Here is a 72,089-nt window from a genome sequence, read left to right as displayed (position 1 = left end):
AGTATTTCTAGGCTGAGGCAATCTACATAGTATGCTGTATAACCAATAGAGTTTTTCTTCAGCCTGCAACTAAATGTGTACACTATATGAGCTTTGGAAAGGTAAGAAACCAAATGTGAGTCACTTACGTGTATTTGGTAGCACTTGTTACACCTATAAGGATAGGAAGGATTTAGAAAAATTTGATGCACGAAGTGATATTGGAATTTTCCATGGTTATTTTATGACAAGTAAGGCATATAAAGTTTACAATTCATGTACAAAGGATGTTATGGAATCCATAAATGTTGTGATTGATGACTCTAGTGTGCAGGACAAAAAGTTGATTGATGACTTTAGTGTGTAGGACAAAAAGTTGGATGATGTTTTGCAAATTGATGATGATGATGGGCCTAATCATGATTAAAGTCAAACAAGAGAAAGAGAAGTAGTTGGTGCATCTCTTAATGATGTTTGAGACACTTCATCTCAATCACTCCAAACTAATGGAAAACAAGTTCGAAGAGATCACAAGTCCACTGATATCATATGTTCTTTGGATGACAAGATGAAGACTAGGCAACAAGTGGCCCAAGAGATCAGTTTTATGTGTTATGTGTCTTTACTTGAACCCAAAAATGTCAAGGAAGCAGTTATGGATAATGATTAAATAATAGCCATGCAAGAGGAACTTAATCAGTTTACTCGTACCAATGTTTAATCACCACCCCCCCCCCCCAAAACAAAAAAAACACAAAATAGGGTGGTTAAAAGGAAGAATAGAGTGTTATTAGACATGGCACGAGTTATGATTAACGCATCAAATGTGGCTAAGTATTTCTAGGCTGAGGCAATCTGCACAGTATCCTATACAACCAATAGAGTTTTTCTTCAGCCTGCAACTAAATGTGTACACTATATGAGCTTTGGAAAGGTAAGAAACCAAATGTGAGTCACTTACGTGTATTTGGTAGCACTGGTTACACCTATAAGGATAGGAAAGATTTAGAAAAATTTGATGCACGAAGTGATATTGGAATTTTCCTTGGTTATTTTATGACAAGTAAGGCATATAAAGTTTACAATTCATGTACAAAGGGTGTTATGGAATCCATAAATGTTGTGATTGATGACTCTAGTGTGCATGACAAAAAGTTGATTGATGACTTTAGTGTGTAGGACAAAAAGTTGGATGATGTTTTGCAAATTGATGATGATGATGGGCCTAATCATGATTAAAGTCAAACAAGAGAAGCAGTTGGTGCATCTCTTAATGATGTTTGAGACACTTCATCTTAATCACTCCAAACTAATGCAAAACAAGTTCGAAGAGATCACAAGTCCACTGATATCATATGTTCTTTGGATGACAAGGTGAAGACTAGGCAACAAGTGGCCCAAGAGATCAGTTTTATGTGTTATGTGTCTTTACTTGAAACCAAAAATGTCAAGGAAGCAGTTATGGATAATGATTAAATAATAGCCATGCAAGAGGAACTTAATCAGTTCACTCGTACCAATGTTTAATACCTTGTCCCTCATCCAAAGACATAATTGGTACCAAATGGATCTTTAGAAATAAGACAGCTGAGAAGGGGAATGTAGTCAGAAACAAAGCAAGGCTCGTTGCACAAGGCTACACACAAGTTAAAAGGCTTGATTTTGGTGAAACATTTGCTCTGGAGACGCATTGGAATTAGTGAGATTACTGCTAGTTATGGCTTGTCACCTTCAGTTCAATGATGCTAACTAAGTAAGCACACAAATTAAAACCCTCTTGTGACAATTGTAGTATATAAATAAGTAGGGATCGTTCTTAACCGGGGATTAGGAGGGATTGCAAAATCACTTGGAAACTGACTCAAAAACGTAAAATAAAGTTTGAAACACTAAACTAGACTCAAAGAATGCAAAACTAACAATAAAAACACTCAAACAAATCAAGAGACTCAAAGAATACAAAACACTTATAAACACAAATTAAGACACTTTCTAACTAAATTAGACACTAAGGTAAAGGGGGATTGTGGTTTTGACGAGATTAAACTAAATACACAAATTGTAATTTAAAGGCAGAATTTAAATATGAATGTGATGAAATATGGAATGAATGCTAGCTAGAAGGTTCTTCTCCACACATGTCACACTTGCATACACTTTGATTTTCAGTTGGTCTTTCGATAAATTATGAAACTCAACGCCCCAAATTAACCGTGAATTGCACTAATTAACCCTCAGTTTTTCCACAAGTTATTAAGTTGGATGATTGCATACGACAACCCAAAACATTCCCTACAAGTTCCCTACATGAATTGCATAATAGAGATACAAGCAAGAATCATTAAGTTCTATGAAAAACATAAGCATTGACGAAGCATTCGTTACTATGAATTGCATGAAACTTATGCTAAGAATTCATTCAACGCGATCGTTTTCAAGCGACCTTCACTACTTGTGATTATAAGATTGTAACTATTAGGTGAAACTCCCTCATAATCTAGCATCATATTCATGCATGAAAACTAAGCGTGCACTCTCAATCAACATACACAAATAAGTTATCAATCAAATAGATGAACGAATTGAATCCCCAACTTATGAAATTCCAACCGAAAGTAATCAATTCATATTGCAAGCATAAACATGGTTTCGAATCACCCCCTAGCTAACTAGGGGGATTTAGCCTCTCATGTTCACAAAAAGAGAATTACAAATGAATTTAAACATAAAGAACAAAGGATGGATTACACCTAGAACGCCCAACGAATCCACTTGAATTTCTGCGCGTCTAAGTCCTCTTTCCTCTTCTCCTTGCTGCGGCAGTGAGGTTAAATGGTGTTGGTGGATGAATTGCGGGTTTAGGGATGGATTTATGGTGGCTGGAAGGGTGGAGGAAAAGTGCGGCAGTGATGGGAAAATGTGGAAGATGAATGGTTTGGAATGGAAGATGTGTTGCGGCTGTTTTGGAATGGAAGATGTGTTGTGGCTGTGATAGAATATTAGGTTTAGAGTGAATGGGGTGTAAAGGTTAATGGCTGAATAAAATAATGGAAAAATGGGATATGCGGCTGAATGTGTTAGGGTGAAAGTGGCTGTGTGTATGCACGGGTTGATGGCAGGAAAAATGGGAAAAAGTGGCTGATTAAAAAACTGGAATCAATGGGATTTTGCGGCTAAGTTAATTAGGGTGAACAAAATCATGGAATGCACGGATTGGTTAGTGTTAGGGTTATGGGATTTGGCTGCAATGGCTGGGGACAAACACGGCAGAGAAAGAATTAAAATATATGGTGCTGCGGCTGTGTTGTTTTGTAGGAGAATTTGGGAGGTTAGTCACGGCTTGGGAATTATATGGGATATTTGTTGCGGCTCTTTGTAGTGAACTAGGGTTATGGCTTTTTGTGAATTAATTAGGGAGAGAATGGTAAATGGGGGCCACGGCTTAGAAGGCAAAATAGGTTTTGTGGCTGCATGATGTGAGAAAAATGATGGGGTTTTGCGGCTAGGGTTAGGAAAATGTATGATTTCAGAAAACTAACCCTAGCTTATTTAAAATTAAATCAAAGGCTTACGAAAATAGGAAATTAAAACATAAATATAATGGTGCGGCTAGGAAGGGAAATAGGGCTAGGGCCTTGGTTTTGTGTCCTAAAGTGCCTATAAGGCCGTCAAAGTGGCTAGAAAATACGGACGTTTAAGTTTAGGAAAGGTTACCAAAACGGGAAACTTAGGGTCAACTTTCCTAAAATAGGAAGCCTTGTTTGAGTAGGATTCTTCGTTTTGGTAAGAATTCATCGTTGGCGTAGGAATTCGTCGTTTCTTCAAGTCTTCAACTCATTCATTCCTCTTTCGCTCCAAAAGACTCCAATTTGCATCTTCTTGCACACTTTGGCCTTATAAGCTGAAAATACACAAAAGTGGCCTTAAACACTAAAACAACTAAGTAAACATAACGTAAATGCACGAGAACAAGCTAATTAAGTCGCATGAAAATGCGCTTATCATTCAAGTTGTATCAAATGGATGTCAAGAATGCATTCCTTAATGGCTTTCTTAAAGAGGAAGTATATGTTGAATAGCCCATAGGATTCAAAAATCCTTTCCATCTTGACCATGTGTATAGACTAAAAAGTGCTCTGTACGGACTGAAACAAGCTCCTCGGACTTGGTATGAGTGTTTGTCAAGTCATCTTCTGCAGAACGGTTACATTAGGCCTGCAATTGACAAAACCTTGTTTGTCAAACGGGTAAAAAGTGATTTAATTGTTGCACAAGTTTATGTAGATGATATTGTTTTTTGTTCTAATTCTGAAAGTTTGGTTGTTGAGTTCACTCATGTTCTGCAAAATGAGTTTAAAATGAGTATGTGTGGTGAACTAAATTATTTTCTTGGTTTGCAGGTACAACAAATGAAAAATGGCATATTTCTTTCACAAACCAAGTATGCAAAAGATTTAGTCAAAAAGTTTGGACTTGAAGCAACCAAACCTATGCGAAATCCAATAAGTACCACAGACAAACTTCACAAAGATGAATCAAGACCAAATGTTGATCATATTCTGTATTGAAGCATGATAGGGAGTTTAATTTATCTTATTGCAACCCGTCCTGATATTTCATATAGAGTTGGTGTTTGTGCTTGTTTTCAATCATGTCCAAAACAATCTCATTTGATTGCTTTTAAACGAATAATGTGATATGTGAATGGAACATTGAATTATGTGATTTACTATTTATTTGAGTCAAATGTTGAAATTGCAGGATATTCAGACGTAAATTGGGTAGGTAACATCAACGATCGGAAGAGCACATATGGTGGGTTTTTCTATCTTGACAAAAATCTGGTTGCTTGGCATAGCAAGATGTAGAATTGCGTCTCTTTCTCCACAGCAGAAGTTAAGTACATTGTCGTTGGAAGTTGTTGCACACAAGTGTTGTGGATGAAACAAATGCTTTGTGACTACGGTTTTGTACAAGGGAACTTAATCATTTTATGTGATAATCAAAGTGCCATAAACATCTCGAAAAATCCAGTTGAACACTCACGCACTAAGCACATAGATATCCGTCATCATTTCATTCGTGACTTAGTTGAAGATGATATACTTGGACTTGAACACATACCCATTGATAAACAACTAGCCGATGTCTTTACCAAGGCCCTTGATAGTAATAGATTTGAACAACTTCGGAAATCAATTAGTGTATGTTTTGTTGAGAATTAATTCCTTTTACTTAAGAGTTTTCTTTATGCATAATCATAGTGTGCTTGCATGTACAATAGGAATGTGAGTTTTGCATTATCGGTTTTTTTAAGTTTTAATATAGAAGAGGAATGTGTGTTCTGCATAATCATAATTTGCTTGCATGTAGAATAGGTTTGCTTGTACCATTCCATCCCTGATCTAATCTGGTGAAATTTTCTTGAATTGGGATTGGCTTCCAATTTTAAATAAATGTCGGCATGAAATACTATTTCTCTTGGTTCTTATTTCAGCTCTCAATATTTTTTTTTTTTCTAACTTAGTTAATATTGTGAGACCCATTTACTCTTGCTCATTTCCATTATAAGATAACATGAGAAACGTGCAGATTTGGGACGCAATGGAAAATGCTACTTTTGTATGGGTGTGAAAGCTCTATAAAGAAGATGCTTGTGAAAAATTTGATAGTCGTCTAAACTATATGGGAAGGGCTACCCCTCACACTAGAGTGAAAACTACCATTAAAAGATTTGATGGACTATGTGGGTTGGTCCTTTCTCATTTTTGAGGGAGTTGATGGATGCTTGCATCTTGTAAACCTTCCACGATTCGACTCTTCTCGCCCTTTTCCAGTTAATCGTCAATATTCGTCCAATTAATTTTGTGCAAATAATCTATACATTTCTATAGCTTGATGTGGAGTCTCACATATTTTGAGTGCCACCATTGCTGATGTGATAAATAATAGCACTCAAATTAAACCCTCTTTTTGACAATTGTAGTATAGATATAAGTAGGGATCGTTCTAGGCCGGGGATTAGGAGGGATTGCTAATCTAATGAAAACTGACTCAAAGATACAAAAATATGCTTAAAAACATTAAACAAACTCAAAGACTCTTAACTAAACTTATATGACTCAGAACAAACTTAAAAGACTCAAAACAACACAAAACAATCCAAAAGACTCAATTTAGACTCTAGGACTTAATTTGGACGAAAATAGAATAAGTTTTGACTCAAAACACTCAAAAACACAAAATAACTCAGATTCTAACCTAATTGACACTTAAAACAAAGGGGGGTTTTGGTTTTGACGAATTTGAACTAAAACAAGACAAAAACTAAACTAGACAAAGTTTTGAACAAATTTGGGGAAACTATGGGTGATAAGCTAGCTAGAGAATTCTTTTCCACACATGATACATTCAAACACAAATTGATTTCCAGTTGCTTTTTCGATAAACCATGAACCTCAACACCCCAGATTAACCGTGACATCACTAATTAACCCTCAGATTCTCCTTTAGTTATTGGATTGGATGATATCATACGACAACCCAAAGCATTCTTCAAAAGTTCCCTACATGACATCATAATAGAGATACAATCAAAGATCATTACGTTCTATGAAAATCATAAGTATTGACAAAGCACTTGTAATTATGACATCATGATACTCATGCTAGGAATTTACTTAACATGATTGTGAAAACAACCTTAACTACTTGTGAATATAAGTTTGTGACGATTATGTGAAACTCCCTTATATTCTAGCACCAAGTTCAAGCATGCAAATTAAGTGTGCAGCCTTAATCAACAAACAAGAATAAGTTATCCATCAAACGGTTAAGTAAATTGCATTCACAATTTATGAAGTCACAATTAGAATTAATCATTTTATGAAGTCACAATTTATGAAGTCATGTAATGATCTTCATAATTAATCAATTCATATTGTAAACATGATCCAACGATCCAAGCTTGAATGGCCAAAACGTCCAAGGCTTCTCCTCTCTTCTTTCTCCTTATTTGTTGCGGCACAAGGGTGTTTAGGTATGAATTATGGTGATGGATGGATCGGTTGGATGGTGGTAGGGGGTGGATGATGGCTGAATGAATGGAGAGAATGCATATCGATGTCTAGAGAGAGCTATTTTGTGCGGCATATTGTGTATATATAGAGGGAGAAAGGTTAAGGCCTGAATTAATTAATTTGGGAAGGTTTTAAGACTCCAAATCCTCCAAGAAAAGGGTAACAAATCAGAATTCTAAGAGGAAAAGGGAAGGAAAGTTGCAACATTGACTAGGAAAGAAGGGAACGGTGTTTTATTGCAAGGAAAGGGGGAATAAGGGAATGTGGGGTGCGGCACATCTAGTGAAAGGAAGATATTGATAGGAGCATATTTAGGCGACTTACTTAGCTTGTTTTCGTGCATCTATGTTGGTAATTCATAGTTATTTTAGTCCTTTATGCTTCTTTTGTGTGTTTTCAGGTTCTAAGGGCTTAGGGAGCAAGAAAGTGCATTTTGAGGCTATTTGGGGCACTTTTGGGCATGGATTGGATAGCTTAATCATGTAGCAAAGAGGATGGACGAAATTGAAGCCTTGTATGCTCTTTGGGGACATCAAACAAAGGGCCTAGCCCAATCAAACAAATCCTTTGAGCCATGGAAAACCTCTAGCCCAATCAAACATATTATGCCATGCAAACCAACCTATTTTAGGCCCATTCTATGTATTTAAACCCTAGCCCTTTAAACTAGTCCATTTATCACTTATCACTTCCATTCACTTATCACTCACCACATATCATTCATTTATCATCACATATCATTCATTTATCACTTATCAAACCTTTCACTTATCACTTATCACTTCCATTCACTTATCACTCACCATATATCATTCATTTATCACTTATCATACTCATAATCATCTACACATTTCAACCATTTAAACTATGCATTCCAACATCTCACATGCATTTCCACCTTCCTACTTCATCATTTCACCACATTCTCCCTCTTTAACTCATTTCATTATTCATTCACTTTGCATTCATTCAATTCCACCCCACATGCACCCTTTATTCTTCATCATTGCAACCATGGCACATTTACACCAACAAAACAACTCCTATGCCGTGGCCTACTTATATTCCCATTTCTTTTCCAACATCTCACATGCATTTCCACCTTCCTACTTCATCATTTCACCACATTCTCCCTCTTCCTACTTCATCATTTCACCACATTCTCCCTCTTTAACTCATTTCATTATTCATTCACTTTGCATTCATTCAATTCCACCCCACATGCACCCTTTATTCTTCATCATTGCAACCATGGCACATTTACACCAACAAAACAACTCCCATGCCGTGGCCTACTTATATTCCCATTTCCTTTCCAACATCTCACATGCATTTCCACCTTCCTACTTCATCATTTCACCACATTCTCCCTCTTTAACTCACATGCATTCATCATAATACACAAACACATTAAACAAATAGCCATATACACCTCCACTCCTCCTATAAATACCCTTGCATTCATTCATTCAAGCATCATCTCATTTTCATACACAACACACCACAAACACTTCCATCTTCTCCCTAGCCGTGAGTGTCTCTCCATTTTCTGCACCATTCCCTTCCATTTCTCCTCCATTTCTTCCATTTCCATAATCCCCCAATCCATTCAACACACCAACAACATCCCTTAGTCCTTGTGCCACAATAAAGAGGAAGATAAGAGGGCCTAAACGTTCATACAATTCACGTTTGAGTTGTTGGAATGTTTACGCGTTTCTTTGATTTCAATGTTTAAATTCAATTCTCTTTGTTTTGTAATATGAGGAATGGAAGAGAAGAGTGCCTGAACGTTCATACAATTCACGTTTGAGTTGTTGGAATGTTTAGGTGTTTCTTTGATTTCAAAGTTATGAGGAACTAAACCCTTTTTGGCTAGGGGTGATTTCAATACCATGATTATTTATGTAATATGAATTGATGAATTCCGGTTATGAACTCTTGATTCGTGAATGCAATTGGCTTAACTATTTGATGATTAACTTATTTGTGTTTGTTGATTGAGGGTCAACACTTAATTAGCATGCATGAGTATGTGGCTAAAGTTTAAGAAGGTTTCACATAATCGTTACTAACTTATACTTGAAAGTAGTGAAGGTCGCTTGTCACGATCGCGTTAAGTTTAATTCTTAGCATGAGTAACATGATGTCATAGTTGCAAATGCTTTGTCAATGCTTATGGTTTTCATTATTCTTAATGATCTTCGATTGTATCTCTATTATGATGACATGTAGGGAACTTTTGAGAATGTTTTGGGTTGTCGAATGATGCCATCCAATCCAATAATATAAGGAAAATCTGAGGGTTAACTAGTGATGTCACGGTTAATTTGGGGCATTGTCGTTCATAATTCAATGAAGGAATAACTGGAAATTGATTCATATGCATAAATATCATGTGTGGAGAAAGAACCTCTAGCTAATTCACCAACCATCTTATTTCATCAATTTCATATTTACATTCTGTCTAGTTATTAACTTGTTTCGTTATTTCAATTTTCGTCAAACCTCAATCCCCCTTTTGCTTTAATGTTCAATATAGTTAGAAATCAATTTAGTTTGTGTTTTTAAAGCATTTTGATTCTTTTGGTTTGTCTTAGTGTTTTAACGTTTAGTTTCACATTCTTTGAGTCTAGTTTAGTGTTTTATATTGTTTTTACGTTTTTAAGTCAATTTAGAAGGTTTTAGCAAGCCCTCCTAATCCCCATCCTAGAACGATCCCTCACTTATCCATTCTACTACAATTGTCAAACGAGGGTTTAATTTGAGTGTCAAGTAATTCTCGCATCAAATTTTGGCGCCGTTGCCGGGGATTAGCAACTTTGCTAGTCCCTTGTCTTTATTTTTATTTTTATTTTGTTTTTCGTGCATTCTTATTTCAGATTCTTAGTTTGTTTGTTTTCTTGTTTTTCAGGTACTGTGTATGACTCGTAGCTCTCGGCCTATTATAGAGAACATCTCCGACTTTGACGGTGATTTTGAACGCACTTTGAGGAGAACGAGGAGTCAACAAGAGCCACCACAACCTCCACCACAACCTGGGCTTGAAGAAGACGAAGTAGGTGTAGAAGAAAAGCCCACGGATCAGATTTTTGAAGGAGAACAAGCCATGGCAGCAGATAATAGAACCATCAAGGAGCTTTTGGCCTCGGGTTTGGATAATGCATTGCCTCTTTGTATCCAAAACCCCACGGCTGCAGAGGGGAAGACTGAGGTGTTTGAACTCAAATCCAGTTTGTTACACCATATTCCGAAGTTCCATGGTTTGTCTATGGAAGACCCCAACAAACACTTGAAGGAGTTCGAGGTGGTTTGTTCGTGCATGACCCCCGTCACTGTGGATGGAAGTATATTGATGATGAAGGCCTTTCCATTTTCACTTATGGACAAGGCCAAAGATTGGCTCTACGAACTAGCCCCTGGAACTGTGACTTCGTGGGAGAGTATGAAGCGTGCTTTCTTGGAGAAATTCTTCCTAACTTCGAGAGTGATTCTCCTACGGAAGAAAATTAGTGGTATTCAACAAAATCATGGTGAGACATTCCCGGCTTATTATGAGCGCTTCAAGGGCCTTGTAGCTTCATGTCCTCAACATCAAATGAAGGAGGAACTTCTCCTTCAATATTTCTATGAGGGCCTCCTTCCTATCGAACGTCAAATGATTGATGCATCAGCGGGATGAGCATTGGTGGACAAAACACCAAGGGATGCCAAGATTCTCATAGCCAACCGAGCGCTCAACGCTCAACAATATGAAGGAGTGGGCCAAAGGGAAGCCCCACGGCAACAAAGTGTAAATGAGGTGAGTGCTATTTCTGAAATTCAATCACAACTTGCTAATCTTACTTCTCTTGTTTCTCAGGTTGTGATTGGTCCAAAAGCACAAGAACACCAAGTTTGTGGCGTGTGCTCAATTCAAGGGCATCCATCTGACAAGTGCCCTCAACTAATCGAGAATGGCGGGTGGGAATCTGCCAATGCAATTGGTTTCCAAGGACAAAATCAAAACAACCCATACTCGAACACTTACAATGCCGGATGGAGGGACCATCCAAACTTCAAATGGAGGGAACCACAACAAGCTGCCCAACAAGGAGGATTTAGGCCAAACCCCCCTGGTTTTTATTCCAAGCCGTATGCACCCCAACAATCCCAACAACCTTCGGCATCATCTCATTTAGGTACGTCCTTGGAAAGTAATCAAGCTATGCAATTACTAACCTCTATTTCGCAGGGGTTGCAAAATCAAAACAACCGGATAGAAAATAACGAGAAGGAGATGATGGATATGAAGAAACAAATAGGGCAGATTTCTGAGTTCCTTGGACAGATTAGAGAGCAAGGAAAGCTTCCTAGCTCAACCACAGTTAATCCAAAGGGAGGATTCGAATCCGCCAAGGCCATCACCCTAAGGAGTGGAAAAGAAGTTGGGACCGAGCCAAACAATCCCAAATCTGCCCAGAAAGTAGATGAAGAGACGACACAACCTGAGGAAGTGTCTAGCTCACCCACGGAAAGAGTGAAAAACCCAATGCCGCAGGCCCCCAATCACCCTAACTCGGCCAAATCAGGTAATTTAAGTTCAAATTCATGTACTTCACGTCCTAATCTGCCCAATGTACCTTTTCCTCGCAGGTTCATGCAAGAAAAAAAGGAAGAAAGCGAGAAGGACATTCTTGAAACGTTCCGGAAGGTGCAAGTGAACATACCGCTTCTCGATGCAATCAAACAGGTTCCAAAGTATGCTAAATTCCTCAAGGACCTATGCAATACAAAGAGAAGAAGGGTAAACAAAGAGGTAGTGAAGGTAAGCGAGAATGTGTCCGCTGTTTTGCAACGTAAACTGCCTACCAAGTGCAAAGACCCCGGTAGTTTCACGATTCCTTGTGTGATTGGACATAATCGTTTTGAACATGCCATGCTTGATTTAGGTGCATCCATAAATGTCATGCCTTATTTTATTTATGCATCTATGAATTTGGGTGAATTAAAACAAGATGGTGTAATTATACAACTGGCCGATCGTTCTAACGCGTATCCAAAAGGAGTTTTGGAAGATGTGCTTGTGCAGGTGAACCATTTAATTTTTCCGGCTGATTTCTACGTCCTAGACATGGAAGATTCGGCACACTCTCCATCATCACCACTCTTACTTGGACGACCTTTCATGAAAACAGCTCAAACCAAGATTGATGTGGCCAAGGGAGCAGTCACTATGACCTTTGGTGATGATATGATTAACTTTAAGATTCCTGAATCGATTGAGAATACTAATGATGTTCGTTCTTGTTGTGCCATTAATGTAATTGAACACATAGGGACGGAGTATTCAACAAAGATCAAGAAGGATGTTTCTCGAACTACCACCGAGAAGGAACTTGGAGTAGAGCACAAGGAATGCATGGCTCCAACCTTGAAAGCACCACGATTGGCCATGAACAACCCTTGTGCATCCGTCCATTGTGCTACCACTTCTTTGCCGTACAAAGGTAAGCCACCTATTCCAAATTCGATTCCCATTTTAACTAATAGGTTGTTACCCTCGTGTGGTGCAGGTACCTAATCGAATTCAACGTCGTGGGAGAATTCGTGTTGATGTAGAAAAGCAAAACACGACAATAAGAAAGGATCATTATCCCACTCCATTTAAGGACCCAAAGCATGAAGTGGTTCGTCAGACAGATTGTATTTGCACCCCTCCATGCCGTGGGGTTCCATAAACCTTCAAGGGAGCATCGTCCGGCTGTACGACGTTAAAGCAAGCGCTACTTGGGAGGCAACCCAATACAGTAAATAAAACTTTTGCTTGTTCATTGATTTTTTTTTCGATAAATTACAATTGTATCTAAACATGGCAGAAAGATGGAGCCTTTACAAAGGTTGTGTACGTGAGGCCCCACTATGTGGCAACACTCTCGGAGCAGGAGGCATCGGAGCAGGAGGCATTGGAGCAGGAAGCATAGGAACGGGAGGCACCGAAGATAGATCATTCAAGGCCCCAAACCTTGGTGGAATGCTGGATGACCCAGGAAAGAAGTGCCTCTGGAAGAAAGCTGCAAACCGTTGACGGTCATCAAGCTTATCAAGCTTCATCTTCATGCATGTCGAATAATTATTGGCAAGCACGTGCAAACTTCGGTTCTCGTACTTAAGCTGTTTGATCTCCTGCTTAAGACTCTCCACCTCCGCCATCAAGGATTCAACCTGACGGGAGCGAGCAAGAAGGCGTTGGCCCATGTTGGACACAGAGCCAGCGCACTGAACACTCAAAGCCAGGGATTCTTGAACGGCCAACTCATCGGACCGTCCTGAAAGCAGTTGACTGTCTTTGGGAGTGAGGAGGTTCCGAGCCACTATCGTAGCCGTTGTGGGATCCGTCATCACAGAGTCCTCATCTGTAAGAGGGCCATGGGAAGATAAGAAAGACGGGCACCATACCTTACCCTGACGAGGCGCGACCGGATCACTGCTTAGACTCAAATCTAAGCAAAGGTTCGATGGGTTGGATGAGCTAGCCATTGTTCACGAAGTTAGAAGAGAAGGGTTGGATGGAGGGAAATCTCGACGAGCCGAAGATGATTTTTGGGAAGTCTTTAAAGTGTGCAGATAGAGGTGATCGATCACCTCTATTAAAGGATAGGCGACACAATCACCAATTCAGCATTGAAGAGACACCGCTTTTAAAAAAACCGGATTTTCTGGCGTAAAGATCGCCAGCTCTTCAGACGCAATCCAAGCTTTTCAGAAAGCGTGTGCAAATTTGTCAAAAGCTCCCAGCTTTTCAGAAGACGCGTGGAAGGCGAGAAATCAGCTGCACACTTTAGCCGACAAACGTGGGTGACAAAGCCGAAAGCTCCCGGCTTTCCAGAAAGCGAGTGCAACTTTGTCAAAAGCTCCCGGATTTTCAGAAGACGCGTGGAGGACATTGCCGCATCCGCACTGCCATTTGCCATTACAATTCCTATATACATCAACCTTCATGGCAAGGCATACACCCACAAATGCATAATTTTCCTTCTCGGCCGAAAATGTAAGCTGCAACCAACCCTCTCAAACATGCTCAGATTTCTCCTTCTCTTGAGATCACACTTTCAAACATGGATGTATCCCCCAAAGAAGATACCAAATGCCTGCAGTACGAATGAGGAAGAGGAAACGGTGGATCGAAACATGTGGATTCATTCGCTGCCTCTTCGAAAGCAAAGGTATCTCATATCATCAAGGGCGAAAGCAAAGGTATCTCATATCATGCTCTTTCCCTGTCTTTTCCTTTGTCCTTGATATTACTTGCATGGCAAAGTGAAAGAAGCAATCAGCCGGCACTTGGAGTCTATCTGGACTCTATTCCCTGGTTGCTTACCTAGCTTTGCTGAGCTATGCTCTAACCCTCTTCAATACGAATTGGAGAGATTGAACAAAGAAACAGATAAGAGGAGGAAGCTCAGACCTTCGGGGGAGACCAAAGGAAGCCTGCTGCCCAGTTCAAGAGTAGCACAAAGGAAAATCAACGATGGGAGCAGCGCAGTTCAAGAGTAAGCCTGTGGAATCACAAAGATCCAAGCCTCACTGCAATCACCAAGGAGAAGATGGAACGAACACTCCATAACCAGATTTGCATCTCTAAACTCTTCTCTTTGTTAGATACATTCTGCCATGTTTAGTATGTTTAATTGCTTTTTATATGTTTGTTTGTGTTTAGTGTGGTTTTTAACATTGAGGACAATGTTTGATTTAAGTGTGGGGGAGTTACTAAAGTGTTTTGATGCAAATTCGTAGGGTTTTATCCACCATAACTTCAAATGTTGTTTCTTGCTATTTTTAAGTGTGTTTAGTGTGTTTTGACTTAAAAATTCGAAAATCACATAAAAATTTGAAAAACATGTTTTGAAAAGCCTAAAAAGAGTGTTTTGAGTCGTTTTTGTGTCGTAGGTCACCTTCCAACACAATGATAAGGATTTGGTTTCTAATTGCATGACTGTTGAAAAGAGTTATAAACATGGAGAAAAGTTTGATTTACTCTTGGTATATGCTTGGTTATGGTTATAATGTATGACTTCACATGCAATCATAAAAGAAAAAATTAGTTATGTAACATGCTTGAAGGAAGGAACTCAAACAAACGCTACAACCCTGAGAGACTTGAGCCTATAACGTTCTTTGGAGAGTATAATCTGTGATTTCTTATTTTCTAAAGTTGTTGCATGATCTCATTATTCTTTGCTTGGTTACTACTTAGAAGGCGTTTCATCATATAGTTCCAAATGCTAGAACTCATGCCCATTTCATTCAAAGCATGTTATTGATTTACATAACATATTCAAGATGAAGTTGTGTAATTGCCACCATAGCCAAATAACCTCACTTCCCATATTTCGTATATGTTGTAAGTTTTACCCCCGTTGAGCTTTGTTTAGCCTTTATTCTTTGTCAACCCACATTATCCTCACCTAGCCTAGTTTAGGACAATCCACACCTTTGTTCTTAGAAGATAGTGAGCATGACTTAACTGAATTCCTTTTGAGTTACATTATGCAAGAAAATGAGTGTGGGAGAAGGAATGCTTGTTCTTAAGTATGTTTTGAGTTTCAAAAGAAAAGAAAAACAGAAAAGAAAAGAAAGAAAGAAAAAAGAGCTTGAAAAAAATGAAAGAATGAGTGATTGAAGTAAGGGCTCAAAACACCAATTCTGGCCCTAAATTGTCTCCCTTTTTGTTCCAAAGTTGAGTTTTCATTCAAAAGTGAATTCTAAGTTGATTCAATTGCCTTGCTCACTATTTCTTTAAGAACCTTTGTTTTCCATATCCCTTCTTTGTTATCCACACGCCCCAAGCCCCATTACAACCCGTGACTTCAATCTTGAGTGTTATGAATTTCAATTGTGGAGTTTGAATTTGGTATGAGCATATGGTGTCACTGGTTCTCGCGTCTAAGAAGTAGCATTCCATTCATGAGATCATATCTAAACATGCTTATTAACTCCAGAAATTGCGTTCTTTGTGATACATATATGTGAGTGTTCGTTTTCATGTTTACATCAATCTTCTCACATATGACTAGATTAGGGTGTGTAGTTAGAAATTCTGAGTGAAAATCGAGTGCATATCTTGTAAGGAATTGAGCAAATTCTCTAAGGCATGTTACTACATTCAAAACATGGTTTTAAATGCTTAAATGTGAACTAGTATATGGTGACTATGATTAAGAATGTACTTAAGTGTGAAGATGACTAAAATCTGTGAGAATGATGATTTCTAACATGTCATGTGCATTGGAAATCCCTAAGACGGGTGTTGGAAGGTTTACGTTGTGTTTTAAGTGTTTAGTGTCGTTTTGTTTATTTGTTTTTATTCTGTTTTGCTCGAGGACTAGCAAAAGTTAAGTGTGGGGGAGTTTGATAGGAGCATATTTAGGCGACTTACTTAGCTTGTTTTCGTGCATCTATGTTGGTAATTCATAGTTATTTTAGTCCTTTATGCTTCTTTTGTGTGTTTTCAGGTTCTAAGGGCTTAGGGAGCAAGAAAGTGCATTTTGAGGCTATTTGGGGCACTTTTGGGCATGGATTGGATAGCTTAATCATGGAGCAAAGAGGATGGACGAAATTGAAGCCTTGTATGCTCTTTGGGGACATCAAACAAAGGGCCTAGCCCAATCAAACAAATCCTTTGAGCCATGGAAAACCTCTAGCCCAATCAAACATATTATGCCATGCAAACCAACCTATTTTAGGCCCATTCTATGTATTTAAACCCTAGCCCTTTAAACTAGTCCATTTATCACTTATCACTTCCATTCACTTATCACTCACCACATATCATTCATTTATCATCACATATCATTCATTTATCACTTATCAAACCTTTCACTTATCACTTATCACTTCCATTCACTTATCACTCACCATATATCATTCATTTATCACTTATCATACTCATAATCATCTACACATTTCAACCATTTAAACTATGCATTCCAACATCTCACATGCATTTCCACCTTCCTACTTCATCATTTCACCACATTCTCCCTCTTTAACTCATTTCATTATTCATTCACTTTGCATTCATTCAATTCCACCCCACATGCACCCTTTATTCTTCATCATTGCAACCATGGCACATTTACACCAACAAAACAACTCCCATGCCGTGGCCTACTTATATTCCCATTTCCTTTCCAACATCTCACATGCATTTCCACCTTCCTACTTCATCATTTCACCACATTCTCCCTCTTTAACTCATTTCATTATTCATTCACTTTGCATTCATTCAATTCCACCCCACATGCACCCTTTATTCTTCATCATTGCAACCATGGCACATTTACACCAACAAAACAACTCCCATGCCGTGGCCTACTTATATTCCCATTTCCTTTCCAACATCTCACATGCATTTCCACCTTCCTACTTCATCATTTCACCACATTCTCCCTCTTTAACTCACATGCATTCATCATAATACACAAACACATTAAACAAATAGCCATATACACCTCCACTCCTCCTATAAATACCCTTGCATTCATTCATTCAAGCATCATCTCATTTTCATACACAACACACCACAAACACTTCCATCTTCTCCCTAGCCGTGAGTGTCTCTCCATTTTCTGCACCATTCCCTTCCATTTCTCCTCCATTTCTTCCATTTCCATAATCCCCCAATCCATTCAACACACCAACAACATCCCTTAGTCCTTGTGCCACAATAAAGAGGAAGATAAGAGGGCCTAAACGTTCATACAATTCACGTTTGAGTTGTTGGAATGTTTACGCGTTTCTTTGATTTCAATGTTTAAATTCAATTCTCTTTGTTTTGTAATATGAGGAATGGAAGAGAAGAGTGCCTGAACGTTCATACAATTCACGTTTGAGTTGTTGGAATGTTTAGGTGTTTCTTTGATTTCAAAGTTATGAGGAACTAAACCCCTTTTGGCTAGGGGTGATTTCAATACCATGATTATTTATGTAATATGAATTGATGAATTCCGGTTATGAACTCTTGATTCGTGAATGCAATTGGCTTAACTATTTGATGATTAACTTATTTGTGTTTGTTGATTGAGGGTCGACACTTAATTAGCATGCATGAGTATGTGGCTAAAGTTTAAGAAGGTTTCACATAATCGTTACTAACTTATACTTGAAAGTAGTGAAGGTCGCTTGTCACGATCGCGTTAAGTTTAATTCTTAGCATGAGTAACATGATGTCATAGTTGCAAATGCTTTGTCAATGCTTATGGTTTTCATTATTCTTAATGATCTTCGATTGTATCTCTATTATGATGACATGTAGGGAACTTTTGAGAATGTTTTGGGTTGTCGAATGATGCCATCCAATCCAATAATATAAGGAAAATCTGAGGGTTAACTAGTGATGTCACGGTTAATTTGGGGCATTGTCGTTCATAATTCAATGAAGGAATAACTGGAAATTGATTCATATGCATAAATATCATGTGTGGAGAAAGAACCTCTAGCTAATTCACCAACCATCTTATTTCATCAATTTCATATTTACATTCTGTCTAGTTATTAACTTGTTTCGTTATTTCAATTTTCGTCAAACCTCAATCCCCCTTTTGCTTTAATGTTCAATATAGTTAGAAATCAATTTAGTTTGTGTTTTTAAAGCATTTTGATTCTTTTGGTTTGTCTTAGTGTTTTAACGTTTAGTTTCACATTCTTTGAGTCTAGTTTAGTGTTTTATATTGTTTTTACGTTTTTAAGTCAATTTAGAAGGTTTTAGCAAGCCCTCCTAATCCCCGGTCTAGAACGATCCCTCACTTATCCATTCTACTACAATTGTCAAACGAGGGTTTAATTTGAGTGTCAAGTAATTCTCGCATCAGATATGTGGCAGATTTTGGAAGAAAAAGGGTAAGGAGGGTGCGGCATAGACTAGGAGAAAATGGACCTTTGGTTTGTGTCCTAAAATGCATAAGAAACCTTCAATGTTGCTGGAATTTAGGGACATTTAGGATTAGGAAAGGTTAAACCAAAATAGGAAACCTTGGCTTAACTTTCCTACTTCAAGTAGGAAACCTTCTTTGACTAGGAATCCTTCTTTGATTAGGAATCCTAACATCTTTAGGTCTTCAATTTCATCCATTCCTTTTGCTCCAAGCATATGTTATCCATTCCAAGTCCAATTTTACTCCAAAATGCTCCACAAGGCTCCAAAATGCACTTTTTTGCTTCCTTAGCCATATGAACCTAAAAACACATGAAAATAGCTTAAAATACTAAAATAACTATGAACTAACAACATAAATGTAAGAAAACAAGCTAACTAAGTCGCCTAATTATGCCCCTATCAATTACACAATAAAATCTTAAGAGTTTCTGTAAGTCATGTTCACATTTATTTCTCATTCTCTAGCTAGAAAAGCTCTGCTTGAAACTCACTTTTTGAGGATCATGGGGTAGGATCTGCATTTCATATTGTGTGATAGATAACTCATATTCTTGTTTTTGGAATTATGATCAACACTTCTTACAATGGTTGAATTCCCTAGTATGCTCTAAAACCAGGTTTCTTCCCCTAATTGTATTGATATTGGCTCTTTCGGCTCATTAGTGTTTTTCTTGCACTTGCTTTTAGAAATATGTGTACTTTCTAACACATTCTGTGTAGTGCTTAATTTCATTGGCCCCCATCACGTAATTTTTGCTGCCTTTGATCATTGTTATCTCTCATGTTGCACCCCATAGACCTAATACTCCTATTCCTTAGCTTTTTCTTTTCTTTTATACTTAGGCTTTTTCTGGACAAAAAAAAAGGGAGTAGTTTGTTTAGTCGTTAGTTTGTTTAGTCGTTTAGAAGGAGTAACTAATATTTTGCACTTATATGTGAAACTGATAGATTTAAGGGGAGTCATTTGTTCTATTGCATATTACTCTAATCTAATATTTCCTTTAATGTAAACATGCAGATGTAGTACTACAGTGGCTAATCAAAATCACATGACAATATTTTTGGCTTGGTTTATCATGGGTTTTTGTCTAGAAAATGCCAAGGGGGAGATTGTAAATGTGATTTAATCTGGCTTATTTTCTAGACAAATTTATATTAAATTGAGTATGTAATTGATCTTGTAATTATCATACAAGATCTCATGTCAATTAGTTTTATTAGTCCAGCCTTTTAGGATTAGATTGGTCGGTCAAAGATGCTGGCAATCACATCAAGTGATTGCTAGAGAAAATAAAGGGATTAAACATGAAGATTAATTGAGGAAGGACTTTCTAGTCCAAAAAAAGTGTGTAAGGTCACCTATTTAATAGGTCCTTCACACTCAAAGGAGGACATCTTTTGCAACACAAAATATCCATATTGCATTTGAGTAAGCAAAGGAAGTTGTTCTACACTTTGTTCAAATTCAGCTGTGTGCATCAGATGTTCAAGATTGAGAGTACAAGGCTTGCTAGGTTGTGTACCTGGGTCTCATATAAATCTTGTAAAGTCTTCATATTTTCCTTAGTGGATTATTATTAGTAATCTTGCCCAAGGGGTTTTCCTCTCTGAGGTTTTTCCCCTTGTAAAGCTAATTCTTGTGTGTTTGGTATTTTTCTATTTTGCTTTGTCTTTATCAATTCTTTGCATAGAATGGGTTTAAAATTGACATTCAATCTTTTAGTTTGAGTTCTTGGTTTTACTTTACATTTTCAAGATTTATCACTCCATTGAGCCTTTATTTTTATTAGTAAAAAAGGAAGAATTCTTGCTTTTCAAGTATTACATACAACAAGAAAAGTATCTAAAACATATTATCAAGTCTTATTAGAATTTACAATCACACTCTAACTACTTTAGGACCACAACACTACCCCTTGAGTGTACAAGTACTCAAACAAAATGCTGGATCAAGTCTTCAATGATGAAGCCATCAGCATAATGAGTGAATGTGAGTGTCCAAACAAATAGAAGAATGCATAAGGAATACCTCGCCATGGTAAAACTTATGGTAGGATTAAAACCCATAATCTAAGGAGAAAAACAAGAACTTGTGTTAAGCCAAAACTAAATGCTTTCAAGACTTAAGTAGAATGCACACAAGTGGATGACCAGTTCAAAATGGGTGCCTTATAAAAACCTTGATGGGTAGCAAAAACCCGAAGGGAAAAATCTCCTAATCGTAGGCAAAAAAGTACATTAAGATCAAGTGAGTATACTTCTGGATATTCCCTTAAATTTGACAAAACTTTCAAATGAGAACTATAAGAAATTCAAATCAGATATTTACACATACCAATTCCTTAAAAAAGCTTCTAGAAATTAGACTTCGGCAGTGACTTCGTAAAGAGGTCGGAGGTTGTCTTGGGAATGGATTTTATTGACTTCAATCTTCTGATGCTCTTGTTGCTAATGTGAAAAAGAAGTTTGGCATAATATGCTATGTGTTGTCTCCTTTAATGTATCATTTCTTGATTTGTCTGATACAAGTGGCGTGAGGCCTTTGTAAATCATTGCAAGGACGTCAACAACAGAAAAAAGTCCACAAGTGCTTCGAATATGCTCTATAATGGCTCTTAGCCACAAGCATTCACGCGTAGCTTTATGTAGCGAGAATTTCAACATGGTTCGAAGAATTCATAACTAAGGTCTACTTGGTTGACCTCTAAGATATTGCGATGTCTCCAATGGTAAAACATAGCTTGTTTGACAACGTGCCTTGTGTGTGTTTGATGAATAATCTGCATTAGCATAACCAATAAGGCAAGAATTAACACGAGGGCCATAAAAGCGGTGGCTTCACTCGAGGATGCATAAGGCTAGAACAAACACAAACCCGTACTACCTTTTAGGTAACAAAAGATGTCTTAACAATCAAGGAGATGTTCGGTTTAATGCATTGAGCTAAGTATAATAAACCGCCAATTGCACTTAAGTATGGAACTTTAGGCTCCAAAACCTCTTCTTCATCATCTTTAGGATGGAAATGATCTCATTTTGCATCTAGCGTATAAACGACCATAGGAGTACTTGAAGGTTTCGCTTTATCCTCACTGAAGCATCTCAACACTTTCTAGGTGTTGTTCGATTGATGAACCAGAATACCATTCGAATAATGCTCAAACTCCAAGTCTAGGCGATATCAAAAATTTTCCCAAGATCTTTCATCTGAAATTCCACCTTCAGGTGCAAGGTAGTTTTATCAAGCTCTTTAGGAGCCCCAATGAGATTTATGTCATTGACATAAATTGCAACTATCGAAAATCTGGAATGTGACTTCTTATTAAACATGTATGAGTATACTTCATTATTCACATATCTCTGATTAATCAAATACTCACTCTGACTATTATACCGCATCTTCCCATATTGTTTCAATCCATATAGTGAACGCCTCAATCTAAATTGAGAGGGTGTTTCGGGGTCTAAAACTATTTGGTCTAGTTAATATGTGAGATCCCACATCACCCAGGGGAGAGGAGGTGATGTGTCTTATATGTACATGCCCACCTCCTTATAGTAAGACGCGTTTTGGGTGGAAACCCAAGAACAAATTCCTGAAGGCGTGGCCCAAAGCAAACAATATCTTACTATGCGAACTGGGATGTGACAGTTTGGTATCAGAGCCACTCCCCCGCTTGAAGTGTGGCGACGAGGGCATCGGGCTCTTAAGGGGGGTGGATTGTGAGATCCCACATCGCTCGGGGGAGAGGAGGTGATGTGCCTTATATGTACATGCCCACCTCTCTATAGCAAGACGCGTTTTTTTGTGGAAACCCAAGAACAAATCCGTGAAGGCATGGCCCAAAGTGGACAATATCTTACTATATGAACTGGGATATGGCATAATGTAAGTCCTTCGTGAACTTTAATGGTGATTTTTGTATCAAGATCCCTATAGAGAAACGTAATTATCACGCCAGTTAGCTACATTTAGTTTTTCAGAAACTACCAAACTGACAAGGTAGTGGAACGTTCTAATATCAATTATGGGAGAATATGTCTTTTCATAATCAACCTCAAGGAGTTGAGAGAAACCTTGCACCAAGAGACGTGCCTTATACCGTACTATCTCGTTCTTCTAATTACAGTTCCTATGAAAACCCATTTATGGCCAATGGACTTCGCATGTGGAGCTGTAGGAACTACATATCCAAACATCTTGCATTTTGCAAGTGAATGAAGTTTGACCTGGATTGCTTGTTTCCAGTTTGACCAATAAATTCTATGTCGTCATTCATCAATGGAACGCAATTCAATCTCATCATTTAGCATGACATCAATAGTTATTGGGCATGAAAATGCATCTTTGACTATCATCTCATTCCGACTACAAACCTCATCCAAGTTGGCATAATAGACTGAAATTTCACGATTTTTTGGTGATCGAAACGCTCTACCAGAGCGAGCCAGACTATGTGTGGATCCTTTTAAGCAAGGTATTTGATCTGAAATGCGTCATGCATATTTCTTTGTATGAAGATTATAGCAGTTGCTTTGTCAACTTCACTAATCGGTTCGTCCTTTACCTCTTCAATAGTAGCTCTAAGACTTTTGACGATGAGATGAAGCTTCACATCTTGAACCCACTTCAAGTAGTTTCCTACATAGGCTTCCAAAGTGGAAAAATCGAGTTTTTTCAAGTTTGACATGTCGTTGCAATGGAGGAAACAAGATTGTGGAGTCTTATGGAAAAGTAACCACCCATAGACATAATGTAGAACATTGAGGTTATATAGACATGGTTTAGTTTAACTTTCATAATTTACCTACAAAACGCAAATCCCTCTATGCAGCCATGGAAAGATACGAATATCCTTTTAGATCGGGAAGATTCCGCATCGCACTCCAACACACAATGTGAGCCAAGATTTGAACTTTCAATTGCTCTGACGTACCAAGCCAAGTGATTTATGACAACGATTTGTCAACATGCATCATTTTTTTTGGCTGATTCATTTCCGTACCATGCATTATAGTACAAAATATCCAATCCTTAATATTTCTTAAAATCCTTTACGATCTCAGTAGGCTTCAACATTGGCTTGGAAGAAGCTTGCTCCATGAGAACGGATAAGACCACTTTGGATGACATCATGCCACCCTTTCGTTCACGAATCAACCCGCTGCAAGTGTGTGTGTTGTTCAATGTACAAATATAAAAAAAACCATTGGCGTGACACAAAGTGGCGTGCACCCACCACATATAACCTTTAGACAGTTTTTTAGAACACTCAGCTGTCACTTTCTCCTTTTCAGTTTTTAAAAAAACTGTGCTAAACCCCTTCTCGATGGAATACATACGAAGTTTGTCTCTAAATTCAGAGACCACCCCCTCCCCCAACAATAAACATTTGCCCAACCAGATTAATATAGGTTTTCAATGGGTGAGATAGATAAGTTTGTGGCAGTGGTGCAACATATTTTCCAATGAAATCATTGGTGTTACTAGGTGTAGCACCATCCCAAATGTTAAAGGAAAATCCATTCCCATTAACACCACTATTACTTTCACATGGTGATTGACAATCGTTAATAATAATAGTCACTGAATTTTGCTTGTCAATATAACATGACAAATGTAACACTCGCACATCTAAATCAGATTTTAACAAGCAGGAAGGATGGTCAAGGACAACATGAGTCATTTGGAATTCCCCAACTATGAGCTCATCAAACCACGAACACACTTCATAGCACAATCCCATGAAAGAGGTGTCAACATATATTGGAATTGTCGTTGATGTGTTTTTGTAAACACATCTTGCAATGATGGCACCCTCCATTTTTACTCCTAATAGTAAAACAACAATGAAATAAATGGTAGGTTGATTAACAAACAATACGAAGAAAACAAAATGAACATAGATAAAAACAAAGGATACAAATACCTTGTTTCTTTTTTCTGCCTAATCCGTATTTTGATAACACAACCACTAAAAAACCGCACTGGACTCAAGTATAAATGATAAAAATATGGAAAAAAAAACCCAATGTGAGACCAACTTAATAAACTTTCGAATTTATATAGAACTAGAACTACACAAATTTCAGGAGAAATAGATGCACTAAAATAAAAAAAAAACCAAAATTAGTGCCTTTTCATATTTTAAATTTGGTAAGAAGATAAAAAATTGAAATAAAATGCCTAATTTTATGCAAATTTAAAAACATAGACAATGAATTCAGAAATATGCATAAATATTCAAGTCCTACATTTATGTCAAAACACTCCTTATATGGAGTTTGGAAACGGTAAATAAAATGTATTCCAACTATTATGTTAGTTTCCAACATGATATATTATGAGAAAAATATGCATAAATATTCAAGATTTAATATATCTGATTCGTTAATTTCTTTATTATTTAAATTGAGAAAAATATGCATAAATATTCAAGATTTAATAATGGAAGTTTTAACGAAAAGTACGCGGTACTGTTCACTTTAACGAAAAACCATATTTTTACACTAAAAAGTCAAGTCTAGTGCAATTTATTTTGCCCACCATTGATTCGGCTATATTTATATACACATTAATTTCGCCTGTTGTGCATTCATCTCCATAATTTCGTACATCAATGTCTTTAGATTTATTATTTTTTTTATTTCTCAAAGTCATTAGCTCTCCCATATAATTTGCATGTAATTAATTTCTATAAATCGAATATGCAATAGGGGTATTTTCGGCATCCAAAATTTGTCAAGTTGAATGTAATTAATGAAATCGCCTCTGTGGATCCTAGTCACTGAGTTTTTCTAGAGTAAAAAAGTCATGTTGAGTTTTTTATGTGTAAAATTGAATTCTAAGGACTAAAGTCATATTTTCATTATATTCTATTACCTTATCAATGAATATTGTACCATTTAAAAAAAATTAAATTAAAAATAAAAAAATAAAAAAAAATAAAAAAAAACCTTCTACATGGCAGTTGACACTTCTCGAAGCTTTGGTCACCTGACTTCTTCAATTTCGCCGGTTGCCTCTTCATTTATATTTCCACTAAAGGATAATTAAGTAAATATTTATATAGTAAATAATGAGTGTGGTCATTGGATTAAGTCAACATATGAAATGATGAATATTACTATTTTACCCTTTTGTTCTCTCTCAAGGGTCTCGTGTGTTTTTGGTGGCGGACGATTTCAAAATTTGGCTACGGTTTTTTCTTCTTCTCAAGACTTAACTCGTATCCTGTAACCAACTATAACGATGAATGAGGTTGGATGGCGGTGAGTCTCAAGGGGACCAACATAGCTACGTGCAGTATTGCATAACCCCAGGCAGATACCGGCAAATTGGTTCGCATAACCAAAGTCTGAGCTTTCATTTGAAGGCACTTTATGAAAGCTAATACCAGGGCGTTTTGGGTGTGAACATGGGGTACAGGATGTTCAACTTCAATCCCAACAGACATGCAATAATCGTCAAAAGTTTGTGACATAAACTCTCCAGCATTGCTAGGATTTTTGCAAATGCAACATTGTGTGGAAAATAAGCAGACATGTGACCATCGCGTCGATGCATCAACCAACACCATGAAGTATCTAAATGGTCCGTATGTTGGTTGGATAGGTCCACAAATATCCCTTTGAATCCTCTGAAGAAACTTAGGGTGGTCGTGAATAATCTTTGTAAGTGAGGGTTAAATATTCAACTTCCCCAAGTAGCATGCTTTGCAAAGCGGATGGCTGGGATAAGATTTCAAGTGATGCCCAAGTAATGCTTTAAGGATATGGCGCATCATATCTCGTCTAGGGTATCCCATTCGATCATACCACAGTAGTAAAGTTTTCTACAACTTGACCATAGGGCTGGCCACCTGATGGGTCTCAATGGTGCGAAATGGTTGTTATGTACGACCCACTCAGGAGACGTTCCAGCTTCTCGTGAATACACTTCAGGCCATATTCGTAAGCAGTGATACAAAGAAATTCAGAACCATTCTCTTCAGTGGTTTCAACATGATATTGATTATTTAGAATATCTCTAAAACTTAGCAACGTTCTTCCAGAACGTGGAGAATAGAGCGCTTCTTTAATTGGTTAATTCAGTACCATTGGACAACATAATACTAGCTTTTCCGTATCTTTCTATCAGGTTGGATGGGCTGAGAGGGTTGTCAGAGGTGCATTTTTAGGTACGAAGTTAGTAAAATAGTGTTTCTCATGCAATATGGTGTGCGTAATGGCACTATCAGCCAGACAACCAACTTCCCCACTAATCATACCTAAAAATAAATTAATTGATTTGGTCACATGAAAATCATAGCAGTAGCTTTCTTAGCCTTGTCGACGGGTTCATCGTTGGTTGGTTCCTTGATAGTAGCTCTAAGACTTTTTGTAGTAAGATGGAGCTTTACATCTTGAACCCACTTCAGGTAGTTTCTTCCAGAGACTTCCAGATCGGTGAAATCGAGCTTGTTTAAGTTCAACATGTCCCTAAAATAAAGGGTACAACAAAACGTGGTTAGTCATATGGAAAGCCATAGACATATATCATAGAACATTCGGGTTCTATAAACATGTATTGGTTTAACTTAAGCATGAAAGCTACGGGTTTCAAGTGGTAAGTTTTGAATGAAAACTTTAGGTTTCAAAGGCACTAAATTCAAAACTACAGGTTTGATTTAGTTATGAACGTTCAGTTTATATATAGGGGTACCTACAAGAACACATAATACAATATACAATAAAGTGTAGTGGATTTGTGGATTGCTTCAGGAACCCAAGTGTGAGTGTTTCGGGACTACAAAAGATAGTCAATGGTTCAAAGAAACAAAATAATTTATTGAATCGTTAATTGCCAAAAGTGAACTTCAGGCCAATAATTTTGGATTAATTACCAGATTAATGGACTGTTGGTCACTTTAATTAATTCAATAGATCAAACCATTCAGGTTTGATTGTAGAAGCAAAAATAATAATAACATTTGGGTTAAAATTATAGAGAATGCCAAAAATAGAATTGGATTTGAAAAACCATAGCCCAATATCAGTGGGCTTTGGTGCCGTGTGTAGGGCAAGGCCTTAAAAAGGCTTAGTAGGCCACGAGTTGCTTTGGGGCAGCCTAATCATAGTTGCAAGCCACTGGTCAGGGTCTGGGATAGGCCCAACATGGGGGGTGGCCTGGGTATGGGTTGGGTACGAGAAGCCCAGCCAAAACACTGGCTTCGAATCGCGGGCTAAGGCGCGGGAACCCAGCAAGAAAGCAGGCTTGCTGCAAATGGTGAGTGGGATGAGCCCAACAAGCATCGGGCTTACTGAACATGGGCTAGATGCGCATGGGTGAGCCCATCAAAGCTACAGGCTTGCTGGAATGAGCTAGGGCTACAGGCCCGTTTCAAAACCTTAACTAGGCCAAGGGCCTGGGTGTCATGCGTGCGCAGCAAAGCCTAAAAGGCTGCTGCCATGTGGTCCAGATGTCTAACAACGTCATCCCAAAGTGCTCCATACAGTTGGGCCGTAGGGCAGCGACGTTGCACAACACCGTCGTGAGTTATGCTGCAAAATCCCATATTTTTTTTTTTTTTCAAATTCTAGGGTTCAAAACCTTAATTGCTTCTAAATTAATTTCAATGATTTGACTCACAAATTTTTCATGAACAAGTATATATATTGACAAAATATATGAACGCATATACACTATATATAATTAGAAGGAAAATATAAATATAGGGGGTTCATGCTCACGGGGAATGTTTTCATGCTTCAAGGTTTTTTCAAATATCTTAATTTATTTTAAAAGAACCTGATTGGTAGAAAATAATTAAAGCCTTTGATATTGTAGAAGAAACCCTTCTCCACGATCCTTCAGTTCCTTAGCTTCTGGCAAGAACGTGCTGATAACATGTTATAGGCCTATTTGACTGAACTGTATTTAGGACAGAGAGGGAAAGGGGTCGGCGGCAACAGAGAGAGAAAAGAGAGATGTAATTCTGAGGTGTGTGTTGTATCACCCTATTATGCCTTTATTTATAGTAATAGGGAATGTTAAATCCTTACCTATTAGGATTACAACTCTAAAATGAATTAAACTACTAAAGGGAATATACAAATATACTTCTAGATACACTAGGATTTACACAATCACATTCCTATTCTAATAGGACTACAACAGGTTTGAGATTATTCATACTGTTAATTTTTTATGTTTATTTGTTTTTTAATATTTATAGTAAAATTGTCACATCCCGGCCCAAACGGGACTACTTCCCGGGCCCGACTCCACCGTAGTACGATATTGTCCGCTTTAGGCCCCCAACACACCCTCACGGTTTTGTTTTTGGGAACGCACACGAGAACTTCCCAATGGGTCACCCATCATGGGATTGCTCTCGCGCGCTACTCGCTTAACTTCAGAGTTCCAATGGAACCCGAAGCTAGTGAGCTCTCAAAATGCCTCGTGCTAGGTAAATATGAGAATATACATATAAGGATCACTCCCCTGGACGATGTGAAATGTCACAAAAATTGCTATCGTTTTGCCTCAAAAAAAGGTGTCGTGTCTTTAATAAGTACGTGGGATAGTGTTATTGTGGTTAATGTATATGACATATCAACCGATTCTGTTGATTACGGTTCCAAAGTTCGAATTAATTATATCTTTAATTGTATTCATAATTAATGAGTAATTTTCTGTAAGGATGATATTTGAGAGATGTTTACTTAGTTTGGCGTGTTATATATATTATCATGGTGATTGTATTATTGTGAATAAGGACGGCTTATAAAACAGAGTTATGTGTGAATGTGCTGTTTTGATTCGCATCTAACTAAATAAGTAATATATTAATTAGATCATCCAACATGGATCATTATATAAGCGGTATACTAATTTGACTTCTATTTCCTTTCCCAAAGGTTTAGTTGAGCGGCAAGCTAAGGCCTAGCGCCTAGATGGCTAGGTAGGGTCTAGGCGGACTAGACGGATTTAATTAAATCTATTATATTTTGTGTAAGTAAGTGTCTATTTATACTTAATATATATATATATATATATATATATATATAAGTTCATCATAAACTACAAAATATAATGACATATATATTATGAGCTATCGGAACATAATGAAAACATGGAAAACAAGCATATAATGTGTATTCATTTAAGTATTCAACAAGTCTTTTACAATTTATTAAAAAAATAAAATGTAAAATGAAAATTATCTATTTTCTGTCTAAGTGAGTTGCAATCTAGGCGGGTCTTGACGGGCTAGACGGGTGACTTAGTAAGTTTAGGCACCCTTTCTTAATTTTCAAATGCATAGGCATTAATCGGGGTGGTGACTGACCGCCTAGAGCCTAGGTGGTGCTAGGTGGGGATTTTTAGAACAGTGAACAAAATATCATAAATTCCAAAAGTCGTGATAAAATATGAATAATACTTGACTACTCAAAGGACGAGTATGAGTTCCAACTCAAAAATGTTCTTTGCTGATTCATAGAACTACATGTTTGTGATCAGATGTCTTGAATTGGTAAAAGCATTACGAATTGTCTATGTATTTGCTATAATAGATTGACTAAACAACTTAGTTTTAATTCATTTTTTGCATAGGTGATCTTTACAGTATGATTCATAATATGAATGGTTTCAATCATAAACACAAAGCTCTATGGTTCAAACATGCGTAATTTTGAGTAGGAGTTCCTACTCATTGTTGAATTGCCAACATTATTCATATAATATAGAATTAGGGGAAATCTTGGATGGGAAGAGTTTAAGAAGGAAAGTTTCAACAAAATTAATATTTAAGTAAATCCAATATAAGTATTCTTGTTGCTTATGGTGTTGCACTTCATGCTCATGACAACAACGTTATAGAACTTATGGAATGGAAAATCGAGTGGCCGAATGAAACAAGGTGAATGTGCTTGGTGTTTTTTCTTTTTTTTTGGGTCAAAGTGTGCTTGGTGTTTCGCAAACCGTCTATGTATGAATTAACTTTGATGTTGCCATGTTATTATTGTTTACGATACAACCAAATATTTCTTAATTGTTATTGTAAAGTTGTAATTTTTATCACCTAGCTCCAGCTAGATTATAATTTTTTTAATATTGAATTCGTATTTAACTAAGCTCTTGATGTGGCCTTGATCATTTAAAATGATTTTTTTTAATTGCTTTTTTATAACACATACGATATTCTTATAAACTAGCTAGGAATAGGACTATAGGTGAAGAATTTGAACTCGAGAAAGAGCAGGTGAAAAAAAAATTGATTCAACCACCAGAACAATCTACCACTTGCACTAGTAATTAAGCTTGTTTGAACTTCCTAATAAAAAAACACTTCTATTTCCTTGTTTAAAAGAACTTACAGAAGGATTCAAGGATTGCAATTTGGAGATTACTGACACACCTTGACCGAAATCAAGGCGTGACGGCCAGCACGCCTTGATTTTGATCAGGATGTGTCAGTAATCTCCAAATTGCAATCCTTGAATCCTTCTGTAAGTTCTTGTGACGGGCAACACGCCTTGATTTCGGTCAAGGTGTGTTAGTAATCCCCAAATTGCAATCCTTGAATCCTTCTGTAAGTTCTTGTGATGGCCAGCATGACTTGATTTCGGTCGGAGTGTGTCATTACGGAGCATGTTTAACTAGGCAAAAAAAATTACAACTCATGTGGTAGCTTTGTTACTATTAATTTATTGATAATCCTAAAAGATGACGTTAGAATTAGACCACGGTGCCACCACTGGCATAGTCGGAATTATCACCAATTTCACAATTTATGGTCACTGCCGCCTCTTTATCTTGCTGTCGCTTTTATCATCACGGTCATTGTTCTTTCCACCACCATTATTTTTGTCAGTAACCAAGACGATCATATACTCTCAAAAAACATTAAGACATGTAGTACGTTTATTTGGATATTAAATACAAAGTCTCTTATCACACGCTTACAAATTGACTTTGGTATGTAAAATAAGTTTTTTTACAAAAAAAAAATGATTTAGGAAATTACATTTTTTATTTATATATTGTTTTATAAAAAAAGGTTATTCAAAAAGAAAATGGAAGTCACCTATAAACCATTCACTAAAGTGGAGTGTTTTTGTTATTTTTTCTAAAGTTTTTAATTTTAACTCTTTTTAATTTACTTGTAATTTTGCAGTTCTTCAGGGGTAATATATTGTAGTTTGATTGTTTCCCCATTATGGGGACCTGAGGTGCTGCCTTTATATATAGAGATAGAGATACTTATATGGGCTCAGAATCTGTAAAAACGCTTATATTTATATTCATCGAATTTTTATGAAAAATGTAAGTGTTTCCTAAAGGAATCGTACATTAGATACTTCTTTTAGAAACCACTTCAAGTAATGATTTCAACCTAGAAGCACTTATAACCTTTCTTTGTCAAGCACTATCAGAAACACTATTATTGATCTAATAGCGTTTTTAGTTACTTTCAAAGTGACTTCCAAACATGCCCATAGATTAATTGAAACAATGGTACGTAGGTGAGACACTGAAATATATAGAAATGCCCTGGTGGTTTTGTAAGTGACATTCCTTCTCCTGTTAAATGTTTAACATATATCATATTATTTAGGGGTTTTATCACCATGATACACTGTTTTTCTTTGCTGATTAAAATCGTTATCACACACTTCAATGGCGCAACTGGGTCACTGGCAAAAGAGCATGCATGATGATGCATGCAGACGCGTAATGGAAACCTCAAATCCTCAGAATGATTGGCTGCTCCATCGTCCTCATTCAGCTAAGAAATTAAGTATGCACCTAATTTCACGTCTCCTATGGCTATTTTTTAATTTTTTTTTAATTTTTTTTTAATATTTTTTATTTTGTCTTTTGTATATGATATTCTTTCGTTCAATCATCTATGTTTTACAATCTTTGTCCAAAAAAAAAAAAGTCTATGTTTTACAATCAACAGAAAATGATTTGGGAATGCTTTTATAATATTTAAAATATCCCATGATGTCATCCCCAGAGTAATGAAGGGTATGAGAGGATCACCCTTTTAAATGACTCTAATAGTTAAGGGCACTAATCGTGCTTTGATAGCATTTGGTGACATGAGTCTTTGTCAAACCACAAAGTGATAAAGTCCTTGACCTATTATTTCCCCACCAGCAGAACAGATTTGTAGCAATTTTTTCTGTAACTTCTTTTTCAAGTTATAAACCAACTTGATATATATATATATATATATATATATATATATATATATTTCTTTTTTCAAATTACTTTCATTAAGGAGAAGGAGCGAGTGTAAAATTATTACAATAATTCAGGAAAATGAGTTTCAAACCTGGAACGCATGGGTAAAAACCCAAAACCCTAGCCACCAGCTAAGACATTAGAAATCCTTTTACTTGGTCAAATAGACAAGAAAGGACTTGATCTTTGAGAGATTAGGTAGAATTGTTGTAAGGTCAAGTGGAAGGAAGCATAAGTACCGCGAACTTAGTGGCCTAATTCCTCCTATTGTGCAACTTGCCCAAGCTGGCCTCAACTCCACAACTCACGGTCATGCCTACCTGCTCTCAATTGAGTCCATCTTGCTCCGTAACTCCCATACATGACAATGCCTGCTACGTGGCTCTTAGTCGCGCCTATCTTGCACCACGATTCCCAGCCGTGCTGACTTATGCTCCACGACTCCCAACCGCGCCGACTTATGCTCCACAACTCTCATTTGCACCTATTAGGCTCACAACGCTTTAGACTTCAAAGTATTCAACGACAAAGAAGAACATGAGGCTTTAACCAGCAGCCCCTCGGCTAGCAAAAGACTTAACGATGAGGAAGTTTGCAATCAATTCAAATTCTCAGTTGACCACCAACTAAGCCTCAAGGAAGTACATGGTAAAACATCTAAGGACGGTGCAACACTTGGACAAGGTCTGAGAGCAGTTTGAAGTCTCAAGAAGATCACCGAACAAGACATCACATGCATATGATTATATTATGCAGCAATCCAGTTGTCTTCAGCTGCACTCACAACAATGACTTCCATGCTCTCTAGTGCGAAGGGGTAAATTAATATCCTGACACCCATTTGGGGTTGCTCTCTAGTGTGAGAAGGAGGGTAAACTAATTCTCCAACACCCATCTGGGTCTTCTCATCAATGTGAGAGTGTAATCTAATTCCCCAACACCTATATGGGTCTGCTGTGACATCCCACATCGCCCAGGGGAGTGATCCTTAAATGTATATTCCCATCTCTACCTAGCACGAGGCCTTTTGGGAGCTCACTGGCTTCGGGTTCCGTAGGAACTCCGAAGTTAAGCGAGAAGAGGGCTAGAGCACTCCCAGGATGGGTGACCCTCTGGGAAGTTGCTCGTGAGTTCCCAGAAACAAAACCGTGAGGGAATGGTAAGCCCAAAGCGGACAATATCGTGCTATGGTGGTGGAGCGGGCCCGGGAAGTGATCCGCCCCGGGTTGGGATGTGACATTGGTATCAGAGCCTAACCCTGGTCGCGTGTGTGCCGACGAGGACGTCGGGCCCCTAAGGGGGGTGGATTGTGACATCCCACATCGCCCAGGGGAGTGATCCTTAAATGTATATTCCCATCTCTACCTAGCACGAGGCCTTTTGGGAGCTCACTGGCTTCGGATTCCGTAGGAACTCCGAAGTTAAGCGAGAAGAGGGCTAGAGCACTCCCAGGATGGGTGACCCTCTGGGAAGTTGCTTGTGAGTTCCCAGAAACAAAACCGTGAGGGAATGGTAAGCCCAAAGCGGACAATATTGTGCTATGGTGGTGGAGCGGGCCCGGGAAGTGATCCGCCCCGGGTCGGGATGTGACATCTGCTCTTTGATGAGAGAGGATAAACTAATCCCCGACACCCATCTAGGTTTGCTCTCCCACACGATAGGGTAAACTCATCCCACCAACTCTCAGCTTGGTCTGCTCTACAGCGCGAGAAGGTAAACTAATTCCCCGACACACATCTGGGTCTGCTCTCCAACAAGAAGGTAAACTAATTCCCTGACACCCATCTGGGGTCTACTCTCTAGCGTGAGAGAGAAAACTAATTCCTCAACACCCATTTGGGTCTACTCTCCAATTGGGAGAGGGTAAACTAATCCCAGTACGCGCCATTGGGGTATACAATGCTCTCTCCCTGGGAGAGGATAAACTAATCCCCCTACACCTCGTTGGGGTATACAATGCTCTCCAACATGCTCTAAGCGTATAGACCAGCTGATATTGAAATTGAATTGGAGCTTGTGGAATGATGCCATGTGAAATGGAACTCAACCAAACCCGCAGGGGATTATTAATAAGGCAGAAGAATGGTTGCAGACGCTCCAAAAATGGCAATGCTCTCTTAAAGGAAATCATTGTGCAAAGCGCGACAGAAATGGATTGCTCCTTCTTCAGGTTTCTTGAAATGCAACTTTGATAGGGCATGGGAGGAAAGCTCAAGGAGCGACGGAATGAGAGCTATCATTCGAGACCACCAGGGAAATTTATTGCAGGGGCTTCAGGAAGGCACAGAGATGTCATATCTCCGCTGCACGCGGAGGTTTTAGCAGCGAGGTTTGTTGCACTGGTGTTGGTGCAGAGCAGCCATGGCGGTGCTGGAATAATATTCGAAAGAGACTCCAGCCTTGTCCTTGCAGCGTTGAAACAAAAGCATGAAGATCAGTCCACTTTTGGACCTATTATTGAAGACACAAAAGGTTTACTACAAGCACTTGGGCACTGTGAGTTCAGACACACAAATCGGGACGCGAATCATGCAGCACACCGACTAGCCCGTTCAGGTATTGGAGGAACTAGTGATGCGGTATAGTTGGATGATACCCCTGACCTACTCCATGACTTATTAGTGGAAGAAAGGCCATTGTAGTTTCCATTGTTTATACGGTTGAGGATGTTGTTTGTCGGGGACTTTTTTATTTTTTATTTTTTTCCTTCGATCGGGTTGAAATCTCCGGTAAAATTTTGATCGAAGCTCATTTATGCACCTTATCCTTACTTTGTACGTTTTATTAATTCCTGAATATCGTACTTTGCTAATAAAAAATTTAAAATTGAGGAGACTATTAAGATAAGATTTAATATCTTTATTAAAAAGTATCAAAAATACAACTAAAAAATTAGCAGAAAGTTTAATTATATTATACTAACCAATAACCAAACCCAACATCTGAACCGGCTGCCTCATCTGGGCGGCCGCCCGGTCGGTCTAACCCTACTACACCGTGTATTTAAGTCCAAAATTCCCATCAGTTCCTACTCATAATTAAACCTTGTATTAGCTGCATCTCGTAATATATACATTTTTTGTGAAATTCCGATTTTGACCCTCTATATAATATTTTTCTTAATTTCAAAGCTTCGTCAAACCAACCACCGGTCGATCGGTTCAGCACTCACATCACCGAACAACCGTTCGGATTCTCGTCGCTGAACATCTGCGGCGCAGGGTAGTGTTCCATCGGCACAGCGTAGCCATGGCTAGAGGACCCCTGGCTAACTTGCGCCTGGTGCGCTTGAGCCTCCATGACAAACTTGTTGTGGTTGTAAACGTGCCCTTCGTCGTACCAGTAGTAAGAAGGAGGTGGGTAAGGGTATCCATTATACTCCATCTTGCTCACCTCCATCTTGGGGGCGCCTCCTCCTCCTCCTCCTCCTGCGGCGGCGCCGTCACCTGCTGCGACTGCTTTATCTTTCTTCTCACCAGCACCGTCTTTCTCTTTCTTATCGCCTCCTGCGGCTTCCTTTTCCTTCTTGTCACCACCGCCGTCTTTTGACTTCTTGTCGGCAGCTCCGCCGTCATCTTTCTTGGGTGGGACCACTTCCACGGCCCTCCGGAACTTCTCTTTGAGGTAGGGTACAAGTTCCTTTACATCCATGAATCCCTTGACCATTACCAGGTCTTTGGGTGCGTCAAAGCTGACACTGTTAACACCTGCGAACACCATAATCCACTTCTTTGTTAGATAATAGAATGACAAATTTGCCCATGAATATTTACAACTTTTGGTAACGAAAATATAAACTTTACATAAACCTTTTAAAATTTATCACAAAGTCTTTAAAATCTTTATAACGTCAAGCACATGCATCATAAAAAACAAATATTGCAAAAACGCTCGAATGCTTTTAGCCGATTTGAATATTCAGCATTCAAAGTATCGTTATGACTTAATTTTCTATTAATCTAGATTAGTCTTTTTACAAAATCTAGTAAAATATTATTAGTTTAATAGCGTGGTGCCAGTGGCGTGCGTGCATCGTTCTGACTAAATTAATATAATCCAAATTCTATATTCTATTCTTCAAGTCATGGAAAGTACGAGAATCGATTGGAATTAACCTTTAAACTTGGAGATTTTACTCTTCATCTTGTGCATGCAACCCTCACAATGCAATCTGATCTTCAACACCACAGAACTCTGAAACCACCCAACAAAAAAGAAACAAATTTAACAGCAAAATTAATATATTAATATATAGAGAATGTATAATTTCGAGCTGTTTCCAGCCTACATAGCTATTACTATATACATGAATGTCAATAAATTACCTCTTTGGGTGCCTCTTTGGGCTTTTTGTCTTCAGCCGGCTTTTTCTCATCAGCTGGCTTTTTCTCATCATCCTTTTTCTCAGCCTTTCCCTCTGCGGCAGGCTTCTTGTCTCCACCACCGCCACCGCCATCTTTTTTGGGCTGAGGAGAGACCAGGTCGATCTTCTTCTTAATCTTCTGCTCCAGTTTCTCCTTAAGCCCGGCGGGGTTAACCTTCCCAGTCACAGTCACTTTGTTGGCTGCACTATCCGTCTTCACTTGTTCAACGCCTATACTAATTCAAAAATTAGTACCAAATTAGCCAAAATCAATTAATAAAATAAAAACGTGTTTGTTACGTAAATAGTTGTTAGACCATCAAATTAAAGCTTGAATATAATGCAAAATGCATGTACGCCATTAAAGTCAAATTTGTGTGAACTGTTTCCCTTGCTTCAACGCCTGAAAAAGGCTCAGCTCTTATCCAAAATTAATAGATATTTATTTATTTATGGTCCCCTTCCAATTTCCATGAAACGATTTTAGACCCTTTTTTTGGTACTCAAAAAAAAAAAAAAAAAAAAAAGGAAAAATCTCAGAGACTCAATGTGGTCTGAAGTCCGGCGAACTTGTTAAAATCCGAACCTTTTCTTTACAATGTTCTATATTATGTTGATAGAAGGGGACGACGGGCACACTGCTCTAACCAACATCATCCAAAAAGCCAATTAAGAAAGCAGAAATGATAAGAACACACAAGCTCAAATCTGTCATGTGATCAAAATTTGATATCGAAATCGGTGGATAATTCGTGATGACATACCTTCGAATTTCTTGACGGCTCGTTTGATTTTCTTGGCGCATCCCTCGCAATGGATGTCGGTCTTCAAAACGACGGTGACCACCCCGTCGTCCTTCTTGGGGGCGGCGTCAGCCGGCTTTTTCTCACCGTCATTCTTCGGCGCTTCCTTTTCCTGCGAGGACATTCAGAACCATCGTTAAAACAAACAACTTTGGTGGAAGCAAACTATTACTAGTGACGAAGAATGACAAGGTTTTGGTTAATTTTTACTAACCTCACCCATGACTGGTAGTTGTTGGTGGCGTGGGCGTGCGATATGAAAAGAGAGAACAAACAAGAAGTGTTTGTGTTTTTTTTTGGGGGGTAAATTGGTGAATTGGAGAATTAGGAAAGAGGTAGGGAGGATGATAATATATAGGGAGAGGGGAGGGAGGTGGGTTTGTTGAGAAATGTGGGAATTTTCAAAGATTTTTATGTATGTTTATGTATGGGGGTATGTGCATGTATGCATGTGAGACGTGTGGTGGGTATGAGTATGGGGTGGGGGTTGGGGGGCGTATGATATTTAATTGGGTTGAATGATGATGGGGGTTGCAGTCAGCAGAGACGGGCTGTGGCACCATAGATTTTTAGTACCACGAGAACACGATTTTAATTTGTTACACTACGTGAAATAATAAAATTGATACAACTGATTAAAAATTAAAAATAATAATTTAATTAATTATATTATAATATTTAATGTGCTAAATCATATTTTCAACCCACTAAAAAAATTTATCTTGTTGCACTACAGGCTTCATAGAATGCCGCCGTGTTGGACTAACGTTTGTCGAGAAACGACGGCATCGTGAGAAGTCAGCCAATTCTGACTAGACCCTGACGTGTCCAATCAACCTCCTTCCTTTTTATTGTTCAATTAAGTAGAATTAAAGGTGAACTAAACATAATTAAGGTGAATTAAATAGTTCCACCATGAAAAACGATGGTAAACAGTTTCTGGACCGTTATTATTTGAGAGGAGGGATGTTGTAAATTCCAACATTAATTCATAATATTCATAGTAGGTTATCTGTTTCTTTTCGTCTTTCTTTTGAAAAAATAAAAAATAAAGGTAAGGAATTCAAGTTTAATGCGTTTAATTTTCTTCTTGTTCAGTGTCATTTGTATATTGGTGGATTACTCATTTATACGCCATTCAAATTTGAAATATTTTAGGAGTCTCGACTTTATTAACGTATACAATTACAACAAAATTGAACTCGTGCTAAGACGTCATGAATGAATGGTGAAGAAAAATGGATGCAGAAGCAACAGCAAGTAATCATGTAAAATGGAATAAGATTAGTAGCTCATTTTCGACATTTTAGTCTTTAAATGCTTGAGGAGGAATCAGAAAATGATCGATAGCTCAATTTTAACATTTTTGATGTGCGAGGAGGAGCCGAAAAAATAACTTTGTCTACATCAGCACTGCGGTCTATTGTATTACTCATCACTTGTAATCAATCAAGAAATCTCAATTTTTTCTTAAAAGTGAGTATAATATCGATTTATGATTGATTATTTTGCGGCTTAACTCAAATCATTAAACCTAAGACAACTTTGCGAATTACCCCAATGCCAATGATGTAATATGGACTGAGCATTCGAGTTTGCAATCCGAAAAGACTGCGTTGAAATATCTGTTGAGAGTTGTCCCACATCGGTGAGGGACAAGGTTTGCTATATGCTTATATGGTATTGGGCTACTTCCCATATTGCCAATTGATTTTATGGTGAAACCTCAATTTCATCTGGTATCAGAGCGGATTGTCCTCGTGTGAAGCTAAACGGCCACTCGCTCTCCATGTCACCCAATTGTTGTCCACGTGTAGGCTTGAAAATCCGTCACACGTGCGGAGGCGTGTTGAGAGTTGTCCCACATCGGTGAGGGACAAGGTTTGCTATGTGCTTATATGGTATTGGGTTACTCTCCATATTTTGCTATGTACTTCTATGGTATTGGACTACTTCCCATATTGCCAATTGGTTTTATGATAAAATCTCAATTTCATCAATATCAATGTCATATGACGACTGAATCACCCATTAGAATTCGATTTAAGTGCAACTTTGACTAGATATTCAACGTCATTATCTCTTCCCAATAAAATCCAAAACAATGTTGGAAAATTAATCTATATATTTTAGCATCGTATGCAATTATGCATGCATTGACCAAACCCTAAATAATCGATGCTCCAATTGCGTATTATGGTCGCATTTGGTTTCGGCTACAACATCAACATCAACTATATTTCGTAATTATCAAGTTCAGTCCAAACCGCAACACCCAATTATGGGTTCCAAGGCACGAACCAAAAAAATGTATAGATACAATAACGAATGACATTTGAACTCTACTAAAAGTAAGTTAAAGTCGGATTTTTATAACACATGTAATGTTTCTGATTATATATTGTACATGTTATGATGAATGAAAATGCAAAAATCATATATAGGCGTCAATAAATCCCGTTGAACTTGTTTTTAATACTATCTGATAATAGTCATCAAAGACAAATTGATAAAGGAAGAATAGTTGGCAATGATGTTAACTTAAGCTTGAAAAGATTCAAAAGGCCACTAAAAGTTCAAATAGCTTTGGCAGGACATTTGGTATGGGAGGAAACTTGATGAGGAAGGTTGGCTCGTGATAAGCTAGGGAGATGTTACAGAGTTTGGCTCTTGTGTTAGGGATTTAAGACGCCCGGTGGGATATATGTTGGCATCTTGTGCTAGCTGGGTAGAAAAGCAATGGGGGACACTTGACACCAATGCCAAAGAAAATGATGTTAACTTATTTGGGACATCCGACCTAATCGAAATGATAACATAAAGAAAATAGCATGCATAAGTTAATACACATAAAATTATCAAGAAAGATTTTGAGTTCGAATTTCATAAGTGACAATTAATGAGACACTGAAATGTTTGATAACCATCATTTAGGACATGGACTAAGGAAGTGAATGCCTAAACCAAAATGATTGCCTATCTCCAAATGTTTAAAAAAGTCCATATCAACAATAATGGTAAAAAAAGACATTATTGATGTTTTCCAACTGAATGGCAGGAAAGAGAATTGTTGTCAAATTAGTAGATTCAAATCTATTTTTAGTGGATAATAAATGTCTTTTTATAATTTTTTTATTATCTTTTGTTTTAAAAATACTAATTACAATTATGAAAAATAAATAATGCAATTAATAATAATTTAAATTTGACATATTGGTTGGAGAACAAAATTTGCAAAAAGATCAATGTGCCACATAAGCCTTCAAATTTAAATTTTGTGTGTAAAATTTGAAATCTCCTTTGGAGATGGGCTAATTACATCTCCAAGGGAAATGTCAAAATCCTATTAAATGTCTATCCAACCGAAGTATTATTTGTTGATTGGATTTGAAAGCTTCGTTGTGACAGCCCGTCCCGGAAATTTTAAAAACGTACGCGTGAAAAGACGATTTTACCCCTAGTGCGATTTCTTTACGTTTATTGGTTGTTTTGGGTTCCTTGTTGGCATGTTTTTGGGCCACACACACACTAACCTACCCCCACACCCTTCTCCCCTGCCCTGCACCCTATCCCGTGCCTAGTTTCCCTTCCCATTTCCTCCTCCATCGTACGGACACACACACAAACCTATCAAACCTTCACAGATCGAAGGTATAAAGTACATATCCATGCTCGTGAGGCTCGTAGGAGTTCAACCATACCCATTTCAGGTAAGAATACCTTCGTTCTCACGTTGAACTCGGGTTGCCCGATTTTGGTACTGTTCATGCACACGTAATTTCTCATGTTTTTGGGAATTTCAAGCTTGTAGGGAGCTTGGTGAGGTCCCTAGGAGGCTCGGGGTGGTTCGTTTGAAGGTTTTGGACGTTGGGATCACGAGTTTCGAGGTTGGCCGGAGTTGGGGTGATTTTTCAGGTGAGATTTTGCAGATTTTAGCACTTGAAAGTGGTATGATTGTGTTCCTCTCGTTGTAAGCTTCATTTTGGTACCAATTTTGTGAAATTTGGGTGAAAAACGAAGAAGTTACAAAGGTTTGAAATTTTCCCGATTTTCCGGCGCCGGAGCCTCGCTGGAGAAGACAACGGAATATTCCGTCAAATTTGACCGAATATTCCTGATGCCGTTGACGGAAACCGTTATAAATAACGGAATATTCCTAACGACGTCAGTTGATGCCGTCAGCGTGCCAGGCACGTGCCTGCGCGTGTGGTCGTGCCTTGGCCGGCGCGTGGGGGCGCGTGCGACGGTGAAAAATTATTTTAAAAATATGGGGATGTTCCTGAGGTTGAGTAGATCACGTTGGTGTATTCATACACCCCATTTGAGCATTGTATGAGAAGTTATTTCTTAAGTTGGGTTATGTGCTTTAAAATTAACGTTTTTATAGTTGTTTTGCATATAGGTGATACCTATCCCGAGGACGAGCGTGGTCACTCGAGGCAGGGGGGTTACGACCCTTCCACATATCAGTGAGTGGGCTTTTGGTTTTCCGTATATACCTATATACTTATATTTTCCCAGATAATGATTTGAAATGTTTATTCGTTAAATGCCATATATTATATTGCCGTTTGTTATGCATAGTTACTTGCATTTATATATGTGTGTGTATTGGTGCTGCGGACGCATAGGTAAGTGCCAGGTGAGTTGTGATTTATGTTTACATTCAATGGTGATTTGTGATACATAGAGAGCTCATAACCTGCACCCCCGGTGTCAGTGCTCCCGCCCTGAGTTGGGCACAGTCCTTCACGTGTTGTTCACCTCCCGCACCACACGCTCAAATTGGATCCAAGTTAGGTGCACAGTCCTGTCGTACAGACCACTTTAGGTGGTTCTGACTCGTAGGTGACCCGCGATTATTCGCCCAGCCTTCACGTGATCGTAGCACTAGAGCGTACTTATTTTACACCCAGTCCTGTCGTACAGACCACCTTAGGTGGTTCCGACTCGTGTGCAGGTATAGATAGTGAGATTGAGATTTGAGCTCTAGATTCAGCCGTACAGGTCACGTTAGGTGACTCCGACTGACAGATTAGATAATATTGATTCGATTTTACCTGAGCACTTGCATTTTACCTTGAGATTTTGGCATGGCGTATTCCTGAGCATGATTTATATATTTATATACTCTATTTTCTGGGAAGTATACAGGTTTTACGGCGAGGGGTTAGAACTTATTTATTAAATGGTTTTTGAAAAGCTTTGTTTTTGCCCACTCACGCTTTTGTTTTGCGCCCCTCCAGGTTCTAGTTGGCTAGCACTTGTGGTGGTTTCCCTGAGGATTTCCCCGGCATATCTGACAGATGATCACCAGCGTAGGACCACCTTCGGGTGTACTTTTGTTGCGTCATTTTCTCCTGGACTGCTTTAAGCTTTATGCTCTGAAATAAGTGTCGCACTTACGCTTGCACTTGTTTTTATTACTTTATGTAAGCTAGTTTTATTTATCCGTACTATTTATATTACTATTTTATTTTGCTTCCGCACTGTGCACATGGTTACGTCACTTCCACGCGACGGGCAGCATGCCCTGATCTTGATTGGGGTGTGTCATTCGTGATTAGGAGTCATGACATCAAAGTTAAATTTTTTTTTTTATTCATTTTAATGATGGGTCTCTTATTCTATTTATATTTAAATGAATAAAATTTTTGTTATTTTCTTTGGGACATCCGACCTAAACTGATAACATGCATAAATTAATACATGTCAAATAATCAAGAAACATTTTGAGTTCAAATTTCATAAAGAAAATAGCATGCATAAATTAATACACGTCAAATTATAAACAACTTTTATATAAGGTAGGGCTTGGAAGCAAGCTACCACCCAAAGAATTCGAGAAATAGAAGAAGGGCTCCAGAGACTACGCCGGGTGGTGTACCGGAGGTTTCTTTATTTTATTTTTTAGACTCGGGGCGGTTTTTTTGTTTCACAATAAGACCTGGACGATTATTCTTACCCTTAGTAGCTTACGAGTACGATTAACTAATGGTAATCATCATTTTGAACATGACCTATGGAAAGTGAATGCCTAAACGAAATATGATTGCCTAATTTTCATTAAGTAGGTGAAGCTAATTTATCTAGAAAATGATATTTTTGCTTTGAAGCATGCCAGAAGAGAGTAGTACCTGTTGAGAAGAGTACTACAGTGTACTACATTGTATTTTGTTTTGATCACTCATCTAGAAACGTCAAAAAATGAAATTGAAATATATGAAATGGGTCGGTGCATATGTATGCAGTTGGTGAAATTTGGATGCACATGCGTGTTTCATGAACAATCGAGAAAATAATAAATAATATGAAGCGTGATAAACATGAATGGTGATGTTGATGAGAAATATATATATACATGTGTGTATTAACATAAAGTCGATATGCCACTTAGTATTATATATGGTTAGGTAATATTTTTTCTATTTATAAGTGAAATGTTGTAAATTCCACTAACGACTTCGCAATTATTTTCTCACTCTATTTTGCAATTATTTTCTCACTCCTTAATGTCATCATTTTTTTTTTGAAAAAATTACGATCAATAGTATTCGAGGATTTTATTTTATTTTTATTTTTGAATAAGCATGATTGATTGAAGAATAGAGAGCCAGGAATTTAACGCATAAGGAACTATAACATATAATGTTAGAATAATGCTACGTCATGTTATGTGTGACAAATTAAAAATTTAAGGAATGTTTATATTGTGGACTATGATATCTCAACCATAGAATGAAAATTTGGAATCCACACTAGGATGATTTTTAACAAGAAAAACAAGAGAATCTTGATTTGTTAATATTGAGGAGGAGTTCTCCTCAAGATACGTTGTGATTGATTTATAGAATTTCGTACTTATAATCATAATCGTTAATATCATAAATTATTCTAGAAACATTGTTGGGGGACTTTTAAGACATTTTGGAGCCTCAACAAAGATCATCTCTAAACAAAACCAATGAAAACTAAAGTTGTTTGGTGAGTCAATTGTAGTAAATAAATATACGACTCGTCACACTTTTAACGATACTGACTATTTATTTTATACTATTCAATTAAACAATTTCAAATATATATTTTGTAAAAATAATTTATATATATTGATTTATAATATAAATAGTTCTAATCAAAACAAAGAAACTATGAAAGTTGGCCGCGAGGTTCCTTGAGAAGGTGTTCCTCAATCCTCGAGGACCGGGCCTAACTCCATTTTTTTCGAAAAAACAATGGCTTGTTTGGCATCCTACTAAAAATATTTGGGCCTTCACTATTCAATTTGGGCCCCCGCCAAATCCATACGTTGTTTTCAACCTATTCCTCTGCGTTTTTATCAAAACAACCAAAGACCCAAGTGGCCGAAAAGACAATCGAGCCCTCACCACCGTCGCCATGCTCTCTGCTGTCTCGTCTTCCCTCGTTATCTTCCACAAGCCCTTCACTCGCGCTCTTCGACTGCCCCTCCCCAAACTCCCTCTCACCCCAAACCCTAGACCCCTCTCTTTACTCTCCCCGGCCGCTTCTTCTCTCACCCCCAATGCCACCGGAGGCGGTCGCCTCGGGGCTCTATCTCCGGCGCCGGCCACCGATGACCTCCAGAAGATCGACGTTAACCCTCCCAAGGGCACCAGGGACTTCCCGCCCGAAGATATGCGCCTCCGCAACTGGCTCTTCTACAATTTCAGAGAGGTCTCGCGGCTGTTCGGCTTCGAAGAGGTCGACTTTCCGGTTCTTGAGACGGAGGCGCTGTTTATCAGAAAAGCAGGGGAGGAGATTCGTGACCAGGTATGCTGATTTTCTCAGCGTTTCTTTTACCTGCATTGCTTGAATTTGAATTGCATACATACATATATAAATTTATATATTCATATACCTACATTGCACTGTATTGTGTAGCTGTATTGCTTCGAAGATCGAGGCAATCGTCGCGTCGCGTTGAGGCCGGAGCTCACTCCTTCTTTGGCCAGGCTGGTGATACAGAAAGGGTACTGCGATTCTGATTCTGCTGATAGTGTTACTTTGCTAGTTAAAGACTTGGTTGTACAAGTGTATAATGTGTATCTATATATGTATTATTTACTCTGTGATTTGTTTATATCCAGGTGCGGAAGCCAAAAATTTTGATCTCCTTGTTTTTTCCTGTCCAGAAAATCTCTGTCCCTGCCATTGAAATGGTTTGCCGTTGGGCAGTGTTGGCGGTACGAGAGGATGACAAGGGGGCGGCGTCGGGAGCATTACCAGTGGAATATGGATATTATTGGTGTACCTGAGGTTACGGTATGGAGCTGATTCCGCTGCATCGCTTATATGATTATGCAATTTTTTGTGATACCTCTTACTCTTGCTTTGATTGAAATTTCAATCTGTTTCAGATGATGTTGTATTTGTGTATGTTGTGTTATATGCATTTCCCTAACAAGCCTTAGTTTTATTTTTTATTTTTCATCTTCATGTGCTAGGCTGAAGCAGAACTTATTTCTTCAATTGTCACTTTCTTCAAGCGATTAGGAATTACGGCATCAGATGTTGGATTTAAGGTTTCAAGTCGTAAGGTGCGGATGGTATTTCATGGCATGAACTTAGGCTACTTGATTGAGAGGTCTTTCACATCATATTACCAAATGATTCTCAAGTTACTTATCGAAAAAGAAACTCACACATCCAATTATTTTGGAAAAGCTCTCCCACTGTTTGTTCTGAATGAGTTTTCATGTCATTTTTAAATACTAAAATTTTTGATTTTATGACTACTGCCTATTGGCCTAACATTTCTATATTATAGGTTTTACAAGAAGTACTGAGGCGCTATTCCATACCCGAATCTTTATTTGGCAAAGTTTGCATCATCATAGACAAGGTAAATTGTGAAAGGTTGCAAGTTTTGGATTGCAGCTAATTATGTTCTGGGTTTTTACTATTGTTCTTTTAAAAAAAATTATGATGTGAAAGCCAGGATGGCATTGTATTTGTTTGATTATACATTCCTGAGAAGAAAAACTAAGATTATTTGTTAGTTTAATAACTTTGACTTATTAGATTTTGAAAAAGTTCTTCCAAATTTTTGCTTTGAAGTATGCTAGTTGCTAGTTCATGTCGATATATTTAAGTTCCTTTTACATTCAATAATTGTAGTATGATGTTCTGCTTTTGTATATGCACATATGTATGAGTATAGTATCTACATGTGCCTTTTATGTTGAGAGTCCTTGAACTTTGTATGCATTTTGGATCAGAATCTAGTCTTGCTCTTGGCCTGATAGTACAATGAATATGATATTTTCTATACAATATTTTCTCCATTTTCTTATGCATGATCATATACCCTAACAAAAAATATAGACTTTTGTTACAAGTTTCTAATTCTTTTCTTGATTTGAATTGTAAACAGATAGAGAAGATTCCAGTGGATGATATAAAAAATGAGTTGAAATCTGCTGGTGTATCAGAAGAGGCTATTGAACAGTTATTGCAAATTCTTTCCATAAAGTCATTGACAAAGCTGGAAGGTTGGTCTTAACAATATTGATTCAGAAAGTATTTATATATAAGTTTTTGGCAATAAAAGGTAAAATAACCGTGTTCCCCCCTCTCCAAGATGTGAAAATATACCGTATGTATTCTCAGAGCAGCACAAATATCCAGCTGTTTGCATATAAACTTGTAAGAGGGTATGTTAAATATTTCGGTATCCTACACGGCTCACGCCCTTGTAGATCAAAACTTTTTGTGCTGCATAGAGGCAAATTTTCAATTGATTAAAAAAGGTTGCTTTTGTGTAGTACGACCCATGTTTTAAAATGCGAAGGTGTAGGCGAGGTGTTTCATGGATAGCCCTGCCTAGGCGAAAGCCTTGAGGCGTGAGGCCTAAAATTTATAATCTATATATAAATATATATTATATATAGTTACATATATAAATTATAATATTTTGCATAAAAATATTGTTTGTTGTTCAAAAGTGCACAAGTCATAAACAAGTTCAACTAAAAAACGTGCGAAAAAAGAAATCATTCATCCAAATAGGTCCACATACATTGAAATAAAAATGGTAAAAAAAAAGTCTTTCCCTCGTTAATATCCACTCATTTTACAACATTAATATGGTCCAACACACATCCCCTACCCACTCTCTTTCCCTCTGTACACTCTCTCACTTGTACGTTCTCTCTTCTCTCTCTCTTGCCAGTATCCGCTCATTTTGCAACATTAATATAGTCCATATACATCACTCACTTTCCCTTTTTTCTGGGTCGTGGCGGTGCTACTCAGTTGATGGTATCGCGCGAAGAAGATAAGGGAGGGTTTTAGTGTTTCGCAAGAAGAAGAACAACGCTAGGTTGTCGAGGACTTGAGGGTCGAACGAAGAAGGCTAAGAAGTTTTATAAAAAAGAAAACGCCCAGTACTGCCTAATGCACACCTCGACCATGTCTAGGTGAGTTTTTACCTACTCCCACAGGGCATAGATGTTTTCACCCCTACCTCGACTCCAAAGCCGCCTAGGCGCGCCTTGGGGCACGTTTTCAAAACATTGGCTTAGCAATGACATCACTTGTAAGTTTGATAGTAGATTATTAGACTATAGATTGGATAAAATTTACGAAAAGTTTTAGTATGCCGATGGGAACCTTTGGTAAGTAGTACTTATTCCAAAATACAACAACAACAACAAAGTCTTATCCCTAAGCGGGGTCAACTGTATGAATCCTAGAATGCCACCGAACTTGGTTTTGCGCCAAGTCTTCCGTTTGCTCCAAGTACTCCATATCTTTTCTTAAAGTCTCGTTCCAAGTCTTTCCAGGTCTTTCTCTATCCCTTTTGACCTGAGCCTCTATCTCATAATTGCATTTTCTAAATGGAGCATCTGTAGGTCCTCGATTCACATGTCCAAACCACCTTAACCACTTTTCTCTCATCTTATTTTCAATTACAACTGCTCATACTTTAGCATAGATATCCTCGCCCTTAATTATGTCATCTCTCATGTACCACACATCCAGTGAAGTATTCGCATCTCCGCTACACATTTTTTCTGCACGTGGTGATGCTTGACCACCCAACGTTTTGTGCCATAAAGCATTGCTAGCGTTATTGCCATACTATAAAAAAATTTCTTGAGCTTTTCTGGCTTACGAAAATCGTACAACACACCGGATGCACTCTTCCTTTTAATCCATCAGCTTATATTCTAGGGAACTTTAACGAAAAACTCCCGGTACTGTTCACTTTAACGAAAAACCATATTTTTACATTAAAAAGTCAATCCTTGTACTGTTCACTTTACCCTTTATTTTGTTCTTATCGTTAAAACTCAAAGTTTTCAAGCCCTTTTCATTAGTTTCCTTATATGGTTAAGATCTCCATCCAGTTCTTTGTTCTTTTGCAAGATAGATCCAAGATGGTGAAAGTGTTCACTCTTTGGTACTTTCTAATCTCCAATCCTTATCCCTATCTCATTTGACCCCATTCCCACTGAACTTGCACTCCATATACTCTTGTCTTCGACGTACTGAGGTGAAGACCTTTAGATTCCAACACCTCTTACCAAAGGTTAAGTTTCACATTTACGCGCTTCTTCATTTCATCTATTAGCACTATATCATCTGCCAAAAGCAACCCAGGGATATATCTTGAATATGTCCCATTACCTCATCCACTACCAATGCAAAACAGTAAGGACCTAATGCTGAGCCTTGGTATAACCCTATGGTTATGGGAACTTTCAATTTGTCCTTCATGAGTTCTTATACAGTCCTTGCTCCGTCGTATATATATATCCTCTATTGCTTGGATATATTCTACTTGCACTCCTTTCTTCTCTAGAATCCTCCAAAGAAGTTCTATGGGATCCTATCATACGCTTTTTCATCTTGTGCAAATCCTTTTGCATATCTCTATATCATTTCATTGATCTTTGTAAGAGAGAGATTGCTTCCATAGTCGAGCGTCCTGGCATGAACCCGATTTGATTGCCTGAGATTGTCTGAGACTCGTGTTTCTCCCAAGCACTTGTTCTGAATAATCAAAATTTTTAACCAGTTCTTCTCTTACGATCAGTGAACTTTTGTACAAATGATTTATTTTACTGTGATATTTGTTTGTTAAAAGCTAAACGCAAAAGCTTTAACTGCTAGAAATTACAAGTACTCTTGATGGTCGAGGAACATTAGTGAAGGTAACAAGATAATGTAATGTAACATAGATATTGAAAATGATAATGCTTAACTAAGCTTTCGTATATTAGGTGAAGGTGGATAAACACTTATTAGATGAGAAAAAGGAATTATTTAAGGTGCCTCTATAAGAAATGAATAGAGAGAGAAATAGACAATTATCTTGGGTAACGGTGATGATGAATTCAGGAGTTAGTAGTTACTCGTAGATCAGAGAGAAGTGAAAGAATGTTGAGACTTGAAAGTGGGAAAGGATAGTGAGGAGGTGGGTTCAGACTTGAGTTAACATGAATTGCGGCCACAATAAATTGAACTGTATAATTTTTTCAAAGAGTAGTCGGATTATTTTGTCAATCGTTTGTGAGTAGAGTTTCCAAGGTGATGGGGTGATTATTAATATGCTTTCAATGTTTTCATATGTAGAGGTTCTTGGAGATGCTCAGGAAGCAGTTGCTGATTTGAAACAGCTATTCTCTCTTGCTGACAAATTTGGTTATTCTGAATGGATCCAGTTTGATGCTTCTATTGTTCGTGGCCTTGCCTACTACACTGGTATTGTTTTCGAGGTTAGGATTTCCACGTGTTTTCCCTCCTAAAATTTTGACATTGCAGATATTAGTCATGCTTGTAGAATGATTTGAGTTCTACCATCATTTCCATTTTCTTTAGTTGTTTATTGCTCCTGGTAGTTGATGATATTTCTTTATAATCTGGTATTACCTTTTTGTGTGCGAATAATGTCCTGGGGATCGTATATGTTACTGCGTGTCTATTTTGGGCATCAGTCTGCTTTGGATGTAGTTTCTCGACATTATCTCACTGCCAGTTTATACATTTATGAATTTGGAAGTACTGAAATGCATTTAACTGATCTGTGAGCAAAATTTAGTAGCATTTGTCAAATACTACACTGGAACATTTTAGAGTTCTGTTCGGTGTGAAGTGAAAAGTTGGTTGTAATACTGTCATTACTTATGAAACAACTGAAAAGTGACGTGAAAATTTGCCCCCCTAAAATGTCAGATGTAGAACATACTGGAACTTCTGCATTGTTGTGCCTATGTGTAACAACAAACTTTTGTGCTGGTGACAGACAAAATAAGCAGCCATATGACATACTGTTTTTATGAATGCATGATTACTTAATTATGGTGATTAGATCTACCTTGTATGTATATAAAATTGCTTCCAATTTTGTCACTGCAGAAAATAGTTCCTGACAAATAAATTTTATTTTCAGGGTTTTGATAGAGGAGGAAAGTTACGGGCCATTTGTGGTGGTGGGCGATATGACCGCTTGCTTTCTACTTTTGGTGGTGATGACATTCCTGCTTGTGGATTTGGATTTGGTGATGCCGTCATAGTGGAAGTAAGCTGAAACTTATGTAATATATATATCCTATTCCTTGCTTTATGAAGTTTTTTACCTACTAGAATTGAATTTATGTTTTGGATAATGCTCCTAGTATTTAAATATTCTTCATTCTTAGCCACTAATTTTTTTTCTTTATCCCAATTTTTTTTGGTTTGCCATCTATTTGATATTTTCTTGTGGGGATTACAGTTGCTTAAGGAGAAGGGCCTTCTGCCGGAACTCAGCCTGCAAGTAGAGAACATTGTGTGTGCTCTTGATCCTGGACTTAAAGAAGCAGCTGCAACAGTTGCCACCATACTCAGGGGGAAAGGTCAAAGTGTTGATTTAGTCTTGGAGAACAAACCGCTTAAATGGTATTTCCTGCCCCCTTAGTGGTGCTTGTAGATTTCTATATCAGTCACTGTGTTTCCAATATGTTATTTGAATTTGTTCTCTGTCAGGGTATTCAAGCGTGCAGCACGGATAAATGCTAATAGGTTGATATTGGTGGGAGAATCAGAGTGGCAGAGGGGTATGGTGAGTGTGAAAGTCCTTTCTTCTGGTGAACAACATGAGATCAAACTTGATGAACTAGAGTGATAAGAAGTTTGGTTATTTGGAGGTTGTATGGTTTACTTTTATCTTTGTAGGTAGGTTCAGTTTATAATTGTCTCCATTATGTACTTACAAATTTTTTTGGTCAGAATGTTAATGGTTCGGATTTGTCATGTTCATTTGAACAAATACTAAGAAATTATGACAATTAGCATTTTCCTATATGAAGTACGAACAAATGATCTGTTTGGAATAGCAGGTTGTAGATAGTGCAGTGCAGCATAAACATCCCATTTATCAGCCTCAAGATTTTATCCTGTATTAAGATAACTAGCATACAGATTGGAGGCAATAGTTAATCTTTTAGCAGTGCTCTGTCTGCTGATTTAAACTCGGTTTGATTGTTAATGAAGGCAAATATGTGATATTTTGACAATAGATATTGCATTTGTAACTGTTTTGAATGGGTATGAAAGATAATTTTGTCTTCTTTGTACTTATGTAAGGTCTTATTAGCCATTTTATTTCTTGTAACGTTTTGGTTGGGTGTTGTTCCTCATGTGGAAATAGCATTCGTTTATTGCCTCTTGGATTGCATTTTATCTTTTTGAAAACTCAAGATACCTTTCACCTATTCGAGACTTGTTTCCTTGATGCTTTGACATTATGATTTTGCTTCATGGTATTTACAAGATTTTCAGTGGCCTCTAGAAGCCCTATGATTGCTGCTTTAGTTTGATTGAGTGACATGACATTCTCTAACCATATACAGAATGAAGGGACCTGCATTGTACAATTTTCTTTCCTCTAAATTCAAGTTTTTGAAAGATGAGAAAATTTAGAGAACTTTGTTTTATGTGAGACCTGCCACCTTGATAGTGCAGATTGTGTTTAGAATGGTAATGGTTGCTCGGAGTAGAAGAAGAATGCGACCCAGTGTGTCTTCCTGATGAAGAAGAACGTGCAGATGACTTGAAGTCTTCCAGATAATGCTCTGCCGAATCGTCTAGGTACTGTGATCTTTCCTTTCAGAAAGTCGATTTTCTATATTCAGTCATTTCTTTTTAATTCAGACTGGTCTTTGTTAGCCGATTTAGAGCAATTTGAAAATACTCATACCCTAGAGAATGACTTCTTTGGGTCATTTGCCTGAAGAGATTTGCTTGGATAGGATAGTGTGGGAGGAAGTTTTTTATTTTTGGGTCTGGATTGTAGGAGGAATTTGTAAGTTCAGATCCAGAAAAGATTATTTCAGGTGGCAAAATTATTAGGTCAGACCATGTGCTCACTGCTAAGTTTCTCACAAAGACAAATCTCCAAACCCATAGGCTAGCACTGAGTGCAAGATCCAAATCTTCCACCGTGGTTCGGCCTTTGCATCCCACATTGTCATTTAAGGGTTTTCTCCATGCACCTGCTGTTGCAGTATGTAAGGTCAACCAGTAAATTATGTTGTCCAAAGTAGTTGTTTCTTCATCACTGCTGCATCTTATCTGTTAAGGAACACCGAATATATTTGCAATTTTAAATCCTGGTTACGGTGGTATTGCCATTCAGAATTTGGGTTTTACATGAATAAATTTTAAGGTAGTAGAAGAGGAAACATCGAGCAGTTAAGACGAGAATTTGAAGTTACAGAGGGTGAGTATGTTGCTGGTGACCATATGTAAATACAGCAATTGTTGTGCCCAAATCAGACTGCTGGACACAAGTACAGTCAAATAAAACATTGTTTTCTGAGGTCTAGTAAATGTTATAACGTGCACCGAAAGTAGATACAAACGTTAACTTCTGACAGATTTTATGTATCGTTGGTTTCCTGTGAACGATCCATTGTTTAAAGTTGTCATCGACACATAGGAAATATAAAGTATGATCCCCTTGCATTGAGATGATAGCATGATTCTGGAGTGCTTTTCTTTTTATTTTTTTTTGGTGTGAATTTGCCTAAAAAATTTCTGTATGAAACACATAAATTTGATGAACCTGTGCTTTACCAGTTGTATTTGAGCATTATTGGGTATCACCGGTTGTATATGACCATGCGTTGATTGCTCTCAACACGTGACACGACTCACGTGATAAGAGATAGTCCAATGATTGTATATAAGTTTGTAACCGGTGATAAGGCATGTTTTCTTATGCAGATTTGCAGCCTATAAAGGAAATCCGTAGTGGCACTAATCTCAAGCCCCCACATGAGTGTTTTGTATTATGCCAAATCGGATAAATGGTCTTCGTGGTGATACGACATTCAGAAGATAGCCCTTGTGGTGAAAAAAAATTAGGAATTAAACTATTGTGGGGAAAACTGTTAGGAAATAAGCCCCAAAATAAAATTTCTTTCAAGTCACTGTCAAAGGGCTGCACGTGAGGTTCATAGGTTTAGTTGTTAATTTTTTCACCGCAAAGGTTATCTTTTGAATATCTAATCACCATGAAGGCCGATTATTCAATTTAGCCTTGCAATTATATCTAAATCTGCATCAACATCCAAATTTGACACAGCGAGCAACAAGCACCGCGCTCATAAGCAACCACGTCTCCGATCTCAACGCCATTCTTGTTTGAAGTTTTGATCGGCCAAGAATATTTAGGTGCTTTCTTTTTATGGCCCTCCATGCATCATTATCCTCGATATTTATGTGCTTTCTATTTATGGCCCAAAACCCTTATATTTTTTTCCCTACTTTCCTCTGCTGTTTTTGGTCGTTTTCGCCTTTGTTTTCTTTTGTCCTGGCAGTGTCTGAATCCGGGCAGATCTGTCACTACTGCCGCTGTGACCACGTCCGATGGCTCAGTTCTCTGCTTTTGTGGCATTTTCCTAGCTAGATGCCCTAGTTTTGTGGCATTTTACAACTCCCCCTCTCGGGCCAAACGTTTGTTTTGCATACAATGTTACTCAAATGTGTCGGGGGAAATTGGTTGAGATGATGGATTTATGAATCTTAATGATTCAACTGCTCAAAATTAGAAATTGGAGACATGTGACGACATATAAAAAAAGATGGAAAAGTGTCATTCCAATATTGGCAACTTGTTTATCATTATTTTAGCCAATTTTCCGTTATCTCATTGGAAAAAACCAATGACTTATTTTCTCATATGAAACAAGAAAAGTCATCGTGAATCGGAGAAGTCAAAAGTAGGGGAGAGTAGGAATGAGAAAAAGATCGATTACCTCCTTCTGATCAATCAAACTTCAGATTTTTCAGATATTGGATCATGGATTGCAAGGCCACATATTTTTCATTTTTTAATTTCATATGTGTTAGTAAACACATTTTAAGTTTTCTCCAAAACAAATAAAAGATGGCAGAAGTATTTACTCTTTTCAATTTTATAAATGTGATTTGTAACCGATAAAGATTTAGAGTTTTTCTATATAAGCTAAGTAAACGTATGCTTGAGTTTGTATCTCATCTTCCTATCTCAACTAAAATTTTAAGCCTGAGTTCTTAATTTGCAGACTTCGGATCGACTGAGTTAAAGAAAATCGAAGAACATAAATTAATAAGGATGTTCACACTCGTAATTAGTAACAAGCGTATTACTAAAGCGGATAAAAGTACTTATTTATTCATTTATGATATTCTGTTCGATTTGCTCTAAACAAGAAAAGAGCCAAAAACAAAAAAACAATTGAAAATATTTTTAGGTAATCGTATTCAAGTAGAAAATGAGAGCAATTCACATAGAATAAAGTTGCTCTTATGCATAAATATTATATTATTAAACATTTAAACTGACACAGGGTGATCCGGTAAATTGGTTGCTTGGAGTAGGTAAGAGACGTTGGTGGAGTAATGCCGTATGCCAATGGCAGATATTAGTGGTAAGTGGAGGGTGGTCCGTGGACTTTCATCACGGGCTTTTGGTGGGGGAAGGGGCATGAGGACTCTCTGTACGTACTCGCATATTATTGGCTCACACTTCAATTCCCACGTGCTTCCCTCCATTGCGTCACGTGGTCAGTCAGTGGTCTCTCTCTTTCCAGTCGCTACGTACTTGGCTCTTTCTTGTTCTCATACATATATACAAGTCGGTACAGTTTGCCAAAACCCTAGTAAATTTGAAAATTCTTACCCAGGGCCACCAAGGAGAATCAAATTATTATATGAAAATCATTCATGCTCTTTTTGCTCCCATGCACAACTTGTTTTGCTTTTGTCGGCCAAACTAAGTATATGTTGTGCATGTGAAGAAAAAGTTTGCGTTGAAATTAGTTACCTTACTGTAATTACTGAAAAATATCGCTCGTAAGTCAAACGAAGAAAAAGTTTGTGTTGAAATTAGTCACCTTACTGTAATTACCGTAAAATATAGTTTGCAATAAAAAGAATATTCATTTTCCATTTTATACTGCAATTTGCCATTTTTTTGTCCCTTCATATAATAAAAAGATGTAATATGTTGCCCTCTCTTTCTATATATATGTCAATCTCACACAGACATACCGCATTAATGGAGAAAACTTGTGCCTGTCTTTGCAGGGGCTGCAGATTATTTTATTCAAATGAAATGTTATGGGCAAGGTGGTTTCATTTATCTGCATTTGCACCTGCACCTCTAATATGGTCTCTGCAGTGGGTTCTTCCTCAGTACCATCACACGCACTGCACTGATGTCTGGTGATGATGAACTCACTCGCTCACTCGGCGATCCATATATAGGTGCAGGTGTAAGTGCAGAAAAATGGCTTCTTGGTTCTCTCGGCTCTGACCAGGTGTTGGAAACAATGGAGATATGTATCTATAAGGTAAGAAATTGATATTCAAACTTATATATATGTCAGTCTGATCAATCTTGATATCCTGTTTTTGCTGCTGTAATTTTGGGTGTCCGATTGGCTTCTATATTTTCGTCATTTCAAAGAATAAAAACAAAAACTTTTCATAGAGATACGTACCCTTTTTGGGTAGGAATTTTTCTTGCAGAACGAGTGTCGTTTGTTAGACGATGGATTTTGTATCAATAAAACATTCATATATATATATTTTGTTATTGACATGTTATCTATTAATACTATGACCCTTTACTTATTATTTGTTTTTAACAGAGAATGGATGTCATGTCTAGAGAAGAACTGTCCTTTTGTGTATTTGATTAAATGCGACAAACTAATTGTTGGACTAAAGCAAGTGCTCACACTACAAAAAATAAAGCACTTGCCAGATTAAAAACATGCGTCCCTAAAGTAGGAGTTGTGACATCCCGTCCCGAAATTTATCATATTTTATTCCTAGTAGTAGTGAAATTATCAAAATACCCATGTGATGTCATGTGGACCTCAATTTTCCCTTCACTTTTCCAATCATATTTTACTATTTTTGAATAGTACTTATTTTCACAAACACGTGATCAGAGACGAATCAATTCGAAATTATAACGAACAAGTTATGTTCCAAATTGTGTAAAAATACCAAAGCTAAATTCAAAACTTGGAATTTCTCCTTGTGCAGCGTGCACCACTGCATGGATCTTTTGGGACACTGAAATCTGCCTTCGTGCAGAGTTTTTTTATGGAATTGGATCCTCTCTTGAATACAAGCTTAAGATCATCTTGATCAGCCCACATGAACGGTTGGATTTTGATTCAACGATATAATTATTATAATTTTAAAATGATTTCATGTTTATAACTGTTGGATCAAAATCTAACGGTTCACGTTTGGTAATCAAAAGAATCCTGAGCACAAGCTCAGAAGGGGATCCAATTCTTTTTTTATTGCATGTGCTAACCACTTTGGTTGGTGTATGCAAGTTGACCTGTAAAATAATGGTTTATTTGGGTTTTGGACAACCCACTTTTCCACCTCCATCAGACACTATCATTACTTTCCATTATTAAATCAATTCTCACTTTCTTTTCACTTTTACATACTCACCTTTCTCTCCCATTTACAACCGGTCTCTCTCTCTCTCTCTCTCTCTCTCTGTGTCTCATTTCCCTCACATCTCAATCTACCGCACCCGTAGCTCTCTCCTCTGCAACTCATCTCTTCCTCTCGGCACTACCCATGCATCCATCATACCATCTCCAAAACTTCCCAAACTCAACCAAAAATCAGCTAAAGCCTCTGGGACTTGTTACCCACTGTTTGACCGTGAGAAACCTAGAGAAAAAATAAAACTTCGTTGTGTATCTCGACGATCGCCTATGGAATAATCACTCTTCCGACCATGGTAAGCTCGGGATTTCCACCATTAAGCTCTCTCTCAAGTTTTCAGTACGTTTTACTAGAATGGATGTATGTTTCAGTGCGTTTGAGGGAAGAATATCTAACCCACCATTTTTCCGGCGAGTTTGTAGGATTCCCGAGCAAAACCTGGCCAAACCTTGTTCGTTTGGTTGAGTTGAGCGTGTAGGAAGATTTCCCACAACCCATTAACCACAGATTCGAGCTTGCATGCTAAATCCATCAAGTTCATGCAAAACTCGATTTTGGCCGTGGCTTTTAAGCCAATTTCCGGTCACCTCTGAACAAGTTTTGTTCCCCAAAGAGGTATAAAAACGTTCCCCTTGTCCTAAGCTTCATTTTGATACCTCTTCTACGAAAAATGGTTGAGAAATCAACTCGGGTTCATTTTTTCAGATTTTCCGGCGAAGGACCACGGAATTGCAGGCCATTTTCCGGCCAAATGCGACCACGGACGAGAACCCCAATGGTATATTTCGTTAATCACGTTAGGTGTTAGAAATTGTACAATGTTAGAATATGCATGTTTGGTGGGAAATTTTATAAAAGAATACTGTTGCTGTACTGTTTTTACAACAAGGACCAAACTGTAAAAAATGTTGAACATTTAGGGCTGTTTAGTAATTCTAGGAAGTTGTCAGCATCCTTGCAATTACCTCTAGTTTTAGGGGCAATTTTGTAAAATGCGAAAATTGGACAGATTATAATTAATCAGTCCATTTTGGGTATGATTTATGTTTAAGTACTTTGCTAAAGTCAACGTGACTTGGTATGGGAACAAGCTTATTTGGATCAACAAACGACAAGGCTCTTTGAGGGTGAGCACGCTTTGGTTATGTGAGTGGGTCTTTTTGTTTTTACGCGTGTGTGTGTATATATATATGTGTATATGTATATGTGATTTTTCTAATAACTGTTTTTATATATTTTGATGTAATATGCCATGTTTAGCTTTACAAGTATACTTTTTGTACACCTTACGCTTTTAATATTATTTGTGAGCATAAACTTGTGGCATGACATTCTTGCAGATCTACTCATTATTACATGTTTTCACGGTGTCTCTTAGTTATTTGTATTGTCCTGGGTCAAGGACTAGCTTCATGTGTAGTTCACATGCACCGTTTACATTCGGTTTGGATCAATTGGTAGGTGCCATCCTGTCCTTTTGTCACATCCCGGCCCAGGCCCCCACTACATCCCGGGCTTCACTCCACTGTAACACGATATTGTCCGCTTTGGACCCCAACTACAGCCTGGCGGTTTTGTTTCTAGGAACTTACATGAGAACTTTCCAATGGGTCATCCATCTTGGGATTGCTCTCACGCGAAGTCACTTAACTTCAGAGTTCCTACGGAACCTGAAGCTAGTGAGATCCCAAAAGGCCTCGTGCTAGGTAGAGATATGAATATACATATAAGGCTGAAATGATCCACTCCTTTAGGCGATGTGGGATGTTACAATCCACCCCTCTTAGGGGTTCGACGTCCTCGCCGGCACACTTTCGATCAGGGATTGGCTCTGATACCAAATTGTCACATCCCGGCCCAGGCCCTCACCACATCCCGGGTTCGACTCCATCGTAGCACGATATTGTCCGTTTTGTTTCTAGGAACTTACATGAGAACTTCCCAGTGGGTCATCCATCTTGGGATTGTTCTCGCGCAAACTCGCTTAATTTCGGAGTTCCTACGGAACCCGAAGCCAGTGAGCTCCCAAAAGGCCTCGTGCTAGATAAAGATGTGAATATACATATAAGGCTTAGAGGATTCACTCCCCTGAGCGATGTGGGATGTTACACCTTTTGTGTGATCTTTTGGACTCGTATATGATGTGACTAGTGCAATTCATGTGATGTAGTACTAGAAAATACCTACACCCAGTCTGTTCCATTGTTCGAATGTCTCTGCAATGGACTTGTGTGCCTACATAAATTAATGAGCATTGAATTCTTATGATAACAGTTTGAGATTTAATGATGTGAAACTTTGTTGTCGTACCCTACATCTTGACTCACTTATGCTGTAGGGTACCTACAAATACTATTATTGTAATATTTTTGGGAAACCATATACTTGTTTTATAGCGAGGGGTTACACTTTTCGAAAAGGTTTTTATAAAACTTATTTTCAGACCCACTTACCCTTATTTTTCACTCCTCTAGGATTTTAGTGGCAGAGGTTTCGCGACGACGAGGATTGTTGGTAAAGCTGTCACATAGGAGACTTCTCTTTTTGGTATAAATATCCTTACTCTTATTGTACTACAATTTATCTATGCTCTAACATCAATTGTGTGATACGGATTCAATCCCACTCACATGCACACTCTAAATTAGTCACTTTTAGGTTTTAATTTATTCATATATTTCACATCACTACACTTTATGGTTTCGTCACCTTCTAGGTGTCAGTTAGCACATCGCGAATTGGGTGTTCAGGTGGACATTCTGAATTGGGATGTGTCAGAAGTTCATCTTCTAACATTTCAGAAGATGGAGATATGTAAGTCGTCGTGCAAAATTCGTCCCTAGACATTTTACCCAACAAACAGCAAAATCCGTTCGGCAATTTCGACGAGCTTATTGACGAATACTCGGTCGGGCAAGTCTGCATTGACCAAAGAGACCTGTCGAATCACTGTTACCGGACGAAAGATTTCCTCGGACAAAACTTAAATTTGTAATTTAAAAAATAAAACCTTAATATTTCCCAACGAATAGCTTTATTAATAAAAAAAAATTTAAATATAAAATCTTAACCCGACGAATGATAAGTTAAAAAAACATAAAAATAAAAACCTTTATCAGACGAAGTTTCTCGTCGGGCAAGATTTATTTAATATTAAAAAATTCAAAATATGTACAAATTTAATTAACTAAACTTTAATATATTAAAATCATAATGTTAAACAAATTTATTTCATTAATAAAACCATAATGTTCGTACAATTATATTGAAAATAAAGAAAAATTTATTCTGGATGGGAAACTGCTTTACTTGTTCAATTGCTTTACCCCAGAAGATGTCGATTTCTAGAATTTACAAATTCTGAAATTAACAACAAAGTTAGTCCCATTCGTTCATTTTATGGTCAAATTCATGAGGCGGATAGGTCAGAGCTTCCTCATTACTTTCTGTTGACCCTATAAATTACAATGCCTATGTGGCGCGCAGGCCGAGTAACTATTCGACTAACTAAGTCATTCGGTTGAATGCGGGGCGAGCCAACTCGTCGACCGTGCTCGGCCGAGGAGTAAATTCATTGTTGTCGCGTTGAGCGCCTTGCTGACTTCTTAATCTTGCGACTGCGACCGAGGAAGGAACACTCTCGGTCTTTGGGTTCTAGAGCCTGAAGACGAGGCTGCTAGTTCTACGAAGTTCACAAATCGTCGGTGCCTGATTCGGTCACTGTTATTATATTCGTAAGAGTATAAGCACGTCGAATCGACACCAGACTATACGGACACAAATATTCAAAGGTAATGTATGTCTTGACAGTGAACATGGTTCGACCGTCAGAATGCCGAACTCTAAAACTCACCCGTGAATACCCAATCATAAAATCACTCGGCGTCCGATACGCCGAATGTCGTAACTCATGACACCTTACTTTGCCGAGAAGGCGGATAAGATGACCCTTGCCAATAAGGATCCGAAAACCCTCCTCGGTCGAGACTTGGATAGGTAACCAGTCGGCCTTTGGCTGTTAGTTAGGCATATGACCTTGCCTCGACCCACTTAGTGAAATAGTCAGTTGCTACTATTATCCACGTATGTTTTGCCGCCCCTGACGATGGTGTGATTTTGCCAATTACGTTCATTGCCCATCCTCTGAACGGCCATGGTTTAGTAACCGAGTGGAGTAATTCGGCCGGGACTTTCTGCACGGGTCCATGAATTTGGCACAGTATGCACCTCCGTGCATATTCGATGCAATCCTTTAATATACTGGGCCAAAAGTAACCGTGTCGTCAAAGCAACCAGCGCATCTTTCGTCCTGATTGGTGAGCCCCACAAATTCCTTCATGTACGTCGGCCATCGCTTGGGCAGCCTCATGTGGGCCGAGGCACAATAGTAGTAACCCGTCCTTACCCTTGCGGTATAATTCATTTTGGTATGACACATAATTGGTGGCGAAGACCTTCGTTCTCCGGTCGTGTTTCCCATCGGGGTTATCGAGGTATCGTAACATCGTCTTTCTCCAATCGTCTGGTTGCACCTCGACGACACATACTTCTACGGGGTCTCCCCGTTCTAGTAAGGATGGGAGCGACATCACCTTTGTGCGTATTACATGCTTACGCTGGAGAGTTTGCCGATTGACCAAGGCTGGGTACGATCGCAGACTTGTGGGTGTTACCCGGCTTAGCTTGCCCCCCGTGAGTTGTGCTCCGGAGGCGATCTGGGCGAGTTCGTCGGTGTCCGTGTTGTGAATACGCGAAATATGTTCAAATGTGATCCGTTCAAACGACTCGGCCAGGTAAGTGGCGACCATGTGATAGGGCGCTAAAGTACAACTCATGCAATGGAACATGCCGTTGAGTTGGTTAATCACGAGTTCGGAATCACCAAGGACGAGAATGCGGGATGCTCATAAATCGTGTAAAATGTGGAGGCCGATGATGAGAGCTTCATATTCAGCCTGATTATTTGTACAACTGAAATCCAACTTGAGAGAAAAATACCAGCGGTAGTGGTCGGGTGACTGAATGGTAATACCAACACCAGCCGCGGTCGAAGTACTGGAACCATCAAAATGCATAGTCCAATGGTTATCACGTGTTGTGACTAAACCAATGTCGACGTCACCCCCCCCCCCAAAACCATAAGGGGAAGGGTGTTGGGCCAAGAAATCGGTGAGAGCTTGCCCTTTGACGGCCTTTTGGGGGTACGTATTGTAGGCTGAACTCGGATAACGCAAGCGTCCATTTCCCAATTCGGCCTTTGACGATAGGCCGAGTGAGCATGTAACGAATCACATCTGTTTGGGCAATGACCTGCGTAACAGATGGGAGCATGTAGTGCCGAAGTTTTGATGCGGCGAAAAACAAAGCTAAGCAAAGTTTTTCGACGGGTGAATAATTGAGCTCCGGCGAATTCAGATTACGACTGAGATAAAAGATAGCTTGTTCACGCCCTACATTGTTATCTTGCGCGAGGAGACAACCAATGGATTCAGCGGCTCCCGAAATGTACAGTTTAAGGGGTTTGCCGCGACAAGGTGGAATTAGTACGGGTGGTGTAGAAAGGGCCACCTTGATTTGTGTAAATGCCGTTTGATGCTCTTCGCGCCATTCAAACTTGTTGGAATCCTTAAGTTTGAGGAGCATAGAAAATGCCTTCATCTTACCGGCCGAATTGGCGATGAAGCGGCGGAGAAAATTTATCTTCCCGAGTAATGACTGGAGCTGTTTCTTTGTTGTCGGAGGTGGGGCACTAATGATTGCGCGGGCTTTATTTTCGTCAACTTTAATGCCGCGATGGTGCACCAAAAACCCTAAGAAATTACTGGTCGAAACACCAAAGGCACACTTGGCCGGTTCATTTTGAGATTATTCTTGCGCATGCGAAGGAATGCTTGCCACAGATCATCCAGGTGTGTTTGGCGGCGCTTTGATTTTACCACCACATCATCGATATAAACTTTGACGATTGTACCGATTAAGTCATGGAATATCGTATTCATGGCTCGTTGGTATGTGGCGTCGACATTCTTGAGGCCGAATGGCATGACTACCCATTCGTAGGTACCGAGTGCCCTTGGGCAGCGGAAAGCCGTCTTGTGGAGTCGGCTTCAGCGATAAAGATATGGTTGTAACCGGCATGGCCGTCCATGAAAGATAGCAATTCATGATTAACTGCAACATCAGTTAGCAAGTCTGAGATTGGCATTGTGTATTCATCCTTTGGAGTGGCCAGATTTAGATTACGGAAATCGATGCAAATGCGAAGGGCTCTACTTTTCTTTAACACCGGGACGATATTGGCCAACCATTCAACGTATAGAGCAGTCCTAATAAACCCGGCTTTTAGAAGTCGAACTAATTCGTCCTTGATGCCAAGTTATACTTCGGTCGAGAACCGGCGTGGGGGTTGTCGAAAAGGCTTACACCCGTCCTTGATGCGTAGCTCATGTTCTACAAGGTTTCGGTCGAGGCCTGGCATTTCATGATAGTTCCACGCGAAGCAATCTCTAAACTCTTGGAGTAATTTACAGAGCTCGACCTTCGTAGACGGTGGTAGTAATGCGCTGATAAACAATGTTTGAGGATTATCAGCTGTGCCCACATTGATTTCCTCCAATGGGTCCTTAACCTGGGCCTGATTGTCTTCGAGTTCGGCTAGTGCGGCCTGAACTTTGTCAAAAGATAGAACGGTGCCGTTATCTACTTCGGCCAAAAATTCGATTAAGTTGATGCCGGAATATGGTTGCTTGGCAATGACGTACCAATGGGCCAGCAGACCTTCCATTGTCAATAAAACCGCGGCCTGACGCCTTTCTTGCTTGGTGGCATCAATCATTGGCATCGGTAAGTAAATCTGCAAAGCCAAGTCTCGCCGAATCCTGTTGGACAGTCTCGGCGCCTACCTCAATAACTTTCTGTACCGAAATTCTCGTCGGCCGCCCATCTTCGTTAAAACCTTGGAGGGTGATTGATGCGAACTAAATAAGCACACAAATTAAAACCCTCTTGTGACAATTGTAGTATTTGTATAAGTAAGCATCGTTCTTAACCGGGGATTAGGAGGGATTGCAAAATCACTTGGAAACTGACTCAAAAACGTAAAATAAAGTTAAAACACTAAACTCCACTCAAAGAATGCAACACTAAACTCCTCTTCAATTCTTAGTTTTTCGTCCTCGTTAAGACCAGATGGTGATGGTGTAGGACCTGCCCCGACTTCTTTTCCACTTCTCAAGAGTATGGCCTTTGCACTTTCGAAGCCTCCTTTGGGGTTTGGAATGGTAGAACTAGGAAGTTGGCCTTGCTCACGAAACTTCCCTACAAAATCTGCAATCTGCCCAATTTGTTTCTCCAATTGCTCCACCCTCTTATCTTGGTTTTGCATGGCTTTGGCTTGATTTTCTTGCCCCTGAGACAAATTCGTTAGTAACTTAAGAAGTGTATCATTGTCTAGGGACGTACCTGAACTTGTTTGGGCAGATTGTGGAGGTGCTTGTGTGGGTGCGAATGTCTTGGTGAAGAAGCCCGGGGGTTGTTGCCTAAAGCCTCCTTGTTGTGGTGGTTGTTGGGGCTCCTTCCATTTGAAGTTCGGGTGGTCTCTCCAACCTGGATTATAAGTGTTCGAGTACGGATCGTTCCTTGGTTGGTTTTGGCCCTGAAATCCAATTGCATTGGCGCTTTCCCATCCACCATTTTCTATGAGTTGTGGGCACTTCTCAGAAGCATGTCCTTGGATAGAACACACCCCGCATACAATCGGTCCTTGCATCCTCATTCCTTCGGCCATCTGAGACACAATGGAAGTAAGATTAGCTAATTGTGAATGAATATCGGGTGTGGAACTTACCTCATGCACTTGCTGCCGTGGGGGTCCTCTTTGTCCTACTCCTTCGTATTGTTGAGCGTTCAACGCTCGGTTAGAAATCAAGACCTTTGCAACCATGGGTGTCTTGTCCACCAATGCTCTACCCGCCGAGGCATCAAATTTTTGGCGCCGTTGCCGGGGATTAGCAAAGTTTGCTAATCCCTTGGATTGTTTACTTTCTGTTTATTTGTTTATTTTGTTAAAGTTTCTGACCTTGTTTTGTTTTTCTTGTTTTAGGTACTAGTGTATGACTCGGAGTTCTCAACCGATTCGTGAGGATATCTCGGACTTTGACAGTGATTTTGAGAAGACTTTGAGACGAAGGAAGAAGCACCACGAGTCAAATCCACCAAGCCCGGAACCTGAGCTTGAAGAACAAGTCCTAGAAGAGAAGGAGGAACCCACGGCAAGGATCTTTGAAGAACCACAAGGCATGGCCGTAGACACCCGGACACTCAAGGAGCTTTCCGCTTCGGGATTGGATAATGCCGGAACCTTGTGTATCCAATATCCCCCACCGGCTGAAGGCAAGACCGAGGAGTTTGAGTTGAAGTCAAGCTTGCTCCACCACATTCCGAAGTACCATGGATTGTCCATGGAGGATCCGAACAAGCATCTGAAGGAATTCGAGGTGGTGTGTTCAAGCATGACTCCCGTCAACGTCGACGGAAGTATTTTGAAGATGAAGGCTTTTCCATTCTCTTTAATGGACAAAGCCAAGGATTGGTTGTATGACTTAGCTCCCGGAACCGTCATATCATGGGAGAGCATGAAGAGGGCATTTCTGGAGAAGTTTTTCCCAACTTCTCGAATCATCCTTTTACGTAAAAGGATATGTGGAATTCAACAAGATGAAGGTGAGTCTTTTCCTACGTATTATGAACGTTTTAAATCTCTTGTTGCTTCTTGTCCACAGCATCAGATGAAGGAGGAGTTGCTTCTACAATACTTCTACGTGGGGCTCCTACCAATTGAACGACAAATGCTCGATGCCTCGGCGGGTGGAGCATTGGTGGACAAGACACCCATGGCTGCAAAGGTCTTGATTGCTAACCGAGCGTTGAACGCTCAACAATACGAAGGAGTAGGACAAAGAGGACCCCCACGGCAGCAAGTGCATGAGGTAAGTTCCACACCCGATATTCATTCACAATTAGCTAATCTTACTTCCATTGTGTCTCAGATGGTCGAAGGAATGAGGATGCAAGGACCGATTGTATGCGGGGTGTGTTCTATCCAAGGACATGCTTCTGAGAAGTGCCCACAACTCATAAAAAATGGTGGATGGGAAAGCGCCAACGCAATTGGATTTCAGGGCCAAAACCAACCAAGGAACGATCCGTACTCGAATACTTATAATCCAGGTTGGAGAGACCACCCGAACTTCAAATGGAGGGAGCCCCAACAACCACCACAACAAGGAGGCTTTAGGCAACAACCCCCGGGCTTCTTCACCAAGCCATTCGCACCCACACAAGCACCTCCACAATCTGCCCAAACAAGTTCAGGTACGTCCCTAGACAATGATACACTTCTTAAGTTACTAACGAATTTGTCTCAGGGGCAAGAAAATCAAGCCAAAGCCATGCAAAACCAAGATAAGAGGGTGGAGCAATTGGAGAAACAAATTGGGCAGATTGCAGATTTTGTAGGGAAGTTTCGTGAGCAAGGCCAACTTCCTAGTTCTACCATTCCAAACCCCAAAGGAGGCTTCGAAAGTGCAAAGGCCATACTCTTGAGAAGTGGAAAGGAAGTCGGGGCATGTCCTACACCATCACCATCAGGTCTTAACGAGGAAGAAAAACTAAGAATTGAAGAGGAGGAAGCAAGCCAACCCACGGCAAAGGTGGAAACACCTTTGCCGCAAGTTTGTATTGATCCAAAAGTGTCCAATTCGGCCAAAAAGGGTAAGAATGTGTCAAATTTGGTTCCTACTAATGTTGTTCCTTCGAATGTGCCTTTTCCTAGTAGGTTCATGCAAACGAAGAAAGAAGAAGCCGAGAAGGACATCCTTGAGACGTTTCGGAAAGTTCAAGTAAACATACCCCTTTTGGATGCAATCAAGCAAGTCCCGAGGTACGCCAAGTTCTTAAAGGAGCTTTGCACTACGAGAAAGAGGATGTCGACCAAGGAAGTGGTAAAGGTAGGTGAAAATGTCTCTGCCATCTTGCAACGCAAACTACCCCCCAAATGCAAAGATCCGTGTAGTTTTACCATTCCTTGTGTGATAGGTAATACTCGTTTTGAATCTGCCATGCTAGACTTAGGTGCTTCTATAAATGTTATGCCATATTCAATTTATGCATCTATGAACTTAGGAGTATTGAAAAATGATGGTGTAATTATACAATTGGCCGATAGATCTAATGCTTATCCAAAGGGAGTTTTGGAAGATGTGTTAGTGCAGGTAAATCATTTAATCTTTCTGGCGGACTTTTATGTGCTCGAGATGGATGAATCTGACCATGCCCCTTCGTTGCCAATTCTACTTGGCTGGCCATTCATGAAGACGGCTCGGACAAAGATTGATGTGTTTAATGGAACTTTGTCCATGGAATTTGATGGGGAAGTTGTTAATTTTAGTCTGTCTGATTCTATTAAGTATCCTAGTGAGGATCATTCATGTTTCTCCATTGATATAATTGACACTTTGGCGCAGGGATATATTGAAGATTTGAATGCCGATGCGCTTGAAAACGTCATTACAAGAAGCATGGAACTCAAAACCAAGGGAGGGGGATTGTTTCTAGGCCACGGCACACACACTCCATTGCATGCCGTGCCTTTTAGTGAGGAATGCTTGGAGTTGGTTGCTGCCCTTGAGTCAGTGCCTAAGCACGAGGGTAAGTTTTCTAAATTTGAGTCAATTCCCATTTCGACTAATAAGTTGTTGCCATCCATAGTTCAGGCACCCACCCTCGATCTCAAACCGTTACCTAGCCATTTGAAGTACATTTTCTTGGGGGAAGAGGAGACATTACCGGCCATTATTTCTTCATCACTCACGGCACAAGAAGAAGGGAAACTAGTGCGTGTTTTGAAGGAGTTCAAATCTGCCCTAGGGTGGACCTTGGCCGATATAAAAGGTATTAGTCCCGCCACATGTATGCATCACATATTTCTTGAGGAGGGGGCCAAACCAACTAGAGAGGCTCAACGCCGTCTTAACCCTCCAATGATGAAAGTTGTGAAAAAGGAGATAATCAAGCTTTTAGATTGTGGAGTCATCTATCCAATCTCGGATAGTAAGTGGGTTTCACCTATCCAATGTGTGCCGAAGAAATCTGGAGTGACGGTTGTGGAGAATGCGGAGAATGAGCTGGTGCCCACTCAAATCCAAACCGGTTGGCGTGTATGCACTGATTATAGGAAGATAAACGCCACCACGAGGAAGGACCACTTCCCATTGCCGTTCTTAGATCAAATGCTGGAAAGGTTAGCGGGTCATTCATTTTATTGTTTTCTTGATGGATATTCTGGTTATAATCAAATTGTTATTGCCCCGGATGATCAAGAAAAGACTACTTTTACATGCCCCTTTGGTACATTTGCTTATCGTCGCATGCCATTTGGTTTATGTAATGCACCTGCCACATTTCAAAGATGCATGATGAGCATATTTTCAGATTATGTTGAGAAAATTATTGAGGTTTTTATGGATGATTTCAGTGTGTTTGGTAATTCATTTGATGGTTGTTTGAGTAATCTTAGTTTGATTTTGAACCGTTGTGTTGAAACAAATCTTGTGCTTAATTGGGAAAAATGTCACTTCATGGTTAAGCAAGGTATTATTCTAGGACATATTATTTCTGAAAAAGGCATTGAAGTGGATAAATCTAAGGTAGACCTTGTTCGTCACTTACCCTCTCCAACTTCGGTTAGAGAGGTTCGTTCGTTTCTTGGTCATGCAGGTTTTTATAGGCGGTTCATAAAGGATTTCTCCAAGATTGCACAGCCACTATGCCGATTGCTGCAAAAAGAGGTGGCTTTCGAGTTTGATGATGCATGCTCCACGGCATTCAAGCACTTAAAGGAGGCTCTCACTTCGGCTCCCATTATCACACCTCCAGATTGGAGCCTTCCATTCGAGTTGATGTGCGATGCTTCGGACTATGCGATTGGTGCTGTTTTGGGGCAGCGAAAGAACAAACAACCTCATGTTATTTATTATGCATCTAGAACACTAAATGATGCTCAATTAAATTACTCAACCACTGAAAAAGAATTACTTGCTGTGGTATTTGCATTAGATAAGTTTCGGTCATACTTACTTAGTACTAAAGTTATTATTTTTACTGATCATGCAGCTCTCAAGCATTTGTTCACGAAAAAGGAGGCCAAGCCTAGACTAATTCGATGGCTGTTGCTTTTACAAGAGTTTCACATTGAGATTCGGGATAAGAAGGGCATGGAGAATGTGGTGGCTGACCACCTAAGTCGAATGGTACATGAGGAAGCAGCGCCAATTTCTGAAACCTTTCCCGATGAGCAATTAATGTCTATCCAGGTAAGTGAGCCTTGGTATGCAGATTTGGTGAACTTTTTGGTGTCTAAACATACCCCTAGCACACTTAATAGGAATCAACGTGATAAGCTTAAAAAGGATGCTAGGTTTTATGTTTGGGATGACCCATACCTCTGGAAATTTTGTCCCGATCAGATTGTACGACGTTGTGTGAATGAATCTGAGTTTCAATCTATTTTAACATTCTGTCATTCATATGCATGTGGGGGACATTTTGGCACCCAACGCACTGCCCTTAAAGTCCTAGAATGTGGGTTTTATTGGCCAACCATTTTTAGGGATGCTAGGACATTTTGCCTTACATGTGATCGTTGTCAACGAATGGGTAATATAAGTGTTAAGGATCAAATGCCACAAAACCTTATACTTTCTGTTGAAATATTTGATGTGTGGGGAATTGATTTTATGGGTCCTTTTCCTTCATCACATGGTTTTCTCTATATCTTGTTGGCGGTGGATTATGTTTCCAAATGGGTGGAAGCAAAAGCCACCCGTACTAACGATTCCAAAATGGTTGCAGATTTTGTGAAGTCTAACATTTTTGCTAGGTTCGGAATGCCTCGAGTCCTTATAAGTGATGGAGGTTCACATTTTTGTAATCGCACAATCGAGGCACTGCTCAAGAAGTACAACGTTACACATAGGGTTTCGACACCCTATCATCCTCAAACAAGCGGGCAAGCCGAGGTGTCGAATCGGGAGGTAAAACAGATTCTTGAGAAGACGATTGGGCCAAGAAGAAAAGATTGGAGCTTGAGGTTAGAGGATGCATTATGGGCTTATAGGACTGCCTACAAAACACCCATAGGAATGTCCCCCTTTCGGCTTGTGTATGGCAAACCATGTCACTTACCTGTGGAGTTGGAGCACAAGGCTCATTGGGCCGTGAGGAAGTTCAACATGGATTTAGACGAGGCGGGAATTCATCGTAAGCTTCAATTGAATGAACTTGAGGAAATACGGAATGAAGCTTACGAGAATGCCCGACTTTACAAGGAAAAGACAAAGGCCTTTCATGACAAGATGATTCGCACCAAGTCCTTCTCTGTTGGACAAAAAGTGTTGTTGTTTAATTCTCGTCTTCGTCTATTTCCGGGTAAGTTACATTCACGTTGGATTGGACCCTTTGTTATTACTAATGTTTTTCCTCATGGTGCAGTCCAAGTTCGTAGTTTCAAAACAGGTCAAGAGTTCAAGGTGAATGGGCATCGCTTGAAGCCTTACTACGAGAGCTTTGTAGAACATGATGTGGAGGAGACAACCCACTATGCCGTGGGTTCCCATGAAGGTTGATCAATGTGGCATCGTCCGGCTGCAAGACGTAAAAGAAAGCGCTACTTGGGAGG

The 72,089-nt window shown here is 38.9% G+C and overlaps 2 protein-coding genes and 1 long non-coding RNA gene across 6 annotated transcripts; 2 read left to right on the top strand and 1 right to left on the bottom strand.

Moving 5' to 3' along the window:
• Positions 1-36,052: 36,052 nt before the first annotated feature.
• Positions 36,053-38,756, bottom strand: LOC125472253 (heavy metal-associated isoprenylated plant protein 6-like). The gene is made up of 5 exons (XM_048573462.1): positions 38,595-38,756; positions 38,342-38,492; positions 37,540-37,808; positions 37,330-37,408; positions 36,053-36,921 (listed from the first exon to the last, which is right to left on the bottom strand). The coding sequence occupies exons 1-5, from the start codon at positions 38,601-38,603 to the stop codon at positions 36,383-36,385; spliced, it is 1,047 nt and encodes a 348-aa protein (XP_048429419.1). The 5' UTR covers positions 38,604-38,756; the 3' UTR covers positions 36,053-36,382.
• Positions 38,757-45,731: 6,975 nt separating this feature from the next.
• Positions 45,732-54,349, top strand: LOC125472257 (histidine--tRNA ligase, chloroplastic/mitochondrial-like). Of its 2 annotated transcripts, XR_007254185.1 has the most exons (11): positions 45,732-46,168; positions 46,280-46,368; positions 46,531-46,660; positions 46,843-46,935; positions 47,166-47,240; positions 47,772-47,889; positions 50,978-51,120; positions 51,795-51,923; positions 52,119-52,282; positions 52,370-52,558; positions 53,348-54,349. XR_007254185.1 is itself a non-coding variant. In XM_048573466.1 (10 exons), exons 1-10 carry the CDS (start codon positions 45,776-45,778, stop codon positions 52,506-52,508), a joined length of 1,473 nt encoding a protein of 490 aa, XP_048429423.1. In that variant the 5' UTR covers positions 45,732-45,775; the 3' UTR covers positions 52,509-52,623. The 2 variants fall into 2 exon arrangements, 1 of the variants encoding a protein (XP_048429423.1); XM_048573466.1 differs by lacking the exon at positions 53,348-54,349 and having other exon boundaries at positions 52,370-52,623.
• A 3,750-nt stretch (positions 54,350-58,099) lies between these two features.
• On the top strand, positions 58,100-66,514 carry LOC125472229. Of its 3 annotated transcripts, XR_007254164.1 has the most exons (5): positions 58,100-58,649; positions 58,777-58,969; positions 59,060-59,132; positions 60,829-60,901; positions 66,456-66,483. It is a non-coding gene; the product is annotated as an uncharacterized LOC125472229 (long non-coding RNA). The 3 variants fall into 3 exon arrangements; XR_007254163.1 differs by lacking the exon at positions 60,829-60,901 and having other exon boundaries at positions 58,103-58,649; positions 66,456-66,514; XR_007254162.1 differs by lacking the exons at positions 60,829-60,901; positions 66,456-66,483 and having other exon boundaries at positions 58,106-58,649; positions 59,060-59,941.
• Positions 66,515-72,089: the final 5,575 nt, after the last annotated feature.

Source organism: the organism of the source record quoted next, unplaced genomic scaffold, assembly GCF_019419815.1.
Source record: "Pyrus x bretschneideri cultivar Hongxiangsu unplaced genomic scaffold, Pyrus_bretschneideri_v1 Contig68, whole genome shotgun sequence".
Classification (NCBI taxonomy): domain Eukaryota; kingdom Viridiplantae; phylum Streptophyta; class Magnoliopsida; order Rosales; family Rosaceae; genus Pyrus; species Pyrus x bretschneideri.
This window is presented reverse-complemented; position numbering and strand designations above follow the sequence as displayed.

Coding starts and splice junctions, on each gene's coding strand:
- LOC125472257 (XM_048573466.1), top strand. CDS start 45,776: ATGCTCTCTGCTGTCTCGTCTTCCCTCGTTATCTTCCACAAGCCCTTC. Junction 46,369..46,530: donor AGGCTGGTGATACAGAAAGG/GTACTGCGATTC, acceptor TTTCCTGTCCAG/AAAATCTCTGTCCCTGCCAT. Junction 52,283..52,369: donor GAGAACAAACCGCTTAAATG/GTATTTCCTGCC, acceptor GTTCTCTGTCAG/GGTATTCAAGCGTGCAGCAC.
- LOC125472253 (XM_048573462.1), bottom strand. Junction 37,409..37,539: donor CCAAAGAGGCACCCAAAGAG/GTAATTTATTGA, acceptor GGGTGGTTTCAG/AGTTCTGTGGTGTTGAAGAT. Junction 36,922..37,329: donor TAAAATCTCCAAGTTTAAAG/GTTAATTCCAAT, acceptor TGGTGTTCGCAG/GTGTTAACAGTGTCAGCTTT.